Genomic DNA, 71,728 nt, shown 5'->3' with positions numbered 1-71,728 from the left:
AGAGGAGCGCTGCTGTTTTTTTCTTTCTTTTTTCTATTTTTGAGGAGCTTCCTGTGACTGATACATAATGTATGAAAGAATGAAACAATGAGTCTATTTTTAGGGCACAGTCACTCAGTGCTGACTTGATCTGATAGTCATCTTCTTCCATTAATTCGTTTAAAGCAAAATGCACTTAGTAACTAAGTGATCAGGACAGAGGAGGATATAAATCAAGTAGCAATAGGGGGCCCTAAGCCCTAAGGGGAGTATAAAACACACACACACACACACACACACATATATATAGTCACACTGTCACACACATTGTATTCAAGTCATTGCCGATTTCTTGATTCAGCCGTTCTGGCAGTAATTAGGCCTGGGTGTGGCTAGTGAAGCTGAACTCATCTTACAAAAAAATCTGATTAATGACAGTTAATTCATGATTTAATGTCTGTCTACAGTTACTAGGGCCAGGTAGTTTGGGTAGCTTTATTTCCATTAATAAATGAAGTCATCATTTAAAAACAGCATATAAAAATTATTTATGATATAATCTGGATATTATCCATCCATCCATCCATCCAACAAAAATATGTATCGAAAACCTTTCGTGTATGCTTAATTTCTTTCATTATGCTACATTATTATCGTGTCATGTGTAATGTAATTTGGAGCAATCTGAATGTAGCAGGTAAGATTTCTTCTAGGAAAAATGAACACAGCTACTCTTTTCTTGTGATAATTTGTCTTGCTGTAAGGAAAATAGTTTGCAAATGCATATTAAATTCATATCCATACACTATAGCCATCACTTTCTTTTGTCACAACACAAAAACATGCATCACCATATATTACTATTTTTATGTACTTTTTGTTCTGGTATTTCGCATCACAAATAAAACAGGTATTATTCAATATTTACCACTTTTTTCTTTGCATCCTTTGTTTGCATTGTAAGTGTCATGAATTATACTCAGTAGTACAGCCGGACTGTACTGCACTTCAGCACTACAGTGGCCATGTTGGTGTGTTTTCATTAACTTTTATTATACCTGTTGTGTTCATATGATTTCTGTCTTTATCATTTCATAACACTCAGAAGGTAGCGTGTGCCAAATCTTACACATTTGTTCTGTTGCTCACTGTTTGCAGGTGGAGGCAGGTCGATTGTTGGGGAAGGTGACGGTACAGAAACCAGTGAACCAGGTAAAAAACAGTCCACATGGGTCACACGCTGCAGCACTTAGATTTGCCACAGAGACACGTTGCCCCTCCTCTCTGTCTCCTTCACCTCACCTGAACTACTCACCTTCACGTGAACATTCAAACTGACACACATGCACCAACACAAACAGAGTGTTTGGCCTCCTGGGTATTTTGCTGAGGTGTAAATGTGGAGAATCTGTGCTGTGCAGACATTTTCCTTCTCACCACAGGAAGGTTAAAAAGACTACGAAGCCTCACAGATGCGTTCTTTGGACATGCAACATCAAAATAGCAAAACAGCCTGTTGTAGACATGCTGAATTGAACATAAAGAAAAAAAGGATTAGAAATCGACAGAAGCCGTACTGTGATTGAGGTTAATAACAATCTTGTATTATCTTTCAATGGCCTTATTTCTAGTAATAAAAGCATTATCACCAGATTCATTGCTGAGCTCTGGGGACTGTTAGCAAAACTTGTTTGGAAGGAAAAAACAAAGGCAAGTAGTGACAATGACCGAAACACTCAGACACCCATGACAGTTAAGTCCAGTTTCCTGCTTCACCTTCAAATAGAAGTTGGTTTTACTGGCTACATGTATCCTCTCTATGCAGAATGGTGACAAACAACCTTTTACTAATGACTGGCATGGAAATGACAAGCACAAATGCGGCCAGATAGAAGTTATTTGAAAAATAAAAAATGTGATTTGGAGGGCTTTCTGGACTTCATTTTTCTTTTTTTACATTTATTGATATGATCTGTATAGGAATATATAAAGACTAAAAAACAAAACAAAAAACAAAACAAATAAACAGAACACCCTCCAAACCACTCTTTTTAAAAATAGCACCTAATTATTTCTTTAGTGTCATGGCACAATAGTGTGTAATCTGAAACAGGGTTGGGCAATGATTTCAACAAGTGAGAAATTGGGATTGTTGTGGAGGATTGCACCAGTAGCACGAACAATGTAAAATAATTAAAAATAACATTTCATCATCATTCCCAAAAGTTGTGCAAAAATAAAGATACAGGCACAAAGACATGTTGCAATTTTGTTTGTAGTGTAATTTATTCATCTGCAGTCCTTCAGTTTTTGGTTTCTTTCCTTGTTTAGTGAGAGAAATATAGTCTGTTTTGGGCTGGAACAAGTGCATCACAGTCAGATTCACTGTCTGAGGTGGAAATACGAACGACAGTGATCATCACTGACAAGGGATCTAAATAAGGGGTTTGTTAAACCTCATGAGTGAGAATGTTTAGTCACATCCAAACATAGGGCCGACGTCTTCTCAGTGTATCTCCTTATATGTGAAAAGTTCTTCTCTTGGAGAGAAGAATACAAGTCCAGCAGTGATCCTAACCTGAAGTGCTCTACCAGCAGTGAATTAAAAAAAATGCCACAAACTGTGATTCAGTGCTCTTTTCCTGATGAAGTTAACTATTTTAGCTAGGTCAGCAATATGGCTAATTTATAGCATACACAATACCTACAGGTGTATAATAGAATAAAATAAAATAAAATACCAATGTCTGTTCTGGGTTAATTTTAGCTATTTTATTTTGCACGCACTTCAAATTTGTCCCATTTCACGTCAAGCCTATCAAAGCATGCAATGACCTGTTCCACGGACGGCACAGCTCTTGTCCAGAGTCAAGGAGGAATGTCAAAATTGTTCTCTTTGTTTTTCAACTAAAGCTCCAGATTTGCTACAGTTTGCCTGGAGTAGCGTACATTCTAAATGCTTTTTTTTTCTTAGGGCATATAAGTATGGTAGAGTCCACCAAACATTCTTTTATAAACTCCCCATCAGAAAATGGCTTACTGCTTTTTGCAGTTTTGTTGGAAATCACAAACCTGGGCTTGACTGCTCCATTCCTGGATATGTAAAGCTTGGTAAAAAGTCTTTTATGGTTTTGTAGCTAGCAGAAGCTCAGATGTCTATACGTGCTCTCCATGACTGAAGTTCATGTATTTCTCTGTGTATTTAGTTTCAGAATGGTGTTTCAAATTGTAAATTGTTAAATGCGTGTGTTCTCCATTAAGCACATGACTTTACCTCTGACTTCAGTAAATAAGTACTTAGCTGTCAATTTCTTGTTAAAAACTCGTCACTGCATCAGTCTTACTTTTTTTAATATGACATCTTTTGGTGCTAGCAAGCACACATCTCTAATAAACACCCATTCTAGTGAATTACAGCACCAAAAAATTAAAACATGGCAGGTTAGTAATGTTGGGCTAGCTTACGGTGACCATATTGATTTCCAAAAAAGAGGACACTTGGCCCAGTCATGAAGAACTTCAATAATACTGTTTGCTTAAAGAAAATTTTAACATATTTAAACGATGCCTTCACTGTGCGGCTAATGAATGGTGAAACAAAAATGTCAAATAGACTTCTACAAGTCAACAAGGGCAAAAAGATAACTTAAAACCCTCTTGAATTAAATAATGGTACAGAAATAAGGCCTCATCTGTACAAGAAAAATTACCAGTACCGGGACGGTACGAGAGAAATTTCTTTTGCAGTTCGTCTGAAAGCTGCAGTTGTGCTTTGGCTGGTTTTAAACATCACCAGGCGCGCTGCTGTGCGCTGTCTGTCCCGTCTGTGAGCGCAGAACAACCACTCACAAAGCCGCAGCTCGGGGCTGACGTCACAGATATGGGTCCTCTGTAGGAAAACCCGGACATTTTCATCAATCTCGAAAATCCCCCCGGACGCCCCGGACAGAACGTGAAAAGTGAACATGTCCGGGGAAAAGAGGATGGTTGGTCGCCCTAGGCTAGCTAATATAAAATGTGTGCTACCCGGTGGCTAGCTACAGAATATAAAACATTAGCACAGTGAGGTTTAAATTGCTCTTAATAAACATGCGGGTCATGAGCAGAGATAAACACCATCATATAAGATAAGAACTAAGAAGCCAACAAAAACATACTAGAATTTAATCAAGAGAACATTTAAGATGAGCCCATCCACAATACAAGGTTAGTCATCAATACGTTGCTGTGGGGTTTGGATTACTCACCATGAAGAAGATTTAATCCTTAGTTTAACAACCACACTAAAATCTTAGTCAGGCTGACAGACTCTTTTCTGAAGTGTTCAAATATTTGGTGTTATGCTACGAGCTGTAGTGTACACTATGAGGTTTTTTTTCAAATCTTTGCTTAAAGACATGCTGCACACAAATTTTGATTGTGAAATCACTCTCCTACTGACTAATGACTTGTGATTGGTACCAGGTTAGTCAATGAGCTACAGATATTTATAAAACAGTTTTATAAAACAGATTTAATTTTTTATTCAGAATGCCCCACAAAATTCACCACGTGGTGTTTTTCAGATAGAATGAAGGTTTAAAGCACTCCTGCTCGTGGCTTCATTTTTCTGACCTGGAAGCTACGTCCATATTTTATACCGTCTCTGGTTCACTTTTGAGAATTCAAATACGTTTCACTTATTTTGTCAGGTTTTAGCTGTCTGACATTTCAGCAGTTAATATTACTTGGTGTGATTGGTCAAATTTGCATTTTTAAATAGTGATGCTGAATTACAAACAAAAGTAACCCGTTAAATAAAAGTTGACTTTTTAATGGAAAATGCATGAAAATAGTAAAGGTTTTGTTGAATTTCAATATATAATCAAGATAATATTTGCAAGGCCACAACATCATTTTTCTGTCTACAAGTCTCACACAACTTGATTCACAAGCTTGAACGTGGCAACTCAATAATGAGAGGCAATTGTCTTAAAAATATCAAATAAATATTTCCTCTCCTGTGATAAAACTTGTCTCTACAGCTCCATCAATCGAGATTTGACTCAAAGAAACATACTTTAGAGTATCTGCATTCCTCTTCTCAGGTTCATGACATCTTGAAGTCTCCTTTCTACAGTTCCATATCTCTGCTCACACTGTAAAAAAAAGTCCTAATATAAAAGTATTTTACTGTGTATTTTACAGTTTTGTTCTGTACTTCTAGAATATCATTAAATTTACATAAATAGACTGTGATTTCACATTTCAAATGTAAATTAACGTAAAATCACTGTAATGTAATAAAACATAATTTTCTTGTTTTTTAAATGTATCTGTCTGTACATATGCATATTTAGATTGTTAAAATACATTCACAAATGTATCATGATTTCACAAATATGTGTTCATTATTTGAAAGATTGAACTGTTAAATTCAAATGTAATGCTACGGAAAAATATATAAAATGATTCTTATAAACTTTTTTTACATCAAATAATAATAATTATTATTGCTATTTAATGCGATCGTGGCTCAAGAGTTGGCAGTTCGCCTTGTAATCAGAAGGTTGCCGGTTCGAGCCCTAGCTCGGACACTCTTGGTCGTTGTGTCCTTGGTCAAGACACTTCACCTACCGCCTGCTGGTGATGGCCAGAGGGCCGATGGTGCGATATGGCAGCCTCGCCTCTGTCAGTCTGTCCCAGGGCATGCAATCCATTATTATTTAAACCAACTGTTAACTGTATATTTCTGTACATTTAAGTATTATTATTCATATTGCCACATTCATTGACCTTGTTTATAGGTAATTTCATTGTTTAATCACATTAACATGTTCCTAATTTAATGTTTAAAAGCACTTGAAAAGGCAAAATCCCATGTAAAATTAGGGCAACAAACTGTATTGTCATTACTGAAAATAACCGTATTTTTATGAGAAAGTTATTTTCTGTTGTTTTCTGGTATTATTTTGGCGCCCCAGCTGCTGGAATATTACTGTTTTTCTAGGATTTTTTTTTTTAACAATGCAGCTGGGACTTAAAGTGATGATGTATATCATGCTAAAACACTTTTACCTAACCACATAATCCGATGGATGCAGGATGGAGGGTTCAGTATTATTCGTGAGAATTCTTTGACACATGGACAGGAGGAGCTGGGGATAGATCCACTGACCTGATTGGTAGGTCACCCACTCTACCACCTGATTCACAGCCACCCTACTGGCAGCTAAAAATGCAGGGCTTCCAAGTAAAAATTAAACTGCATCAGTTCAAAAATAAGCTTAGAAATTATTGATGATCAGATGAATCTAAATGTGAATTTTTAGTGTAGCATGCTGTTGGCTCGCTTGGTCTGAGGAATCCCGCCCCGCCTTCTTTCTGTTCCTCACACTCACGACTGTCAGCTATAATCTCAGCTCCTAATCTGACAGAACAATGATTGATGGGTTCCAATTCAAAAAGGCTCCACCACACATGATGGGGCTGCTGTGCTGTAGACATCTCCCCCCAGAAACAATTTTATGGTGCTTTGCCTCTAATGGAATTACAGAGGCTGAACCCATCACAACTTTTTGTTAGATGAAGTTTACAGCCTTGTTCAGTGCATGTTATAAATGCTCAGCATGCTTGTTTTTGCCCCTCTCAAGAATGTATGGGTTTGCAGTTTATGCTTCCCCTTCCCCAAGGCGTCATGTATGATGGTTTATCATAAACTTTAACCGTGGGATGAAAAGTGCTTAGTAGCTTCACTTACACGGAGAGTTCAAGTTTCACACCTCTTCCTGTGAAATTCCTGAAATTGGGTTTTGAAATTACAATAATAAACACAGCTGTGTTTCCAGGATTATTTAAGTGGGATGACACACAGCAAGCCATGGGGAGGGGATAGCAATTTGAGGTTGGAATTTGGGGATGGGTCGGGGAAATAAACTACCTGTCATGGTCCTGAGTCCGTGACTCGGTGATTTTGTGTTTGGTGTATTTATTGTTGTTATTATTATTATTTTCATTATTATTTGTGGGCTGTTTTGGGATGGTTTGTGTTTTGGGATTTTAGATACTGGGTTTCTGGGTTTGTGCTCCCTCTGTTGGTCCCTGGTGTTAGTGTTCCCCTGTCTCGTCAGGTTAATCAGGTCCAGCTGTGTCTCCCACCTGTGTGTGATTTCCCAGTGTCCCTCTGTGTATTTATTTTGTGTGTTTGCCTCTGTTCCTTGTCGCGTCGTCTGTGTTCATCTTCTGTGTTACCCTGCGTATTCTGCATTGCTCCGTTAACCTCTCCGTGACTCCACTATGTGCTCTCCTTGCAGTCCTCCTCTCGTGTCCAGGTTTGCCGTTCTATAGTTTAGTTTTCCCTAGTTTAGTTTATCCTTAGTTCTGTTTTGCCATCCCCACTTTGTGTTCTGTATTCTTAATAAACCACCTTCACATCTTACTGAGTCCTCCTTTCCACTCATCACACGGCTGCTGCCCCAGTCGTGACACTACCTGAAAATGAAAAACCATGTGAGTTTTTATTGTTAACATTGAAGCGCCAGATTGAATAAACTCACCTTGAAGAGTAAAGGGCTTAAGAAATAGTAGGTGGTTAGGCATAAGAGTGGGAATTATTTAACACTTAGCTTAGGAAACTTATTATGATATTATGTTGATTAATATATTATAATTACATCCAAGAAAGTTTGTGTAACGGTCTGTAAAAAAACAACCATTGATATAAAGTATACCCGATGCATCTGTGGCTTGTAGAACCACCTTTAGCAACATTAACTTGAAGTAATGATGTTCTGCATCTCTCACATCATTGTAGGGAGAGTTTGGTCTGCTCTTCTTCACAGCGTTGCTTCACTTCATTGAGCTTGTTTTTACACGACTCTCTTGAGGTCCCACCTCTTTCTGTCTCTTTTCTTTTTCTTTTCCTCTTATTCCTTCTCTTTTTTGCCTCTCCTCTTTTTTTCTAACCTGTCACTTCTTCCCATTTGCTCCAACCTTGTATAATGACACAGATACTAATGTGAATAATAAAAGAAAGAAAGAAAGGAAAGGACTTAGAAGAGAAGCCTGTAGAGAGTCTATAGACCTCCTCTTGGCAAAGAAAATGTGTATGCCACAGCAGGCCATTAAGACCCTGATTCTGCTTGCTAAAACTTCCAGACATGAGAGGTTTATTAAAACAAACAAAGAAAAAAAGAATATGTTTATATTGAAAGGTTAGTATACATTTTTTAGCTTAGTATTTATCTTTTATTTGTATTTAGTTAATTGCAATTATGACCTTTTTTTTGGCTTGCAAAGAGATATTTGGGAACTGGGCATATTCTTTAGATTCTCTTACTGTGTGCTCAATTAATTCATGGATCTTCCAGGAATAGTGGTGATTGAAGGGATTGTTCAGTAGGTGGTGGTTTTGCATGTGAACATTACCTTCTTCAGAGAATGTTAGGTCAGTAGCATAAGTGACAGTGTGACGTACTAACAAGTACAAGTGAGCCAATTTCAAAAATGCTGAAAATATTACCTGAAGTTAGATCAGTAAGATCCCTAATCCTGCCTTGTAGTACAGGTCTCTGCTTCGGACTATCAAAGTTACCTGATGGCTATCAAAGCAACACTGTGACTGTCTCTATTTCAGACTGGATGTTTGGCTCTCGTCGTGCTGCCAACCGCAACAAGACCGAGGTTAACTCAATCACCAACACCATGAATGAGATGAGTGAGAGGCCCCCGCTGGTGGAAATGAGCTACATATCCCTGAACCACACCAACCATCTGAGCTCCACCAGACTGGAGGAGGTAGTGGTCACCATAGATGAGACACTACAGCAGCAACCTCCAAACACTCCCTCTGGGACTTAACTGCGACCTTCTGATCTTCACTGAGAGAAATCAAGCAGCGTCTTTGCTTGCTTTTTGTGTTAAAGTGGATTTACAAGTCTGACACAAATGGAAGCTTTATCCACTGTTTCTTCACCTGCAGGTGGCTGTGTAATGTTGGGCCAGAAGGTACTTGGAGGCATGAGATGCTGATGTTTGTATGTGACTTGATTCTTTCTGGCTGAAATGACAGAAGAGGGCAGCTATAGCTTGTTTGGACAAGCAGCCGGAGAGACAACAGTTATTTTTTCATGCTTAGTCCTCAACATGCCAACCCCTTTATTTCTCCAAGTTACCCCTCATCCGTTTAAAATGAAAACACCAATGCAAACAATATTTAATCGCTCTAGATATACAAAACATGCTGGTCAGTGCTTATTGTAACATTTCTGACAGCAAAGTGAAAAACTTCACCCTCATAAGAACAGTTACATTAACCCTTTCGTCATTTTCGCTGATGCTGCGAGATGAGTTTTTGCATAATCATCGTAAATTTGTATCTCTTTCTATATAACAATACTGTAATTACCAAAGGCAAGTCTATTCTTAAAGATTAAATAACATCATTTGGTAGTTTCATGGTAATAGCTTGATGTAAGAGGAAACAAGTGCTAAGTCACCTTCAAGAGCTCCGGTTATATCTGTTGTCAACTCTCTAATCACATCTAAGCACTCCTTTGAAGCAAAAAATGTGCATTGCTTTTTATGTTATTAATGGTTACATGTCACATGGAATGGCTTTTGTCAAAGCCTTTGTTTACCTTTATTACCTCACTGTTAAGGGCTACATACTGCTGCTGATGACACTGCTCAAAGATACAAATAACGGGGCTTATTTCTCCTTTGCATGTGGTCCTTATCCTCTGCACACATGGATCTACTATAAACTGTGTCTTTGAAGGGTCTGTTCTACCTGAAAGTACTGATGTCAGAACTCCAATTTTCTCTCACGTTCATAATAGGTTTGAATAAAAGGTTCCAGGAATGGGCGTCTTACCCAATTTAAATTTGGTCTCCTATTCAAAATCATCATCTCAGCTTTGCACAAACACACTAAACATCAAGCTGTTTCAAACGTATTCAAATTTCCTGTGGAGGATCATGTGGGGATGAGAACTGGTCTCAGAATATCACTGAATAGTTTTCACTGGAAAGGTCCACAGTAACCCGGGTCATAGGCAGTACATCATGAAGGCTCATTATTAGTTTTTGTATTTACCAGGTTTTTCATCATAAATTTGTGTCCCACGGTGAGACTACTAACATGAATTCTGCTGTGCCAGGAGGTCTGAAGATAAGCAAATTAAGCAAAAATGACATGAACTGTGGGGTAAGCAGTTGTATGCTGGTGGGCATTGTTTCTTTCCTTTTCTTTTTTCTTTTTGGTTCACATCAACAAGATCTTAGTTTGTCCCTTCCCCAATCTGCAAGACTTTGTTTTTAGAGTCTTGTTCCTCAAACATGTTAATCACACTGATCTGTGAGTGTAAAAGTTTGGAAAACAGCCTGCAAAAAAACAAGAACCCCCCCCCAAAAAGCAATAAAACAAACAAACAAACAAACAAAAATCCATGCTCTTTCATTTTTTACCATGCTGTTAATCACTGTATTCCTTTCAGATCATTAAATAAATACTCATTGGTAAAAGTATGTGTTTTGGGTTTTGTGCTTCTTTAATATTTTGATAGAGATAAAAAAAATCTTTTTGTTATGTAACAAAGACAAGTATCATATTATGAGTGAACAACCATATACATTAACTCATATGTCAAATTAATCCCAATTTACAGAAATATATGGCTGTGTCCTCTCTGCAACATAAAACACAATGGTGACCTTAAAAAGTTTGCAGTTAGGCAATGATTAATGCAAAAAGGAGTTGGCAGATTCCACAAAAAAATCAGCATTCTAGAGGACAAACAATGACATAAATAACACATAAATCACATATAAATCTTACAATGCCATTTAAAAAAAAACTTCATACCTCTTTTCTACTGAAATCACTCCTTCCGCTATTTACAGGTATTTTGAAAAGTCACTATATCTTTTTTCTATATTACCAAAAATATTCTCTTGTCTATGGAGCACAACTCCATAGTTGGTTTTATAGACAAGTGTAGATGAATGGAGCTGCATGGCACAGAGGGATAAAACATGTAAGGCTTTGGATACACATGCAGGTGTTATTCTTATAGTAGTTTGTGGACTACATGCCCATACTAGAATATGTCCATACTGGCCTTTAAATTGAAACTCCTTCATGTTTTACTGCTCAACCTTTATTTCTTTGAGTCTATTTTATGGTGCGAGATGTTTTTCACTTTCATTAAAATACTCAGAAAAGGCAGTCTCTGGGTAAATAGACAATAGAATATAAATATTATTTCAATATTCCTGTCCCAAAGCAGTAAAGCATTAACGTGATGTTTCTTGAATCACAGGCCAAAGAAATATAATTAACGCATAGTTGTATTTATTTATTTTTACAAAATATCGGTAGCCACCAGTGCTTATCCTCAGCCTCCTAGTAGATTCACATATGAAATCAGTTTGAAAATCCTAGGTGACTTCCTTCTTGAGTTATTGTATTAACTGAATTTTCAGAAAACTTGACTTCTGACCTTGACCTTGAGTTCAAGGTCACTGAGATTCAGACTCATCCAAGATTTATAGTACATGCACCTATAGTATGACTTTCAAAATCCTACATCTGTGCCTGGCAGAGTGATGAGCATACCCCATCAACAGGGGTGTTTTTACTAAATCCAGCCCTCCCTCAACAACTCCGGTTCTTTAATGTAGTAACCAACTGCTGCGCTGTGAGGATGCTATGGAAATACTAATGAGCCCAGCATGCTGCTCACGTGTATGATACAATACAAATGGGAACAAAGGCCATTGGGGCATGAAATTTCACAGCTTCAGAATGTTGTGAGATCCCTGTTTCATACTTTTAACCATTTCAGTGGTTGGTTTATCCAAACTGATCTTTACACGTACTGAATGGATAAAATTTGCTGAAAACATTATTGCCCATAATCATTTCCTTCATTTGAAGTGTACTATCCTATGTGTTATGTATTGTGCTATATGGTAAATTTTTACCATAATAATCAACAGTCATTATAGATACTCACATGCAGACATTAACATTCAGTTCAAGCAGAGCCATCCATTCCACTTCCTGTTATTTCTACTGAGTAGGTGCAAAATCTAGTTCTCAATGAATGCCAGTGGTCAGAACTTAACAACTAAATACACTATACAAAAAGCCCATATGAAATGAGAAAACAACAACACTTATACCCTTACCTTCCTTTTCATGAGACGCCAATTTTGCCTGAAAAATGTTAGCTGGCACATGCCGATTGGTTCATTAATCCTTAAGGACACACGTGTTAAATTAAAAAAAAAAAATTTAGTTTGGGTCATCCTAACAGTAGAATTCTATCATTTAAAAACTAATGCAAACCCTTATGTGATGCATAATCCGAACTGTAGACGGGTGTCCAAATATACTCTCCTTTCCATCACTACAACACGCATGTTTCTGTGGCAGTTTAATTTATTAACACACACACAGACACACACACACACTTGCGACTCTGAGCCCTTGGTATTTCTCTCTTCGTGTTCCCTCTTCATGATGTTGCTGTCATTCGGTATTGCCACATCTATCACTATGGCTGTCTTCTTCTGCTTATCTACCACCACTATGTCCGGTTGATTAGCCACCACCATTTTGTCCATCTGTATGTTGAAGTCCCACAGGATCTTAGCTCAGCCATTCTCCACCACCCTAGGGGGTCGTCTCCCATTTTGACCTCGGAACTTCCAGTCCATACTCAGCACAGGTGTTTCTGTGTACTATGCTGGCCAGTTGGTTATGGATTTCCATGTATGCCCTGCTGTTATGTGCTGGATTGTCTCTGGGGCATCTTCACACAGCCTGCGCTTGTGTGGTGTGATAGACCCCAGCCTCTATGGATCTTGTTCTCAGAGCTTGTTCCTGTGCTGCCATGATTAGTGCCTCTGTGTTGTCTTTCAGTCCAGCTTTGTCCAGTCACTGATAGGATATCTGGATATCAGCCACCTCCTCTATCTGCCGGTGGTACATATCATGCAGAGGCCTATCCTTCCATGATGGTTCCTCCTCATCCTCCTCGTTCTTGGGTTTCTGCTGTCAGAGGTATTCACTGAGCACGCGGTCAGTTCGGGACATCTTCTTGATGTACTAGTGGATGTTTGTTGTCTCATTCTGAACTGTTGTACTGACACTCACCAGTTCCCCTTCCATCTGCTTAACATGCAGCCTCAGGTTGCTGGACTTGTGATGAAACCCTCTATGCATGGTCAGGAGCTTCCTTGTCTTTATGTCAGTGGCTTCTCTCCTCTATCTCTTCACATTCAGTTGACTCTTCAGGACTTGCGTTACTCTCTGTAAGTATTGGGTGGTGGCGACTTTTCTAGTGGCCTCTTCATGGTTCCCATTTGCCTGTAGGATTCCCAGGTACTTGTAGCTGTCACTGATGTCAATGTTTCCTTCTTTTAGTACAATTCTTTCAGTTCTGACTACCTTACCTTTCTTTGTTACCATCCAACTATATTTATCCAGTCCAATTGACATTCCAGTGTCATTACTGTACAGTAGATCCTGGTGGTGTGGATCAGTGAAATGATGTCTTGTTAACTCCTGGCATACAGCTTGATGTCATCCATGTAGATGAGGTGGCTGAGGATTGCTCCATTTTGTAGTTGATATCCATAACCAGTTCTTGTCAGTGATCTCACTGAGGGGGTTCAAGCATATGCAGGCCTCTAGTGCTGGTCACCACATCCCCATTGAATTTCTGATGAAGGCTCTTAGGGTCCTGTTGATCTTGTATAGTTCTAGTCCAGGGGTCGGCAACCCGCGGCTCGGAGCCGCATGCGGCTCTTTAGTCCTTATACTGCGGCTCCGCGGTTTGGGAAAATAAATTAGAAGTATTTAGCTGAAGTGCATTTTATTTGTGTTTAGTTCTTTTTTTTAAAACTTGTAGTTCTATATTGGAAGATTGTTGTGATTTTGAAATATAAAAATAAAATTATATATATATATTTTTTTTCATCGCTCAAAGTAAGAGTCACACTCGGAAGCCGGTGTACCCGCCGAAACGCCGTGCATTTATCGAGACTTTCAACCCCAGGTAGGCCAATTATGGATCTTCGGATCCACATTATGTCGGCAGCTGTTCTCAACCGTGAACTATGTTAAAAACAAACACCGCTCACGCCTTACAGACGACAGCTTACAGTCCTGCGTAAAGATGAAAGCCCCGATTTGCAGACGCTGTGCGCCGAGGTTTGGGACCATGAAGTCTCAGTGTAAACATATCACGGCAGATCCGACGATGTTTCCATGAACATGCTTTTCAGCATCTCTTTATTGACCACTTTTCACACACGGTTGCTGTACGCATACAGCTGGTTGTAGCTTTTCAGCTCACAGCCCGACACATACCAACAACAGCAGAGAGAGCACAGACTTTAAGGCGGCGAGGCGTGATTGCGAGTGCCGCTCAGGTGCGTCCGACTCCCATTCAGCGGCACTGCAGACCACGCCCCGCCACACACATTAACAAGGTAAAATAGATATTTAGGCAGAATTTTGCAAATATCTATTTTTTTTTTAGCAGCATAGTGCTTTTTTTCCAATTACTTTTTAAAAGGGTGGCGGCTCACAACAGTTTTTGTTTGCTACATGGATCATTTTAGTTCAGCTGGGTGTCTTTCCTTTTGTTATATTTCTTTAAGAGTTCAAAATGTGTTAATTACATAAATAAAATGTAATTTTCTCTGTAGCACTTCATGGATTTTATAAGCAACACATCTTAGTTGCTCTGTGGATTCTTTTAAAAAGCAGTTAAAAACTTTTCTGTTCAAACAAGCCTTTTGTTGATCTACGTATTTTATATTCTTTACATTATTTACATTTGATCTTTTACATTGTGTATAATGTCTATTGATTGTATTGTTTATTTTAATATTTGTGTACAGCGCTTTGTGACTGCCTGTCTGTGAAAAGCGCTTAATAAATAAACTTTACTTACTTACTTTAGTTGTTCACACAAAGCACAAAGGTAAAAAAACAATATATACAGTGTTATCTTCATTTTAGATTTCAAAAAGTATTTGCGGGTTCCAGTGTTTTCTTTTGTGTGGAAACCGGGTCCAAGTGGCTCTTTGGGTGTTAAAGGTTGCAGACCCCTGTTCTAGGCATTCCAGGATCCAGGTGTGAGTCATAGGCCTTCTTGTAATCAATCCAGGCAGTGCACAGGTTGGTCAGCTAGTCTTGAAGTCTCAGCTGACTGCTCAGTCTACCAATAGCTGGTGTTTTGCGCCTCTGGTATTCTTGCCAATCCCTTTCTGTTCCCCACTCATTTATTGAACCATGTGCCTGTTTATCTTAGTCGCTATGATGCCTGACAGGAGCTTCCATGTGGTACTCGGGCAGGTTATTTGCCGGTAGTTGGTTGGGACTGGTCCCTTCTGGGGGTCCTTGAGGATCAGGACTGTCTGGCCTTTGGTTAGCCATTCTGGGTGTCTCTTGTCAGCTACCAGCTGGTTCATAAGTTCTGCCAGGCACTCGTGGAGCGCAGTCAGCTTCTTCAACCAGTAGGTGTGAACCATGTCGGGGCCTGGTGCTGTCCAACTCTTCATACTGTGTGTTTGTGTATGTGTGTTAATTACACATGTGTGTGGAGTTTATATAAGCAGCTGACTGTGGTGGTCGAAGGTGAACGCATATCAGGAGCCTGCTAATTGCTGCTGCATATTCTGTTGCTCATGTTATGCCTGAAATAAATCATTTTTCTATAACCCCCCCGCTTTAAAACATCTGCTAGAAAATCAGTGTCTCTTTACTGTATTATTTAAATTCACACATTTATTACTAGACAAGATTTTTAAAAAAAACTTCTAAAAAGAGCTAACTAGTTGATCTGATTTGACAGCTCACACATCACAGCCTGCCCCGGTCTGAATTTTTCATCACCCCAAAGCACCTTCTAAGTTTGAAGTATTACTGTCTTCATGTGTGGAGAGGACAATCCAGCTTTGTACCCATAATGCTGCTGAGTGTAGGTGTTGTCAGGGGCCACCCCCATTAAAAGACTGGATGACACGCAAGCTAATGAAAGGGCAGCAAGGCCTGCCAGGCACCCTGCCCACTCAGGTAACCATCTGTTACAAAAACTGCCCCCTGGCTTGCTCTGTGAGACCTCCTGTCACCTCAGCGGCTTTGTCTTAAGAGCTGTCACCTTGCTTCATTAGTACTACTTCCCACTGAAGTGCTTTCAACCTCCACAGCCAGCGCCCCTGAGTGTGCTACCTTTAGTGTCCCTTTCCTTAGAGAAGACTAAAGTTTGTATGCAGTACTGTGTACAATTCTTGTGTAACCCCTCAGTGGTTTAAATTTTGACATAAAAACGGGAAATATGTGCAGTAATTTATGTGCAAAGAAAAATGGAAATACAGTATAACTGGCAAAACCAGAGTTTGTCAAATTCTAATGGCCTTGAAAGTCAGTATCTGGTATGACCACCTTTATACTTCAACACAACATGAACTCTTTTAGGTAAGCTTTCTTGTAATTTCTTTAAGGCATCATGAAGAAAATTGCTCTGGGCTTTTTGAATGAAATTCACAGCTCTTCTTTGGATATTGGCTGCTCTTTGCTCTGTTCTTTGTCAAGGTGATCCCACACTGCTTCAGTAATGTTTATGTCCAGGGCTGTGGGGAGGGCAGTCCACAACTCACAGTGTATGTTATTCCATCCAGGCATGTTTTTACTGCATTGGCACTGTGCTTTGAATCACTGTCACACTGAAAAAGGAAGCCTTTCAAGTTGGCAATACATGGTGGATCCTAATCTGATGGTACTTTTCTGCATTCGTAACTCCATTTAGCTCCCCAACACCACTGGCTAAAATGCAGCACCAAACAATGACAGTGCCACCACCATGTTTTACAGATAATGGACTGATTCTTATATTCAACCATCCTTCCATTAAGACCATTTCTGGTGAGGCTTTGACGAACAGTACTGTAGATGGATTGGCTGAATTGTCAAAAGCATCTCTCAGGTCCTGTCTCAGGTCTTTTCTTGATTTTTTCCCAATTGCTTAAGGACGTGTCTTCTGATACTGCTCATCTGCTGTAGATTATTTTTAAGCGTTACCGCTTTTTCTTTTGTCCTCTGCTTTTCCAGTTTCCTCAATGGTTTTAAAGGACACCCTGCACACCAAGCAAATATATGCCACGTTTTTGGGTCATAGCTCTTTTAGAAGCATGTTGTCGGTGCAAAATTACTATTTTATGCCGGTCTGTGTTATTGGTGGCATTTTTCATAAATTTGGCTAAAGAAATGAGAACAATGTAATGTATTTTTGCAGCAGGTCACTGCTAACAAATTGCTCAAAGCTACAATTTCAAATGTTTTTTTCTAAGTTGTCTGTTATGTGTGGACACATAACTGGTCCATCACAGTCAGTTAGGTATCTTTCTATGCTTGAGTAATGCAGAGAACAAACAAACATACAAACAAAAATAATCAGGTACAAGGACTCGACTAATAGTGAATGAAAAAGCAGCTAAAGTCCAAAGAAAGACCTTCAGGAAGCCTGTTGAACTACTGCTCAAGACCACTTAAAACATGTCCAAAAAGTCTGGTGGAACTTTTGCACAGTACCTTATTTTCTTTTCAGCTCAATTCAGTTTAGCTTTATTCATATACCTCTTATTCACAACAACAGTCACCTCAAGGTGGTGTCTGAAAGGACAATTGTTCTGCTTTAATCCTTTTCGGCCTTCACAGAATGTCCATTATTCCCCCTGCATGTGAGGACAAAGACATTTTTCACATCGACAGCAGGTCCTCCTCATTGTTTGCTGTGAAGGAGAGAACAACACTAAATTATTGACAGTGTGAAAATGTCACAGACGTTCCTATATTACTGGGTCATTGTGAGCATAAAAAATGTTGTTTCTACAAACTTTGTAAAGAACAGTGTACATGAATGAGCTCCATCACAGTGGTTTGAAGCATTTCTAAATTTGAATTGGCAGCTTGAAAGAGTAAAAAGGTTCAAACTGAGCATAAAAGGTCAAATCTACAGATGGCAGGTTGTGTTCTGGATCCACAGGTGGACAGAAATTACTACCTTTATGTGTTGGCATTTAGATTTAGAGAATGCAACAACATCACCAGCCTCCAACCCCACCCCAGTGTAGTAATTGTAAACATTTACATAGTTTGAACCATAGATACCTCCATACAAATAATCACAGAGCGCACAGAAAAGATAAGTGTTTGCAGTATAGTATTTTACTGGGTAAAAGGGGACAAAACTGCCCCCAAGTGACCAAAGTGGTACAAAGCAAGGAGAAGGGAAAATCTGATTAATCAAAAAAATCAAAGACAGACAGTGGAATACTTAAAAAAGTAACCAACCAAGAGCTTTTGATTTAGGGTATTTATTTTTATTTATATTTATTTAGGTTTTTATTTCATTCCATATAATAATAATTCACCACAATTAATGGAAAATCTGTTATTTTGGTTATTTATTGGAGTTTGGCATATATAAGTAGCTTCTTCCTCACACTAATCATTTTCCCCTTTTGTTAAAAAGTTGCTTAAAGCTGCATCATATCCATCGAAGAAGTGGTAGTTCTCTATACTTACTTGAATTCTCATGTGCATATACTGTCTACTGTTTACAAGAGCCTTTCAAATATGAGCTATGGAGACTACCATCACCTGTCAAGGCAAACAATTTGATTGGGGTCAAGTTTATCCAGTAAATGGCAATATAACCACTATAGTTCTTTCACATTGTCCCCCCAAAAGCCAGAGGGTTGAATTTGAGAAGCAAAGTGTGCATAGTCTTTTCACACTGTAAAAGCTCTATTCTGTTGCCCCCAATGCTCTCAGCTCCAGATTTTACAGCACCACTAACTGGAGGTTGATGTAAATGTTACTGGAGCTGGTGCTCTTTTGTTTCAGGGAGAATAAGTCATGGAATTTAATGTCTTATATTCTCATATAACAAGTTCTCTGCAGCCCAGTAGTATAGCTAAAATAAATAAATAAAATGCATCTAACATGTAACTGTTTTGCTTATGTGTGTGTGTGTGTGTGTGGGGGGGGGGGGGGGGGGGGGGGGGTTGTTTTGTTTTTTGCATTTGTGTTGGAGGAACTGTCCCTGATTTTGCATTTCATTTGTGCACTACACAGCTGGTATGAATGTGGAATTCAGTGAATGAATCAGCTTAACTTCAAATTCATCTCTGCTACCCTTTATGTAACCAAACTCTGACCATGATCACTAGAGCCACTGTGCACTCACACATTGTTCTTGGTTTAAATCCATCACAGTACAGCAAACTGACCTGTTTATTCTGCATTAACCTGCAGAGTATTTTCATGCAATTTTTAAATAAACCAATTAGTCTACCTCAGTTGTTTTTTGTTGTTGTTTTTTTTTGTAGCATGTTTCACAACACGAAAAAACACAATTGCACATATACAGACCCGGTATCTGATTTAAAAACATGAGGACTTACATGTAAACTTTACATTTCCAGTTTATCAAACGCCACTGAGCAGTCCTTAGCTTTAAATCTAAGCTCTCTTCTTCCTTTCTAGTCCTGGCTTTTTTTAAAAATATCTCCCTTCATTTCTGAGTGAACTTAACTCTTTTTCTTTTCTCTCCCTGTGAAATACAGCAGCTGGACCTTTGCATTCAAAATGTCCTGACACAAAAAAATTACACACTTTATGCTCACTCTTCTTCTGCATGGCTAGCTATATGCTGAAGTACCACAACTTATCGACACCCAAAATCATTCCAGTGTAGTGCCAAAACAAACAAACAAAACAAATAAATAAAAACATGCCCACTTTAGCCCCTCACTATGGCACATGGTTTTGCTTCTTTCATCTGTTTTTATGTGACATCCTCTGGTGACTAATAAACAAACAAGATTGCCTTTCATGTTTTATTGCTTATTAAAAACATTATTATTACTATTATTACTATTACTATTATTACCATTATTATTATTATGAAGCATCATTATTATTAAAAATTATGTTTGTTGTTTCATTTTCGTATTAACCAGTCCAATAACAGTCAGAATAGTAATATTTAAAAAGCCTATTTCATTGATACACTTTGGTTGGTAACAATCTTTTAAAAAGACATCAGCTGGACGATGGTTTTAAGAAAAAATTCTTTTGCCTTAAGGCAAATCTGTGAAGGGTAAAGACCCCTTAAGGCCAGAAACCCACCAGGAAAGTGCTGAACAGCGTCGGTTTTCCGTAACTACTACACAGCGAGAGGACTTGCCCCCTGCTGACCATTAGGAGGAATGCATGTTTAAGGCACCTTAGCACTGGCTTACCTTCTTGCATGTTTTGTTACATGCAAGTATTGAGCTTTTTAACCCCCTTCTTTATGCCGTGGCTTCTTCAGATATAGACTTAGCGTATAACTAAAACAAAAACTCTATAACCATTTACAGAATAAAACCCAACTTATTACATCATATTCAATATTCTTTTTATTTGTAACCTTGTTGTAACCTATGTTGTAACCTGTGTATTAGAGTTTCCTGTTGATGAACTTTACATACATTCTTAGTTAAATAGCTTGTAAAAAGTCAAAAACGCTGCCATATGACAACAGCAGAACAGAGCACGGAGACAATGAATAACAGAATAAGTGATCTAATGTGGAAATTTGTTTTCAGTCCTAGGTTGAGGCGGAGCTTCTGTAATCTTTCCGAGGCCCACACACAAGCCAAAGCCCTGCCGTTACCATAGCAACGACTCGCGGAGATGCCACGAACGAATCGCAATTGGTCACCTCGGATCGTTGTTCCGTCCCAACCTCCCCTATGATTTGTTTCATGTATTGTCTGTCTTAGAAGCTGCAACATGATTGGCTAGCTTCTAGATTCGAGGCCCGCCTCGGTGAGTAAGCGCTCCCAGCTGCACACACGTCGGGAAGAGTCGTGCTGACGACGTTGTACGATAGAGCGAAAGCTTAGTTGTTTTCAGGAGTAAAAAAGTTAATCTGCTGTTGACTGTTTTTGGAGTAGTACGCTTACTTGGAAATTCACAAAGTGGTGGGAAAGTTGGGAGACATGTAGAGACTTTTTGGTCGCAGGTATTATAGCTTGACGATGGAGGAACCAGCGATAAGGCAAGTATTTAATGTTAGCCAAATTAACGCTTTTTTGGGGGGGGATATTTTTTGTTTTGTTTGCATTGGGATAAAATTTACTTTTTAAAATGGCGACTTAAGCTAAGAGTCGTGTTCCAAGAGTGCGGTGGTGTATGAGAAGTGTGTCTAAACGTGCCTGAGTGTAATAAAATGCTGACATGAATCTTTGCAGAGAGTTTGAGATGTCCCTGTCAGACGGTCCTTCTGACGACGACGACGAATTCCCGTCGACTTTACCCACAGATGGCAGCCACAGTGGGAGCATCCGCAAGGTCAGACAACCACACTCTTGCACTTATTTCAAATCGACAAAAATTACTGGATAAGTAAAATTAGAATACAGTCCACGTGATGATGCTGTGTGGCTTCACTTGGGGATCTTATTGGACCTGTAACTAAAACCAGGGGCGATTCTAGGATCAGAGCTTTAGGGGTGCTGAGCACCCAGAGAGCTGCCCAGCCAGGCAAGATAAACTTTACTCGTCACAATGAGACTTCTTCCCTGTCTCTGTCAGTCCCTGCATCCTTAAATGTCTCCAGTTGTCCCGAGTTCTCTCTGACTGTCTCCTTGGTGCATTTAAACCCCTGTTCCTCCCTGTCCTCGTCGTCTGTTGTCCATCTCTGTGACAGTCTGCAAATTTCTGTATTAAATCATAAGAAATCCCAAATTCATCAGTTCATCTCTGTCAGTCCCAATTTTAGTCTCCCCAATCAATGATAATGTTATGTTGGAATGTTGTTAAAGAAGGTCAAAAAATGTTTCAACCCAGTTTGTTTGGAAGAGTCTGTATAGCAGCTTTAATATAGGGAGAACACAACTTCCAGATCGTATGAGTGAAATTAGGTGTTTTTTTTGTCAGTTTAACAGTTTCTGTTTTGCCTGTCACTGTTCCCTGTCTGTTTTCTTACCTGGTTCTTCCTGACCTTGTACTTTCTCCTCATGTTCCCCTCTTTCCTCTCTCCCTCTTTGGACTGACAATCATACACAAATAGATTGTATTCAATTAGATGAAAAAATTACATTAATATGAAAAAAAAAATACTATTAAGATCACTAATAAAAACGTCCTCTCTCAGTGTACTTTGAACCAAAAGGCAAATAACCAAACCACATGTACATCTAATAAAAGATATAAATATTGAAACACTGATCCAACATTATTCTTGATTGACAGATCATTTGATCTTATACTTTTACCTGAATGTGGCTCCTTTTTTTGAAAAAACTTCCTAATATCCATTATGAACCTGGCTGTCTCTCTGTACACAAACACACACACACACACTATCTATACTTTTGTTTTTAAACTATTACGTCTCAGGCAAGTCCTGTATGGTTTTTATATTTTTAGTAGTGTGTCACACAAACCGCAAATATTGTCAAAAAAATTAAGAAATCATTGGGGGTGCTTTGATCATTTGTTTTTAGACCAAAAATGGGCTAAAATCGCCCCTGACTAAAAACTAAAAAACATGAAACCTGAATGTCATTGATGATCATGTCTAAATTGGAAAATGGAAACTTTAACTTAGCTTGGGAACAAAGAAAGTTAGCAGCAGGAATAATACCCACATGATAATACCCACATGGTAAAAAAAAGCACATTTTTCTGCTGACCACATTTTCTGAGTTTTGACATAGTGGCCATCCCAATACAGCAGAGAAGGGCTGAACTGATCCAGTTCTTTATACATATACCTTGGCTTCAGGGTCATGTTCATAGAGTGCTGATCTTATACCACTGTTAAATTATCAGTCCGTAATTTACGGTGTGACATCACGATCCCCTGAAACATTGCTTTCCTGACATTGTTAAATAAAATGCAACAGATAAGTAAATCACAGAATATACACTTGCCAAACTGTTAATTGTTGTTTTTACCAATAAAATAATAAATGATGATATATAATTTATGCGAATATATAATTTAGGTGGGTAGTCTTTTTTTCAGTCTTTGTAACCTTCCCTGCCGTGGGAGATCAGGTCACATAGGCACTGGAGGGTTACTTGATGTGCGCATGTTAAACAAACTCCTTTACTGTAAAGAGATATATGAAGAAAAAGAGAGAGACAAACATAACAACCATATACTGTAGATGTTCCTGGAAGAGGGATACAGAAGATGATGGAAGGAGTAGTAGGGCATAAGAAAAAGGGAGTATTCAGCTTGTTTACAGTTCAGCTCCGCCATCTGTCATGTAACTGTACATTTGTTTACCTCAGAGTGTGAAAGTGTGCTGTACTGTATGACACATGTCTGGTTTTAGTGAGCATGCAAATTACCAGCTGTGAGGTAGTTCTTAAAGTAATGTGAGCAAATTGCCTCTGTTGAAGCAAGATTTTAAAAAGCTGTTAAATCTTCAAACACATGTACAGATCCTGTTAAAGTTTTTTTTTTATCTTCTGAGAGAATGTATGTCCGCTGCTTTATTGTGGCACAGTATTATCATGTTAAGCAGCCACAATGACCTTCACATGTTGTCACATCCATCATCTATCATCATCATCCCTATACAGGGTTTGTAGTGTGAAGTAATTCTTTCAGACTGCTCTCAACTGGCAGTAATAACATGCCATGGTGCCATGGTAAAACTGGGGTTAGTGTCATGTGAAAACAGGAAGGCTTAAAAAAAGTAAAAAGTAATTTCTCACTGTGCCAAAGTCTGTTTGAGATTTATTTTCAATATATCAAATCTTATCCCCGCTGTGGCTGTGTCTCTTACAGTTTCTTTTTTTAAGCGTGTTTTTGGACAGGATAATTTCCATCGGGGAAAACATTAGTTAGCTGGTTGTAAGTCTGCCAGCTGCTTCCAGTACGTCTTACTCAGATCATACAGCATGAAGTAATGTTGTCACATTTTCACAGCTGTTCTGTGTTTTCTTGGGCAGACTGCCAAAATATATTAACAGCCACCAAGTATATTTGGTAGTCTAGTGTAGCTGTCTTTTTTTTTTTTTTTTAATTTTAGGTTTTTTAGCAGCTTCCATGATGGATTTACTGGTACAACATCAGTTTGCTCCGGTTTTGGAAATTCATTAACTCAACCAGCCCTGACCCTTCCACTTTGTGTTTCCCTACTGCTCGATATCATTCAGCTTCCTCTCCAGACTCCATTGTTTCTCATACAGAGACTTGATAATGATATCAGTGGAAGTTCACGTGCCTTTACCATCGTGTTTCTTTACAGTCTGGTCCACTTGCCAGTTTCTTTTGTGGCTATCTTTGATATTAGTCAGCTGCTTGAGTTTCTCATCCTGTAGTCCACTGGATGGTTTTAAACTGGTGTCTGGAAGTATCTGTGTTGTGCTCTAGAGCAGCATTCCCCAACTTTTTTGCTCCACGGACTGGTTTATGTCCGACAATATTTCCACGGACCGGCCTTTAAGGTGTCGCGGATAAATACAAGATAAATAAAACCATTACTGGTACCAAAAAAATTAGAAGATTTATTCATAACACAATGGAAAGACCCAGGGAAACCGAGTTAACTAAAAACCAGTAAAACCCCTGAAAACCATAAATTTCACACCCGAGCCTCAACTCGGTACCGGTACTGGTCCGTGGCCCGGGGGGTTGGGGACCGCTGCTCTAGAGATCCAACATGAGGTGGGTAGTTGGTTAAGATACGGTTGTGAGGACTTTTAGCTGTTGTTTGGATTCTGCCAGAGGAAACTGTTTATAGTGCTCTGTTGTTTATTTTTCAAGAAGTACTTTTTATTGTTTAGTATGCTTTTCCCACCTTTTGAGTGAACATACACATGTTATATAAACACAAGTGCAACTGCTTTCCAACACTGCTTCCACCACAAACCGGTGGAACTGCTTACATGGTGGTTTCTGTCATGGTCTCATAACCTTTACACCCTTATAACATACAACATAATTTATGCTATTGCTTGGAAAAAGGTTTGCTTTCTTGCCGGTGAGTAGATTAATTAAAATAGTCTAATTCTGTGGGAAATGCAACTTTTGTAATTGGTCATTCAGTAATTCTTTTACCTCCTCTATTTCTTTATTTCATCTGCAGGGCTGTGATCCTTTGGCTCAGACTCAGCGCAGTAAGCTGCAGCATCGACGGGCTCGCATCAACCAGCAGATCAACAAGGAGATGCGTATGAGAACTGGAGCGGAGAACCTGTTCAGGTGAGACACTGCGACGAATCAGAACATTGCGTGCACAATTTTTATTTTATTTTTAATTACTTTTCTGTTGTGATGTTACATAAGGGCAGCACGGTTGTGCAGTGGTTAGCACTGCTGCCTCACAGCAAGAAGGACCTGAGTTTGAATCTATCGTGTGTGTGGAGTTTGCATGTTTCTCTCCAGGAACTTTAGCTTCCTCCCATAGGTAGGGTGGTTGCAACCTGATATCACAATAAAGCGTGAAATAGACACGCCGGTCCATGGTGTCCATTTCACGTACATGCACACAGAAGTTGCAGTAACAGCAGAGGAAGATATTTTATTTCAAGCCAACATGAAAATAATCATGGAAAAGCATTTAAACAGACATTATTAACATTGACAGTTATATGTATATACATATTAGCTGCCTAGCTTAATCAGTTTTGATGATTAAGGACCCTGGAATGTATTTCATACATTTTTCTCACTACCGACTTCGTGGCTTTAAATAGATTATTTCCTCCTTCTGGTAATGCAACATCTGCATGCGTGTCTGTTTCACAGTTTGGAGAGGCCAAAATGGACACGAATCTTCTTGGAAATAAGTGATGCAGTGCTGTAGTGTTGAGCTGCTTTTCTAATCCCATGGGTAAAAAATTGTGAAGCTTTGTGTTTGTCAGCTTTATCACAGTTGCTTTAAATATAATGTATATTCACTCGTCACACGCCAACTTTTTCTGTGTGATTTTGTGAGAAATGCCATTCAGGTGCCATCTGTGTTGTCATCTTTGTTGGTTGCCTCACATTTTTGGTTCAGTCAGTTGATGGGAAAAGGTCAGAGATCACTCCCATCCTAAAGAAACACACACACCAGCACCACCCAATTTTACAGCTCTGTTTGTGTTCACTGTGCGTGAACATGGCTGTTTATGTGCTTGTGCTGGTTTATCTCCTCCCTGTTGTGCAAATTTTTGCTTTTTTTGTATTAATGCTTCTTTCAAACAAAACAGTGAGTGAACACTGCATACTTTGGCAGCATGAGCACCACTGAAGCTAATCTCCCAACTCTCTGAACTGCTGGCCCTGTGTCTTGAAGCAGCCAGTTGTCATTCACACAAACCAGAGAGTTTTAATGGTGAGGAAAGTGGACGAAGTTAAAAATGAAATGTTCACATAGCATCAAGGTCTTGTCTCTGAGGACATTGGCATCATCTTTGTCTAGTGTCTCTCCATTGCTCTCTTCTATGTTCTGTCTCCTCAACTCATTCTCAACATGTCCATGTTTATTGCCCACTCAGGTAAATTAGTACGGAGCCTCAGAGTATATGTATGAAGTATGTGGATACATTTGCTCTAAACCTCTGCCGTGGCAGTCTTTGAATGTTTAAAGTATGAGCAGACCGTTGTGCAAAAGTCTCTGGAAAGACATGGGACATGCTGCTGCTCCAGCACTATTCGGGAGGAGGAGTAGGAGGAGCCACTTAATTAAAGCAAAGAGCTCCTTTCTGCTTCCTCAGTGGTGCCGCATTAAAATCTAATCTAATGAAACTAACAATGTTTTTAATTTAAGACAGACTCACTGTTGTCTCAGGACTTGTTTTTGCAACAACTGATAACGTTGAAAAAAATCTTTCTTTTTTATTTACTCTGTACTCTCTGTATTATTTTATTGTATTATTACGATGCTTCAAAATGCTCCCAAAAGTTAGTTAGTGTAGAAAACCACAGTTGATATGAGATTAATAAATTACTCTTTTGATGATCTGTCATTCTATTTGCAAATTCTTATTTCATAGTCAAGCCAGTTTGAGTGGCCTGACTGCAGTGGCTGTTGCTGTTTTGTTTTCTAAATGTTTTAAATGATGAAACAGTCCTTAAAGTAATTACTGTGTAACAGGGTGTTAAGTTCTTTTTATTTGTCTTTTCAATGTTTCCCTAGCTCCACATTTGACCTGATTTAGGCTCTTATCCCTAAAGGTGATGACTCAGTTTGCTGGATATAAAACAAGCACTCCCTCCCGTTCTATTGGGACGCTCTGTCACATAGACAAAGACCCCCACACAGCCCGTCAGCCTGTAATCAGCTAGCTTTGTGTCTGCCCCCAGCCTGTTCCCATGCAGAGATTCCCAGTGGTGCTCTGGCAAGCTCATCCCCCACTTATTTGTCTGGTGCTGTCAGACCTTTTTTTCTGTCCTTCTTTTTCCAGTCAAGTGGAACACATAGACACATACACACACACAAAAAACATGTAGCTTTCACTTGCACTTCACTTGTTGTGAAACTGGGTCATGGTATTAGTGCTGGTGTGTGGGAGTCGATGTTTTTGTGTGTTTGTGTGTAGGGGGTTTGGGATGCTAATTAAATACAGGGGAGGGGGTGTCACTAATCAGTGTTTGTGATTGGCTAATGAAGACATGTTCTGTGCTGCATGTAGGAGTTCAACTGAGGGACTGTAATGTTGTTTAAACATCATCCCAGCACAGGGGTCCATGCAGACCCCAGAGGTATTTTATTTTTCTTATCTCACAGGTGCTTCTTTTCTATTGTTCAGTTTTTGAATGACTTTGTCGATCAGTTTGTTCTTAATGATATCAGAACATTGTTTTCTGTTTCTGCTTTGGTTAGTACTTTTAAAAAATTAAAATGTGTTATGGCCACAGGAAAAAAAAAATTCTAACATTTAAACTTCTCTGATTCTTCATGTCATAAGCAAGAAATACTTGTGTTTCCCTTCCAGAGCTGCAGCATGTTGTGTGTGTAAGTGGATGTGTGTGAAGGGGATATTTGGCAGCCTGTTTAATGCTGACTAATCAGATTGGCCCTGGCTTGATCCTACATATAGGTGTGTGTGTGTGTGAGACTGGGAAAGGCAGTGACAGATGAGGAGAGAGGTGAAGCTAAAGTGGTCTAACTGGAAAGCTTAACCTGATTTAAGTCCTCAAAAGTGAGCTTCAGTTGTGTGTTTGAACTGAGATTGGTCATGTGTTAAAGGATAACATAGAAAAAGCACCACAAATATTTCAAATTCAGAGTGATGTGAGTGTTCTGGTAACAGGTATATGCAACTGAAGATGAAGTGCTATTTCAAGATAAACACTTGTTTTTTTTTTAGCTCTTTACCAGTCAGCCTAAAAGGCTGATGGGGTGTTGTAGTCATCCCTCCAGGTGGACAGATGGGCAGCTGGGCAGGCCGGACACCTAAGTTTTTGATAACTCAAGAAGGAAGTCACCTAGGATTTTCAAATGCCATAGGTGCATCTACCAAAAATCTCGGATGAGTTTGTGTCTTAGTGACCTCAACCTAAAGGTCAAAGGTGAGGGGTAGTTTTCTGAAAAGCTTGTGAATGTGATAACTCAACAACAAGGCGACGTAGGAGCTACAAATTGATATCATAGGTGTATCTCCTAGAAATCTCGGAGGATTTTGAATCCCGGTGACCTTGACCTCAAAGTCAAGGTCAGAGGTCAAGTTTTCTGAATTTTTTTTGAATAAGATAACTCCAGAATGCGACAGTGTATTCAATGTCATACCACAGGTGCATCTACTGAAAATCTTGGATGAGTTCGAATCTCAGTGACCTCACTGTCAAGGCAGGGCTCTAGACTAACTTTTTGACATGGGCGCACCGGTGCGCCTAACTTTTTAAAGTTAGGCGCGCCGGCACAAAAGTTAGGCGCACTCAAATTTTTCAACCGCATTGCTTAACACCACAGTTTTACATGTGCACTTTTTTGGGGGGGAAGTTGCAGTCCATACAGACAATATTCATTTCTAAATTAATAACTAACAAACTTGTGCTTAAAGTGCTTTGTCAATATTGTAGAAAATGTTAAACTTAATCATCATCTTGGCTCCTCTGACGACCTGTTTGCTGTTGCATGCTGCTAAAAGGCAGTGGGGAGAGGGGACAGTTGGGCCATGCATTTATTGCAGCATATAATGTGTTTTCTGGATACACTGCTGTTTTTTCAGCATTCAAAGATTGATGGCACCGTGTCAGAGCTGGCTATGAATTTCAGACGGATCAGGCCTTAACTCAACAAAAAAGTTATCAATCGTTTTTTTCATCTTTTCTTATTACCCACAGCTACATCCACTTCTGTCAGGCCTAGGCTGCTCACTAGGGCTGGGTATCATCACTGATTTCTATAATCCATTCGATTCCGGTTCTCAAAGTCCTGATTCGATTCAATTTAGCCTCAGACAGTCAGAAATATTATAATTCTGATTATTTTCAGTTCTGATACATGTGAGACTTCATCAGAATTGTGAACATCACAGCAGATGCCTTTGTGTGAAAGTAACTGAGAATAAAACACAGAAAAACATGAAGGAGATTTTCCTGGTCTGGCGTTTTATAGCAGATAACCTTAAAAATATTCTGCAATATTCTGCAATTTTGCATAATTTTAAAAAGTTTAAATTTCTTCAGTATTGAACAGCAGAAACTAGTCTTTCTTGTCCGAGGTCATTTAAGTGAAAAAAAGGAAAGAAAAAGACAGCGGCCGACAGCGCTGTAAACAACGGTAGACTGGTGGGTAATAAGCGAATGAATAATGCAGAAAACAGAGATTTGACACGGGAAACTGTTCTTGAAGTACACACAGAGAGCTGTGCATGAAGTGTAATTTTTTATCGTAGTGGAAGCAAAACAGCAAAAGTCAGAGGGAATTCATGACGACATTGATCAAATGTGAAACGTAGTTTGCTGCTTCTTTTGCTGCTGGCTCGGTGAATTTTGGTTGGAGAGACAAAACCTGCAGCTCAGAATCAGCGCAAAAAAACGTAAACACAGCGCGGACCCGACGCATCAGAATTGGTGAGCCCTGACGGCATGTCCGTCTACGTGCTGTCGGGTGAGAAAGCAGAGAAAGACAAAGCTGATTCTGATGCGTCGGGTCCGCTCTGTGCTTACGTCTTTGTGTGGAATCCGTGTACCTGCTCTCATTTGCTGTTTGGTGGTTGTTGAAATAGTTTTGTGAGCTTTAATCTGAGAATCTGGCGTTTCTGGCAAAACACGGTTATATTTAAAAGTCAATTCAGGATTTAATGAATCGATATCACTTTATTCAAGCTACTCACCTCTCTCTATCCACCTGCACTTTCAACTGGACCACGGTCAATCAGAGAGGTACCGCCCCTGACTATCTCTGATTGGTTTAGTCCACGACAGTGGCATAATGTGTCTGTTGTTGACCACACGGAGAGTTGCAGAGATTTTTTTTTGTTGTTGTTACCCGAACAGTTGGTCGCACTGGTGCGACCAAATATTTTTTTTAGTCGCACCACTGAAAAATTTGGTCGCATTTGCGACCAAATTGGTCGCACTCTAGAGCCCTGTCTCAAGGTCAGAGTAAGTTTTCTGAAAGTCTTGTGAAATCGATAACTTGAAAACAAGGCGACATGGATTTTGTAGAAACATCTCCAAAACTGACACCAGAACTCCCGCTAAAAACAGAAACGGGTTGGATAGATGGGCCAGAGGAAATGTAAGTAAATTTGATGTTGCAGGCCTTTATTTTTTCAGTTCATCTAAACTCAATCATTTCTTCCACATTTCTGTGAATTTGACACAGTGCCATTTTGATGCATTTCTCTACTTCATGGATAGAAATTCTTTCTGACTGCAAAGTCCCAATAATTTTGTGCACTGTTCAGGACCAATAATAATGGAATTCTCTACCACTTTTCTGAACAACAACAGTAAACTAGTGATGCTTCAGATTTCCGGGAACATTGTGTACCCCATAGAAGTATGAGCTGGCCTTAGTCATCGACCCTCTCATTGTTTTTGGGGGGTGAACCAGAGAAAGTGAATGAACAGTGGTTGACAGAGGGAGGAGAAGGTGGGGAGTGCTGCATAAATTAAAGAGAGACTTTTTATGCCTTCACCCCATCCTGAATTTATGTTCTCAGAAAAGTTTGCTGCATCCACTAATACTGAACTGGCAAGTCAGTTTTTAGCTGTGTTGTTTTAGTTGTGATACTGGGCTCTACGACAAAGCAGATTAGGAATCAGCCCAAGTACTGTTTTTAGAAAGCCCACAAAGAAGTTTTGAGAACTGAAAAAAAAAGAAACCTGGACATCTTTGTGTTTTATTCTGCAGGGCGACAACCAACAACAAGGTGAAGGAGACGGTGGCTCTAGAGCTCAGTTTTGTCAACTCCAACCTGCAGCTGCTCAAAGAGGAACTGGAGGAACTTAACAGCAGCATGGACGTCTACCAGACAGACAGGTGCACAAATGCATGCAAATTTGTCCCATTAATTCCGGGCCATGCTTGTTAGAGTAATGATCATTATTATTGGGGAAAAAAAATCCATTATATTTTTGTAGTGACACTGGCACTGGGTGTATAACCTCCTTGTACTTAGATATTTTTGGTGACCAGTTTATGTGTTGGTCCTTAGAAATGTTATCTTTGTTTTTTAATAATAGGATGGGGTTTAAGTTAAAGTTGGGTTTCAGTCACATTTATTTTAAGAGACTAAAGGAAAAAAGCATCCACATATGTGTCATGCAGTCTGTCACATCCATAAGATTTTTGCCTCCACGCCTCCGTATCGTGGGAGGGAAAAAAAACCCTGATTAGAGTATAGTCAATAACCCTGTGGTGTCTGTGTGCACATTTGTTGTTATTGTGAATGACAGTAGGTAACTGTGGGGGGTGACAGGCTTACTGCTTGGCTTTAGCTTTGCTGATTAGCAGGATGAAGCACTGAGAATAGTGCTCGCCGGTTTTGAAAACAAGCAGATGGGAGCAGCAGTCATTGTTGAAACCTAAAATATCTCTGTTAATTTCTTTTTGCAGTGAGGCTGTCAATGTTCCAATGATCCCACTTGGCTTAAAAGAAACCAAAGAGGTGGATGTCACTGTTGCTATCAAGGTGAAGTCAGCATCTGTCTACGTCCTTCTCTTTATTTATCCAGTTTGTTGTTCTTTTCAAGAAAAACTTGTGTTTGAGTGAAAAATTATTGCAGTAAATGTATTCTAATAAAAGTTACTGAATCAATGTTTTTAAGCTTATTTTACAAGCAGTGTTTATATTTTTATGCTAATTTACATTAGTTCTTTTCATTACTTGTTCATTACTAAACATTTGACACAGATGGGTAGTTTGATGAAATATCATATTTTTGTGCTTATTTGCTTTCCTTTTTTTCAGGTAGTATGGAAGAATAACCAAAATCATCTTCATGTGGACACGTGAAGATAATTTTTTTGTCACCGTGTCTCTGTCTGCCTTCACAGGACTTCATATGTGAGCACTATGGGGAGGACAGCTTTCTCTATGACAAGGAAATCAAAGAGCTTATGGAACTTAGACAGGTTAATAAATTCAGTTTGATCCAGAGTAAACATTATGCTCATTCAGTCCCAGTTCTGTTTGTAGGAAGCTGTTGGTAGAAACCCAGAGTGTGCCTCTAATAATGGGTAGAAAAACTAGTGGAATGAAAAGTGTTGATTTACTTAAAGTTGATCTCTCTTTTAGGCTGTAGCTGATATTAAATGAGTGTTAACATTTAGTTTATTGATGATTCAATCAGGCCATGCGTACACCCAGTCGAAACCAGGCCGGTCTGGAGCTGCTAATGGAGTACTACAATCAGCTGTACTACCTGGATCAACGTTTCTTCTCTGCTCAGAAGAATCTGGGTGTCCATTTCCACTGGTATTATATGATAGCAAAAAGAACTGTTTTTTTAAATGTGCACTTTAGCTGTGTTGTTACTACATCCTGATGCCTTACTGCTGCTCTCTCTTTCAGGAGAAAATCGAAGCATTCAATAGTTGTTTTCCAGGGACAGATTTACAGTGGCTTGCAAAAGTATTCGGCCCCCTTGAACTTTCCCACATTTTGTCACATTACAGCCACAAACACGAATCAATTTTATTGGAATTCCAGGTGAAAGACCAATACAAAGTGGTGTACACGTGAGAAGTGGAACGAAAATCATACATGATTCCAAACATTTTTTACAAATAAATAACTGCAAAGTGGGGTGTGCGTAATTATTCAGCCCCCTGAGTCAATACTTTGTAGAACCACCTTTTGCTGCAATTACAGCTGCCAGTCTTTTAGGGTATGTCTCTACCAGCTTTGCACATCTACAGACTGAAATCCTTGCCCATTCTTCTTTCCAAAACAGCTCCAGCTCAGTCAGATTAGATGGACAGCGTTTGTGAACAGCAGTTTTCAGATCTTGCCACAGATTCTCGATTGGATTTAGATCTGGACTTTGACTGGGCCATTCTAACACATGGATATGTTTTGTTTTAAACCATTCCATTGTTGCCCTGGCTTTATGTTTAGGGTCGTTGTCCTGCTGGAAGGTGAACCTCTGCCCCAGTCTCAAGTCTTTTGCAGACTCCAAGAGGTTTTCTTCCAAGATTGCTCTGTATTTGGCTCCATCCATCTTTCCATCAACTCTGACCAGCTTCCCTGTCCCTGCTGAAGAGAAGCACCCCCAGAGCATGATGCTGCCACCACCATACTTGACAGTGGGGATGGTGTGTTCAGAGTGATGTGCAGTGTTAGTTTTCCGCCACACATAGCGTTTTGCATTTTGGCCAAAAAGTTCCATTTTGGTCTCATCTGACCAGAGCACCTTCTTCCACATGTTTGCTGTGTCCCCCACATGGCTTGTGGCAAACTGCAAACGAGACTTCTTATGGTTTTCTGTTAACAATGGCTTTCTTCTTGCCACTCTTCCATAAAGGCCAACTTTGTGCAGTGCACGACTAATAGTTGTCCTATGGACAGATTCCCCCACCTGAGCTGTAGATCTCTGCAGCTCGTCCAGAGTCACCATGGGCCTCTTGGCTCCATTTCTGATCAGCGCTCCCCTTGTTCGGCCTGTGAGTTTAGGTGGACGGCCTTGTCTTGGTAGGTTTACAGTTGTGCCATACTCCTTCCATTTCTGGATGATGGCTTGAACAGTGCTCCGTGGGATGTTCAAGGCTTGGGAAATCTTTTTGTAGCCTAAGCCTGCTTTAAATTTCTCAATAACTTTATCCCTGACCTGTCTGGTGTGTTCTTTGGACTTCATGGTGTTGTTGCTCCCAATATTCTCTTAGACAACCTCTGAGGCCGTCACAGGGCAGTTGTGGAGCTGTTTTGCAAAGAAGAATGAGCAAGGATTTCAGTCTCTAGATGTGCAAAGCTGGTAGAGACATACCCTAAAAGACTGGCAGCTGTAATTGCAGCAAAAGGTGGTTCTACAAAGTATTGACTCAGGGGGCTGAATAATTACGCACACCCCACTTTGCAGTTATTTATTTGTAAAAAATGTTTGAAATCATGTATGATTTTCGTTCCACTTCTCACGTGTACACCACTTTGTATTGGTCTTTCATGTGGAATTCCAATAACATTGATTCATGTTTGTGGCTTTAATGTGACAAAATGTGGAAAAGTTCAAGGGGGCCGAATGCTTTTGCAAGCCACTGTATGTAATGTGACCATAAAACCATTTCTCCAGAATTAAAATCTCATTTATGTTTCTAAGTGGTTGGCTACAAATTTTAGTTGAGCTTGAAGGCGCTAATTATGAAGCAGAGGATGGATGGCAGTGTCCCATTACATGATTGTAAAAAAGAATTTAAGCTTAATAGTAGATGAAGACACTTATGTTCTAGCAGCTTAAACTCTGGAGGGGCTTTGTTCATTGGTGGTTCCCTTTTCATTTGTCATTCAGGTATGACTCTCTGACTGGCGTTCCATCATGTCAGCGTGCGCTGGCCTTCGAGAAGGGAAGTGTGTTGTTCAACATCGGAGCCCTGTACACACAGATTGGAGCAAGACAGGACCGCTCCGCAACAGCTGGCATAGACCGAGCTATAGATGCTTTTCAGCGTGCTGCAGGTACCACAATGGCAAAATCATACATTAGAATACTTGATTTCTCGTTTTGTGAGCCTTCAAATAAGAGGGGCATGTTCTTTTACACAAAACAACACAATGCAATATACTCCTAGTGCTGGTCCCAAGTCCAGATAAACAGGGAGGGTTGCATCAGGAAGTGCACCTGGTGTAAAATCTTGGCCAGATCCAAGATGCAGATCATAAAAAATGAATTTTTCATATTGAATTTGTCATGGCCTGGGTTAACAATGACTGCATACTGTATAATGGATATATTGTGTAAAGGATTTTGAAGATGAAGCTTCCAGGCAGAAGGAAAAGAGGAAGACCTCAGAGGAGCAAAGAAGGACGTGCAGAGGGTTGCTGTGACAGAAGACAATGCTAGGGATAGGGCGAGATAGAGGCAGATGATCCACTGTGGCAATCCCTAAAAGGAGCAGCCAAAACAAGAAGATTGCCGATAATATAACAGATTTTTTTGTTGTTTATAATCAGCTATTGATGATTTTGAGGTAGCCAGTCCTGTAAATTTAAAGTTTTTGTTCAGTTGTTTTTATTATATACTTTTGATATAATAAGCATTGATATCAAAATGTTTGAATTCACATGGCTAATTGGTAATGTATTTATTGGTAATTTATTTATTTTTTTATGTGTAGGTGCATTTAATTATCTTAAAGAGAACTTTTCCAACGCTCCAAGTCTGGACATGAGTAGTCCATCACTCTGCATGCTGGTGCGGCTCATGCTTGCCCAGGTACAGGAGTGTGTGTTTGAGCGCATCACCCTGACCACACAGGACACGCACTTTACCTCCCAGCTCCGGCTGGCACAGGAGGCTGCACGGGTGAGTAAATACATATGTGCTTTGTTTGTGTTATTACCCTTGATGCCCTATGTTTAACTGTATACGCATGTGTGTTTTCTGTAGGTGTCAGATGTTTACTTGTTAGTGCAGCAGACTATGGCACAGCCTTTGATGAAGGACTATGTGCCATTTTCATGGGTGTCCATGGTTCAGGTAAAATCTGAACACTTCCGCGCTCTCTCCCACTACTACGCTGCTGTTGCACTCTGTGACCACATGTGTAAGTACAAAATTTACTTACATGTTCATTAGGGAGAGTTCATACTTCTTGTTTTATAGATAACCTTCTGCCTTGGCTATATTTTGAATTAAAGTAGTACACTTGTGTCTTTAAAAAGTCTTAAAATCAAGTTGAAGCTTAAACAACTTGTTACATACATGAGACACTTTTTGCTGCTAATTTATAAACAGACTGTAATGTAATATTTTTTATCAAACACTGATATTCTTGGCGGTGTGAGAGTGGTGTCAGACTGATCCAGCGGGCAGTGTGAAATGTTGTCATGTCTGTGCTTGTCATCTTGTCAGCAGTCTGTTAATGTCCAATGAGGCAAATTGATCAACAAAGCTGTTTTCCTCTGTCAATTATGGAGTACACCTCTTTCCTGTGTATCACCTATGCAGCATCAAAAGCACTGTGTTTTGAAGAAGAAAACTGACATTTCTAGTGATTTACCCAATAAACCTAACTTTATTGTATTCTTATTCAGAGATAATCCTCACTTAATTAGTGTTTCTAAACAGATCTTAGCTGTATACATTTTTCCATAGTGTTGGCAGGAGGGGAGGAAGAGGAGGAGGAAGCTGAGAAGGCCTTCCTTCAGTGCCATGCCAGTGTTCCTGCAGGGCCACAACTCAGCCAGGTTCTTCGAGATCCTGAAAAAAGACGAAAACTTGGTGAGTTTGTATTCATCACGTAGCTGCTATGAGCTGCTTTGTGCAAGCATCTTGAAAATGAACCAAAATGCTGATGTTGTAACTTAAATAGTTATATTCCCATTCTTTGAAACCTTTATGTTTTTTAATAATAATTTCTGTTTACATGAAGGTAAGGCCCACCTGCGGCGTGCTGTAATCAGACATGAGGAGGCCATGCGTGTCCACAGTCTGTGCAAGATCCTGAGAAAGATGGATATCCTGCAGGATGTGCTCTCTGTCACACACAAACGTTCCCTGGACAAATACTCAGAGCTGGATCGAGAGGATGACTTCGATGAAATTGCAGAGGCCCCAGAGATACAGTGTGAGTGTCACGTATAATGGTAAAATCAATGATTACATTTTCTGTTTGATTAAATCATAGTGACTAACTGGCTTCTTTACCAGCTCATACCCACCAGAAACCAGACATCGTTCCACCCAATTTCTCCACAGTCAAGGTTACTGATATCTTCCAAAGACTGGTAAGTCCCACAGGGAGAAAATAATACACACTTGGCAGATACCTACCCAGGTTAGGTAACCATTAAAAATTGTTTCCTGTTCTTATGCTCTAGGGTCCACTGTCAGTGTTCTGTGCGAGGGCTCGCTGGGGCCCGATGCGTGTGATCTGCCTGAATAAGAGAGAAGGAGGACTGGGGCTCACACTCAGAGGAGACTCTCCTGTCCTGGTGGCTGGAGTGGTACCTGGAGGCTGGGCAGAGGTGAGACAAACCCTGCACATCTAGAGAAGATTCTGTGAGAGGAAAAGATCTTCTCTTGTATTCTTGTAGTCTTATTTTTATTCTTAGTTTTTATCCTCTCAAAAGGAATTGATTTGCAGTTTGATTCTAAGATGTAAATATTTTAAGACCTGCTTTTCTGTCTACTTATTGTATTATTATGGGGTCTTACAATATAAAATACCTTGAGGTGACTGTTGTTGTGATTTGGCGCTGTATAAATACAGTTGAATTGAATTTGATAAAATAGTTAACTGCAAAAAACAGCCATTCATTTGTTATTTAGAAAAGAGTTGTGAAGGACATGAAGGAGACAAAATGCAATACACTTCCTTCTTTTGTCTCCTTCTTCATTGTGGGAATATATTGCGGGCCTGCATACTTGCATGAAAAAAACGAGATCAAAACATGTAATTAAGATGAACTAATGATGTATAACTGTTACATGGTGTGTTCAGGAGGCTGGACTGAGGGAAGGAGACTACATAGTAGCAGTGGATGGAAAGGACTGTAAGTGGGCCAAACATGGTGAGGTGGTCCACATGCTGAAGAGCTGCAGTGACAGAGAGGTGGAGATCAGTGTGGTCACATTACACTCACATGATACACAGGTAAGTATGTGTATGAGCTATGTACGGCATTCATAAGCATGTAGATTTGAGATAAACTTCCTTCGTAGAGACGTAGAGAACAATAAATTGCTGCAAAGCTTTTTGGTGGCATTTCTTTTTTTGTTGTCTTCCATGGATGTCTAGCCCTTTTCCAGCATGAGGGGTTGCTTTTTACCCCTCACCTATAAAACGCTGAAACAAGGGAATATGAGTGTTTGTCATTTGATTACATTTGAGCCATCTTTATACTAACCAAAGCCGTGCAGTACTTTATGTTCAGACCCTTGAATCAAAACTGAAAGTCTATTCTTTGATTCCTTAAATTGTGGAAATATCTGTGGGGTTTGGCTGCTGTTTCAGTGGTTGTGTACCTGTGTGTATGCTTTTTTGTTTGTTAGCAGGTGGAGAGGAGGGCAGTTATGCTGTCGCTGTGCAGCGACAAAGAAAACACTCGGCATCGTCTGCTGTCTGGGGCTAAAGGCCAGAGCTCCGCCTCTTTGCTGAACTGGAACAGGAAGAAAAAGAGGGAAGGCAGCACGATCACAAAGAGACTTGGAAGCGCTTTCAGTTTGTCGTTCGGAAGCATCCGAGACACTGAGGCCATGTACTAAGAGATGACTTCAGAGGAATCACTCAGGGAATCACAGCAGCGGAGCACACGGTACAAGTAAAGCAGACACAAAGAAACAGCCTCTCCTGAGTTGAGGAGGTAGGTGATGATGCAAAGCTGGGACAAAGGAAAAGTATAGTCAAGGAACAAGTGCTGTGCCAAGTTCTTCTTGCACACTCCAGCATATCCAACATCTTCGTCAGTTAATCACTGAAATATGATGTTTACTACTTTTACCCATTGTACAAAAGTGAATTTGAAGTATCACAGAATTGTGTTCTGGCATCTTTCGAACAGAGACTGCACAGTAGGTGAATCAGTAGTGGAAATATGTTTGTAATTTCTCACCTGAAGTCACTATTATGAAGGATCTGTTTGCAAATGCAAAAAAAAGCAGCACAATATGGTACTGCCCATATCCAAGATACTATGGCTTCACTTTTTGGGACTGTCTACATTGTACAGGCCTTGAACAGTGTCCCCAGTTCCTACACTGGGGTAACCTGACTTTGAATTTAAATTGTGTGTTTAGGAAGAATGTGGTGGCAATGTATATAAAGTCAAAGTGTGTGAGTAAATAGATGCTAATTTTCCACAGGGCCTGGCAAAGTTACATTTGTAGAATGTTAATGAGCTTTATGTCATATAAGTACAGTAGCTACAAAAATAAAAGCTCAAAAGTATAAAGGGAGCAAAATAACAGAACTGAGGCTTCTTCTTAATTAATTTCAAGGCTTTAGAAACATACATGCTTGCTGTGTTGAAGCTGACAGCTGTACAGTACCCTTCTTTATGGACACACTTTAAGTGTAAAAAGTGACTCTGTTCCGTTCTGTTGATACCAACAAATGATCACCCACACAGCCCATTTTGTTGTCTTGGTTTCCTCTGTGAGACAGGGTGCCACAGACTTTGATAATATACCTGTTTTTACACACAACCTGCAGGCATAGGATTTTTTAATAAATCGGTAGAAAGAATTGCACATGTGAATGTAGTCTAACACTAGACATTAACTAAATCAGACATGTAATGCTTTTTACCCTGTTGGCTCGCCACTATGGAGATTATGTCACAGTGTGACATTTGTTCAGGTGGCTGTCCAGTAAATTCACATAGAGTGAGTGAGTGGGTGTTATCAATCAGTATGAACAAATCTAAAGCAAACTGCTGTGAAAAAAGGAAAACTGTGGGATGGTTCAAGCATGATTTTCCTCAATTTTTTGGAATTGTTTGAAAACAAATATATTTTACTGAACTTTCAGCAAACAACTATGATCAACATCCCCTTCTAGTTAATAAATGCAAGGTTAACAGTGTTAGCAGGGCCCATTGTTCAAGCACTGCACAATTCTGCACAGCTGGCAAAGTTATTGGTAAGAATAAAGAAAAAAAAAACAGCTCAGAGTGTAGTGGTTTACACAAATTACTTTGGGGTTGTGTCAGAAGGGATATCTGGTGTAAAAACCTGCCAATGTGGTGCTACCCACTGTGATGATCCCTTGTAAATACAGCTGAAAGTAGCTTCTCTAAATGTTAATATTTGTTGAAGAAGATAAAGCAGAATTAGCAAGGAAGTACAAAATTTCTTGTACTATATTCTTGATGGGACCGAATAGACCAGCAGTCACCTGTGATTAACCACTGAAGGCCTCCAACTGTCAGTCTGTTCACTTCTGACAGAAAGCACATTCAGCTTTTAATAGATTAGGATTAATTTGGCCAGTCAGTTCAACCTGGATTTATTACTAAAAGTATCATGTTGGAATTAATCCTCAGATCATTTTTTTATGTTTAGTTTTATCATACCTAGGTGACTAAAAGCACTTGAACTTTGCTCTATTTTCTAATGTAGTTTTAGTATTTTGAATGCACTGTGACAAATATTTTGTAAATGTAGTTTCAGGTTTTACAATAATGACTATGATGTACTCACATTGAGAGGATGTGTGTTTGGATGTCAAATGTGATAAAGAGCGATCATGTAGGAAAAGCATGACATGAGGTGTGATTACACCAAAGTCCACTGTGTTTAACAATGTCCAACCACTGTACTGTATATTAGAAACAGCCAATGTTACATCTGTAGTTGTAGGACGATACTGAGAAAATGTTTCTTTCTTTAAATCAGTGCTGTTTGAACTTTTTGTAAAATTTTGATACAACTTGACGTAGCATTTTGTTCCAGCTTAAAATGAATGTTATTTGAGTTTGTCTGTGTTCACTGTAACATGACGGTCCATTGTCATGAGTGTGGAAAGCATGAGGGGACAAGAGCAAATTCAGTGTTTATCTGGGTCTTGTTTCGTCTAAAAAATCTTAAATATAGTTTTAAAAGATCTTACAACTTCTTTCACAATGATGATATTCACATTCCTTTGAAAATGAGCAACTTTTGTGCCACTTTTGACAGTAAGAAGACTATTCAAATATGCGATACCATGATTCGTGCATCCACCAGAGTATGAATGTTAGATAGAAATAAAGCACTTAAGCATAGAAAAAATTAATTGTATGAATAGGTGTGAACGAGGTACCTTGTATAAAGCACTTTGATTGCTCAGCTATAGTAGAAGAGCACTATATAACAACCAGTCCATTTAACATTTACTTTTCTCCACTTGTGTTAGCACAGAGATGCTAATTTCTTTCCTCTGTTCGCTAACATCAACTACTCCAGTTTCTGGAACTGAGATGACAGCTTCATTTTCTCCATCCTGTGTTTGAACATTCTTGATAATCCATTTCTGACCCGAGGCTGCCCGATAATCTTTCCTCCATCTTACTTTTGAAACATTTTTTAATTCCCTGTTGAGACACTGAGTTACCAAATATGCTTCTCTACATCCTATTTTTTCCATTATATTTCAGTTCACATTGTCAGCAGGTTTCCAGATACACTTTCCCTGTTCTACTTGTTATATTTGTCTGCTCAATTTGTATTTGTTGCCAAATCTTTCTTTACACTCTGTTGAGCATTCTCCTGTACTGTGTTTAGCCCCAATAACATTTAGCAATTACATTTTATGAAATATAGCATGTACTGTCTTCTGAAAGGACAATATATATTACTACTGTATGGGTAATATACTCACACCCCTTATCAGTTCAGGTGCTGTAGGAAACTGGTTCAAATGAAAGAATGTTGCTACAATCCAGCACCTGATTTCAGCTCTCTGTTTTCACGGCTTAAGCAAGGCCAGTGTATATCTAGGCCACGACTTTCTTTCATCTTCCTTCACTTGAAAGCTAAATCTTTGTCAGAAAGTATTACTCAGTGGTCTTATCATTGTATTTCTGTTCTCTGCAAGCATTGTTGCATGCAGTTATGTGTTCAAATGTGTTTGATCAGTACTGCTCTGACTACAAATGGAAACCAGATGGGATTTTCTGCACTATGAGATCTTGATTGATTGATTGATTGATCATACTTTATTCATCCTGAGGGAAATTAGGTTGGCTTGTTCCTTTCCTTCAGATTACACATTTATGTGCAGGAAATGCAGATTGCTCCTCAAGCAGTCTGCCTATTGTTGATTAACCGCTGCTGCACGGCTTTGGTTTACTTGCACACAATGTTGATAAGTTAAACTTCTGATGCTTTCAAATCCATAACACCCCGTTTCTTAGGGATCAAGCCATTTCAGACAGAAACCACTGAGAAACATGACCACACACTTGCAGACACGGTGGCAGCTCTCACTGGATCATCTCCACAGTTGCCCAACAGCACAATTACATTGACACCCTTTGCCAGCTTCAATGGCAGTTTTTAGGGCCAGCTGCACTTTCAGCACAACACTTAGCACTGCACAAATGCCAATCCAGCCAGGTTTGGGGTTTTTATGGCAGAATGTGGTTCTACACCAAACGACCTAAGTTCAGTCAGAAAAGTTTCTTCTAGCCAACATCAGCTGTTTTCAAATTTGTTCGGTAGTAATAGTAGCTCTTTTCCAGAGGCATAAATCATCAAGAGAGCCATTTTCATTCACGTAGACAACCCAACCTTTTTTGACATAACCATCTTAGACAGAAGCAACTGCTGTCTTTGACTTAACATGACTAGATTTAGAAATTTGGTTCATTTCATCCCAGTTTCAACCTGCTTTTCTGAATTTTCAGTCACTCCCTATTCCTGTGAATTAAAATGCGTACCATCAAAGTGTCACTATTCATTACAAGCCTTCAACATTAGATGCGTTTCTCTCACTGTCTACATTACCTTCCAATCTCCGATCCTAAAGGGTCATTAGAATTTAGTCGGTATACACTCACAGCCACCCCGTGTAAGTCCATTCTGCTTTCTTTGGGGATCTGCCAGGGCCAGAAGCCACTGCTGATTGTTGAAGAGGCGCTGGCCTAACTTGTTGTTTCATTTGGAGTTAGTAAAAGTTGAGATTAAGTTCATAGAAATTCATTTTTTTCCTTGTCTGTACTTTTTTGTGTGATTATTAAGTAAGTCTTAAATTGGCTTCATAATTGTGTTTACAGCTCCCAGCTTAAATTTAATGTGTTGCAACCTCCAGATGCACTGCATTATTTTGCAATTACATAGTTTTATGTCTGTTGACTATGTGTTTCCATCACTACAAAAACTGTTTTATTGTTTATGACATTATAAAAATAGATTTGAACTCTTTGAAAATAATTTTTTAAATCTTTTTATTGTGATTAGACCCAAATACTTTTTTTTGTTATGTCCTCTCTGGCTTTCCGTGTGCATGTGTGCATTTGAGTAAATGCTTGGCATTGACTGTTTGTAAGAGAAATGAATTTGTGTTTTTGCCTGAATATGTGACCATCCCTAATACTGCATTTGGGGATTTGCACAGTACTTTTTTCCTTAAATAAATACAATAAAAGTGAATAATGAACTACTGTGCATTTACTGTAACACATGCAGTAGCACACATCATAGAATCATGATGCATTGAGCCACAGCTTTTAATCTTTGAATTCAGGTGTTTTCAGTCTCATTACCACAGGTGTGTGTCTTTCAGATGAAATGTGAGGAAGTATATCCAGCTCATAGGGGGTCGTGTGATTGGTGGTCTTTACCTTAAAATATAAAGCACCTTAAAATTACTGTTGTGAATTGGAGCTGTATCGATTAAAATTAATCTGTACTTTCAAATGCATCGTTTCATACAACTCAACAAATATCAGCAAATACAAAGTGTTCCTATGCAGTGTAGCGCACAGTCTGCTGAGTATTCTCTTTAGTATCACTTATCAAACTCCACCTTTACACAGCTGTATTCTGGCCGGAGGGTTTGAAATCAGCCACAAAGGCTTATGTAATATCTGCTCTTATACTGCAGGGTAAAGTTGGGTACATCCACAAAGCATACCAAACCTCAGAAGCAGCAGCACAGGTTACCTGACCACAGCCTACATGCAAAGAAAGTAAATCTAGTACAGCTAAAACAATTTTGTACATGACTCGTTTCTACTTTCAGTTATTTCTACATGCTGCACCAGAGCCTTTGGTTCCTCACTTGCAAAGTTCCACTTTAGGCCCAGAATACATGTTTATGTCATTTTATGCAGAGACCACCCACCTCTGCTGCACTTTTGTTAAGGGTGTTATTATGGAAGTTTCTGATAAATCCATCAGTGTTATGTGTCAAAAGGAAGGACAGACGTGAAATGTTTCCATCACAGTTAAAAAAAAAAAATCTGTCATAAATATTTGGTTAATGTGAACTCTAACGTACACCGTTGATTTAACACCTGTTGGAACAGTAACAGTTGTATGGAACGATACCACCCTGATCATTAATAAGTGGTCAGTCACAATCCAGGCTATGAAGACTTTTCTGTTTGCCTCAGTATTGTGTTTAAAGCACATAAGTTTTTCTTCTGGTTATAACGCTGATTATATAAACAGGTTAAAGTTTTGAAGATGATTTATTACATTTATTGCATTTCATATGGGCTTATTTGGATACCTATGAACAATGTTCTTCTGCTTACATCACAGTCTGATATGAAGAACAAGACAAAGTGAGAACTATTTATTATAGAAGTGCTCACTTCAACATTATTTTCCCATTGAGGCAAACTGGCAACACACAAGATGTGTAGTAAATTCTGAGAGAAGCTGTTTGTGCTTCTTTAAGTTCTGTGCTGCTGGAAACTGCACACACAGAGCAAGAAGCAGCTATATCCCACTGGAGCGTGCTGAGCAAAGAAGCTTGGATATCTTTGCGACTGTACATGGAGACCAACAGTTCCTCAGCAGGCTGTCTGGTGGCAACTTCAGTCCATCTCAGGAACCCGTGGAAGGGTTTGCAGGCCCCAAACCGCTCTGCTCCAGCTCTGCTATGACTGACATGTGCTTGAATTCTGCAGGGTGGTGGTTAAATATCTCCACCAATCGGTAAGTCTCCTGTCTCTGGGTGCCGTAGAAGAGCTGCACCTGATTAGCCAAACACTGAGCCTGGTGGACGGTCTGTGGAGATGAGGGACAGATGTTGAGGCCTTAAATACACATCAGATGTGACACACTACATCCGCTGCATTGCTGTATTTGTGAATCTCTCAAGAACATAAAACCTCTTAAGTCTATTCATATAGGCTCGTATGTGGACTTACTATGAACTTGGGATCCATCTCTGCTGTCATGAGCACGATGCCCTTCTCCTCCTTCAGGTCTGGGTAGTGGTAGAGGATCAGCTGACTGGGAGCATTCTCACCCAGCATCTGCACACAAACACATTCAGCTAATTTACCGTGCTAAAACTCAAAGAGGAATTACGAGAGTTTGGGCAGAGTTGCCGTTACTGTAAATAACCAAGCATGAAAAGATCAGCTCATTTCCAAAAAACGTAATTACTAATTTCAAAAATGTAAAAAAAAAAAAAAGACTCTCTTTCCATCTTTTATGGTTAAAAATGCCAAAGGAAAGGTGCCAGAAGGAACGACTCTGTAAAGCCTCGTTTCACAAGCTCCGCAATCCAGAGAGTAATGAACTTTCCCAGAAGCATGTCAAGGTGTTGTAAGTCTGAAGCACTTTACCTGGACGTTGATGAGGGAGGTGAAGTGGAGCTCATGTCGGGACCACTGACCCACAAAGAACTCGTAACCCTCTTTCTGAGGCAAAGCGTAAAGGAACTGAGATGAAGGAGAAACAGAGAAAAGTCACCGAGGTGACGACTTAGAAAAAGAGGGAAAAAAATTGGGCTGCCTGAAAACAGAATAACAGCATCATGAAAGTCTTGATGATCAGATGGTTAATGAATAATCACAGGTATGACAATTTAAAGTCTAGCACTTTGCAGCTATTCAGCCAAACTTTGTTACTGCTTATGAAATACCCATCAATCACTTTCTGTAGCTTTTTTTAAAAAATCTTCAGCATTGATCTTACCATTGGGCAGGACTTTGACCTGCTGAAAATCATCTCATAGATCTGTGTCTGCAAATACAAGAGAAGAGAGAATATTAGATCATTATGAACAGTGCTTATCATAATTTAATCTGTCTATATAAATGTTATCTTAATGGCATCATTGCAGTGTTAGAGCGTTATTATCAGTCAATACCAAACTGCACAGAAAAGCCCCAGAAGAAAAGAAAAATCTGCAATCTAAATGTGTAGATGAGACAAAAACAAACAAGTACTTTAATTTTTTCTGTGTTATTACTGAAACCCTGTCAAAGGAACTCTCTGCATCACTGCACAGCTTGTCCTTTTGCTTGTACATCATATGTGAGTTAGTATTACCTAAAATAGCAATGAGACCACAGACTGTATATAAAATATCATCTTGCCCAGTTAGACAGCAGATCATCTTCCTCCATCTCACCAAACATCCTTCATTACATCCATGACTCTTCTCTGAGGTCTTCCTCTTTTCTTCCTGCTCTGCACCCGTCCAAACCATCTCAGCTTTGTCTCCAAACTTGATCTGTCCCTCTTATGCACTTGTTTCTAATCTTATCCATCCTAGTCACTCCAAGTAAAATTAACATTTTCATCTCTGCCTCCAGCCTTTCGTTCCACCATCACAGCAGGTCTCACTACCATCTTGAAAACCTTCTCTTGCTCATCTCCTTCTGTCACAAATCACCCCTGACGCTCGTCTCCACCCAGTCCTGCACCACAACTTACATCTTCTCTATCACTGCTGACCACCTCATGCAGTACCATTGAGGTTTTTTTGTTTATTTAAAAAAAAAAAAAAAAAAATTGTATTTATATAAAATATCACATCATAAAAATTAAACCCGATGCTAAATTTACAAAAACCTGCATTCTCTTGCATGGACAGCAGGGGGTGATTCCTCCTACTTGGTTTGGTTGTGAGGAAGAACATGGCCCTCAGCTTTATCACTCTGTGACCTAAGTAAACACTTTTTTGGTCAGTCTGTGGTCTCAGCTCCTATTTACAAGTTATGCTAAATAAAGCACAAAGTTCATTTTGGAAATTGAGCTGATTATTAGAATCAGAAAGACAGATATATTACGCTATGTTCGTTGGCCAATTACTTAATCACAACTGTTTAGCCAATGAGCATGTAGTGTCACTTGATTTCTCTGTCACATCCGGTGTTTAAAAGCACATCTTTCCATCAAAGCTCATTGAACCATCAGATTTACTCTAAAGACTAACAGACAAAAACAAACAAAAAGCCACCAAACATGAATATTACTTTCATATTTAAATCCAAGCAAAAAATAAAGGAGATAGAAACAAAGAGTTTTAAGCTCACTGGGATGACGGCGCTGACTGTATCCTTGGTAGAATAATACTTCATCCAAAGCTGAGAGAAAAACAGGAAAGGTGAAAACAGTTTCAAAAGGTTTCTGTACAGAGAGTCTGAGGCTGATGTGCACAGGCCAATCCCACACACTCACCTCTGCAATCTCCTCGCCTGTCTTGTCCTTGATCATCTCCAAGTTGAGGATGGAGCCCAAAGTCTAAAGAAAACACATCACAGTCTGATAGAGACAACAGCAGATGAGGGAAAAGTGACTTGAGAACCTCACTGTAATCACTTAAGTTGCTAACCAGCTACTGCAGTCACTCACAGCTTGCAAGGAAGACGCTAATGTGCCTGCAGACATTTGTGCGCTACATGCCAAGTGATGTAAAACGGTGGAAAGTGCAATGTAAACCAGAAACAGAGACAATTCACCTTCAAAATAAAAGCTGCAGCTTTTGAAATGCTTTGCTTGTAGCAGTTAGGCATAACTCTTAATTTGAAGGTGAACTGTCTCAGTATTCCATTTGTGTCCTATTCAAGATCCACTGCTGCCAACTGAGGCCTAAAGCGCTTCTATCTTTAGCTCACCTTATTCTTTGTAAAACCTCCTGATGTTGCGTCACCAGCTGCCATCTTGTCCCTTTTTTCCAGCTGCAAAGATTCCCACAGCAAAAAGGAAAGGAAGACATTGAAATTCACTAACTACAACCAGACCATCCTAATGCAAAACAGTTACACACATCTGAATAAAATTGTCTACGCAACAACACAATTGTTAACAAGTGGTAGTTGTTAGAAACGAAACAGTTTCTAACTAGTCCATTGTCTCATCATGTTGTTCAGTTGTGAGCCCCGCTGATACTCCACCTCCTGCTCCATAAATCTGACGAACTCTGCCTGCTTCGAGTGTCCCAGCACTTCCTTCTTGGCTTCATGCCTTTTCTCCAGTCGGGTCTTGTACTCCTGTGGTTTGGCACTAGAAAGGATTCAGACAAAGTCAGTGTAAACACAAATTAACTAACTAGCTATCTGTGTTTAATATCACTTTTCTATCATGACTGTAACTGTATACATCATTATCATCTGATCACAGTTATTATTATCTTCAGGAACTTTTGATGAAAACATTAAAACAACCGATCGATCAGTCAACGGTAACAGCGGAGGCTGGTTGTAGTTATATCATCCATTTTCATGGCTTTATAATAATAACAAAATGAAACAAGTAAACTGTTAAAAGCAGAAATTCATTCACTATCTTCCACTGAGTAATATTCCAACAACTCTCAACGTAAACAAATGATAAAAGATTCACAATACATTTATGAAATGGATTTAATGGATATTTATAATATTCATATATATATTTCATATATACTTCATGCTGGATTTCGCCTGCATTTTCACACGCCGACCTATTATAGTTTAACAATAGACATTCATATTAAAAAACATATCAATAAATAACGTTAGACAACTTCACTGTCGGTGAAATCTTTGAAGAGATACTCCGTATACCTCAGTGTAATGTGAAACTGTAAACGACGGGAAACCTATCGTTTGTAACGGGGTTGTGGTGTCTGATGTGTGGCTGGTGGCTGACCTGCGCAGTTTCTGGATCTTGTCCTGGTACTTGCTATAGTACGGATTCTCCTCTAGCTCGGGCTCCTTCCGCACTGAGAAGGCTCGGAACTGGACCGGGACCAGCCCGGGGATCAGCGTCCTGATGCCAGTGGTCCTGACCGCTAACATCCCACGGTACAAACATGACATTTGCACCATTGCGGCCGCCATCTTTCCATCGTTCCCGTCCCACATCTATAACACTCCGGCGGAGAGAATGGCTTACATATTGGTTCCGCTAAAACAACCAGTTATCGCAAATAAAGTATCGAATTGTTTCAACATGTTTGTACTTGGACTACCCATTTACACTACAATAACAAAGTAATGTTTTGTGGTAGCAGAATATGACTTATTACAGAGAGGGAGGGAAAGAGAGAAAATTGCAACTTCGTGTTTATAAAATGTGTAAATAAAGTAAAACTAAGGAAAATTAAATGAAAAAAATCAATAGTTTACAACACATAATCCTTTAAAATTCATCTTCAAATATGCATAGGTATAACAATTAGGAAGATAAGATAAGATGAAGACAGTCCATGCGGGTTTGTGTACATTTTTACAATGCGTGTATCTCTCGGCTGATGATCTCAGAGATGAGTGGACGCCTGCACTCTCCATCCTTATGTTACAGCCATTCCCTTAAAAGCTGGAGGATTATTCTCGTTATGTATCTCCAAATGTATCAAACAGCAGTGGTGAAAGATGAACTGCTTTAAGTCTGATACCTGTTCTGACACACTATAACCTGTAGAGGTCACTGTTTACTTTCAATAAAAACTTCAGCGTTTTCACTACACATCAAAGCAACATTTGTTATATTAATGCCCTCACTTACTGAAGACTATCAGCTATATAATAAACTGCTCCAACTCCGAGGAGTCCCTTACAGCTCTGACTTCTCTCACTGTCTGTGAATACAACACACACACACATTATTTATTTGTGTGTGTGTGTGTGTGTGTGTGTGTATTATGCTGGCTGTAAATTTAATGAGATGTGTGTTTCCCCGGTGACTGTCTGAGTGCTCCTGTGTTTACTTTCCACAGCCAATCATTTTTCAATCACTAATCAATAGCAGTTTACAGTGGATCTTGTCCACAGCAGATGATTATGGCTTGTGTGGTTGTGAGGTTATGTGTTCATGTGTAGCAAATGCTGTATAACATATATAAGAGACAACACTATTAAGGAGGTTAGCTGATTTAATAAGAGATGATGAATTCTGAAGATTTGTTTTGTCTGCAGGACAAGACAGTGTTGCTGAACGTCTTTAGGGGAAACTGCATATATACCGTATATGCACACAACACGTGTTTAGTGCTGCAAGAAGTGAACTTGGTATGTGTTGTTGGTGTGCTGTGATTTTACAGAAAGGCAAGAAGCAGAGGCAACGATCACCACCTCCTTTAAAAGAAGAAAAATGCATGTTTGCCACTGTTTAAATACCATATTAAAACACAATATTTAATGACTTTGTGCTCTCTCAATATTTTTTGTATGTTATGTATCTTGCATCATTCTGCACTCTGCATAGACTCCTTTGCTTAAGAATTGTAAAATATTATTATTTCTATAGTTGTTATTAAACTATTCACTATTACTGGTCAATGAAAAGTGTTGGTGGATTTAATAAAATGTGTTCCTTTAGTAAAATTAGCGTTGCAACTCTATGTAAAGTCCTCAGCATGTACCCCAGTACATTTAACTTAAAGCATTAAAGGTAAAAGTACTTATCCTGCAGAAAAATGTTTCCCATTAGTGTTAAATGGATTAATATTACTGTTGCAAATGTTTAAGGGTGGTCTTATTTTAAATGTTTTATATAATTTGTTTTATCTACAGTATGAATTATATTCTATAAAATGTTATTTTTCTGGTGTGGGTGACCTGCATTATGTATAAAAGTGGTGAGTTAATGAATTCAGATAAACAAACCTACAAATTGATTATTAAAACATATTAATAACATTTTAAATCTACAGAATGACACATTAACTGTCAATATCTGCAGTGAGATTAAAAATATTAAAGAAAACTGACGGTGGTGTATAATCAAAACAACTGTGCTAAACGTAATAAAATTCCTCTACATTCTACATTTGGGACAAGGTCATTACAGAAATCTTATTTATTAAGATGAAAAATCACAGAATAAGTTTGCTTGGTTACTTTTTAGCTGCTAGCCCTGTTTTCACACACATGCAATGTGCAGTCTCTCAGTAACATGCAAACTGTAGCTGATCTCAGAACAGTGAAAGCAGAACCAGGACAAGCTGCTCCTTTGCTAAACCCACCAGAGGTTTATCCACAAGAGCATGCACAAGCAACCAGAAAATGCTGCTGGCTTCTCATGAAAATGACATGGTCAAGCAGAGTGAAGCTAGCTTCCAACTGCAGCCACTAGTTATTAAAAGGAAGTCTGCAAAGAGGCAACGTGAGATGCCTTATGTGACAGAACATTGTTTGAGATGTAAAATTGAGATTTTTTTTTTTTTTACTGAGCCAGCAATGTTGTATATGAAAACTGCAATCCAGATGGCATCAAACCGTCAGGAACAACAACAACAAAAACCATCAAAAGTTGCATACTGAGTTATACGTGGAATATTTTCACCATGTTAACAAGCAGCCTGCAAGTCTTTAGTGTTCTCTGCTGTGCTTTTATTCAAAGACTTATGGAGAACAATAAAAGGGTTTTAAAGTAAGAACAAATCTTGGACAAACGGCAGTTTTTGGCAGTGGTGACTTAATTTTTTAGGTCTGTGAATAAATACAGTCACTCACTGTGCTGTCATGCACAGAGAGTGGCACTTCCTCCTTTCTCACTGACCTACTGCTCTCCTCCGCCTCCTCGTCTCTTGGTCTCTCTTGCTCTCTTTGTTATGGGGGTCCTGCATGGAAGATGTATATTTTATGTGCAGCTCTGGAGGCTTTTACCATTAATTATAGAGAAACACTAAGCTCTCCATTTGCCGGACAGATGTTATTTTTTACTTAAGGAGAGAAAGGGGACTGTTCCATAATTCAGAGGTAATCCCGCTCACCAGAGAACAAATAAATAAATGAATAAATAAAGAAAGAAAAAGCAAAAACCACAAACATTTGGTACTCTGCTCCTGCGTGCTCAACACAGCAGCATGCACAGATTTCCTCCACGCTGTTCCACCTTTAAGTGCCTTCTGCGTAATAAATATGGAACAGCTGCTCTATCATTTCATTTTTTATTCAACCTCGAAGTATTTCTGAAAATCACAAACACACACACACTGCAACACACACTGCTGCAACATTTTTGAGCTTCAGAACAACGGTTGGATAAAGATTCAAATCCAGACAATAATAAAAATAATAATAAAGCAAACACAAAAATACAAACAGCTTGTGAAATGAGACGATTTTTCTGCTGTCAGAACTTGTGATTTCTGTTATCCTGAGGACACTACCACATGTACACTGAGAAACAGAGATTATAGGCAAACGTGATAATTCAGTCTCTTTTACTTGCTACAGTAACAAAATAGATGTGCAGCTCTACAGTTTGGAAAAATATACCTTTTAGATAATGGCCATTTTTTAATACCACAAAGATTTGTCGAGGGTTGGGCTTTCGGCTGGTTGAACAAACAGGAGACGTGTGGTGTTGGATTTTTTGCTTCAGTATTTCCATCAATAGTAATTTATTTTGTCCCATTTTGTATATATGAACCTATTAACAGGTTAATTGAAAAATGCAAACGACATGAGTGATTTAAGTGTTTTAAAGAACCTTATTTCCAGCAGCTCACGAGGGGGCTCGGTCATTATAAAACTGATTATTAATAAAATGCAGCTCTGTGATAGGTAGATCATTAAAACAAAAGCACAATAACTGATTTTTCCTTTTTTTTTTAATAATACAGAAGACCGTTTCCTCATTACAATAAAACAATATATGAGAAGCAAGAGTTCATTTGAATGTTTTTTAAATGCATGAACAAAATGATATTAAGCCAAAGAAAAAATAACAGAAGTCAAATGTACATTTTTTAAAAAGTGGATCTTAAAAAAAAAAAAAAAACTACATATAACAAGAAATAGTTAAAGGGGGCATTGCTTCATCAGCTGCTTGAAGTGTTGCTGGGTGTCGCGTTCATTTTACATATAGTTTTGCAAATATGGCACCTCACTGAGCCTTTGCTGGATATGTGAGATAAAGAGTCTGAGAAAATGTGTCTAAAGTGATCATGGGCTGGATTGACACGCCGAAGTGGTCTCACAGGCAGAATCTTGGAGTCCATGATACACGACACTGATTATTTTCCCCAATACCCTGGAATGAGCCACTATTCTGATGCATGAAATGTAAGTCAGAAAATAAATGTCACCACTGCAGAAACTAAATAATATTTTTTTTATATGATAAGTTTATATCATAGGTTGTTAGGAAATAAAATGCATCACAAACATCTCACGCTTTCTGGTAGTTTTGTGTAAAACCTGATGAAATGGGGTTTCCTCAGTATACGAAGAGCAGTCCAGCAGACTCAGGGTTAAAGAGTAGAAAAATCATTTACTGTGGGAACTTATGCATCTTTGCAGGTCATATTATCACCCCACCTCTGAGGCTGCAGTCGACCACTGGCAGCATTTTTATATATCAGAATATATTCTGCTCATCCCCTCATTCACATAAGATACTTTCTAATCCTATCATCTCTGTCACCTGTCTCAGCCAGGTGACAGAGATGGTTTTTCAGGGCCACCAACAGGATGTCAAAGAGCAGAATGCCTAAGCTTGACCTCTTGAGAGATGTCCAATAGAAAGCTTTTCCAGCTTTCTGCCAACTCAGTGTCAGTAATGCATAAACAAGCATGCACTCCTGTAGATAACAAATTGGTAAACAAATCTTAAAATGTTTGACTTGTGAGGCTTTCATTCAGGGAATTTTATTTCAGGATACTCGAATGTATATTGAAATGTGTTGAAGAAGTTGCCTGATAAACACTGCTCTGTGTCAGGGGCTGATGAAATGGAGATATTATACAAATTTGGGATTAATTTGTGATTCATCAAACCGTTTAATCCCGGATTAAATCACAGGCATGAAGTACAGCTCCTGCTTTTAGCTTTTTTTACTCAGATGCTAATCCAGGCTTCAAAATGTTGCACGTGAAACCTGAAGTATCATTGTTTGATTTAATGATGCAGAAATATTAAGTAATCACCTGAAAAAAATCTACATATACTGAACATGTGATTTTGTTATTCACTGAGACTTTCTTTTATGTAAGGAAGTGTGAATTAAATTTAGGGGCATTAAAAAAGACAAACAAATAAATAAACAAAGAAAGACTGAAACGGTCAGCAAAAAGGATGATTATTTTTTTCCCATTTATTATTAAAAATGATCCAGCTGCACGTTATATTTGTGATATTTTCACGTGCGCTCTCAGCGGTCGGGCTGAGTGCACAACGTGTGCGATGAGGTTTCATTTCAAACCTTGGGGTTTTCAGGGTCTTGGGACTACTCACTTACCCTCCCTCTGGAAAGCTGAAATCGCACCCCTGGGCCGGGAGATGACCCTTATCCACACCTCCTGCACACACACACACACACACGCACGGTTAAGCACTCACTCACACACACTCTCAGTGAAAAAGGGTCGGACTTGGCAGAGGAATCCCATGGTTTTAGAGCGGGATCCCATTAAAAGTGCATGAGTGTGTCTGTCTAGGAATCAAGACACCCGCTCTGTTGCTGCTGCTCAGCCGATAGCTCTGTACCTGTGTGTGTGTGTGTGTGTGTGTGTGTGTGTGTGTTTGTGTGTGTGTGTTATTTATTCATGTACGCAGTTATTAGAGCATTTTGGGGCAGGCATCACTCACTCGTACCGGTTGTATCTAGAATGAAGCAAAGGAGAGCAGGTAGCTGTTTTATCTCTGGGTCTCAGGTCTTCATAAGATCATTAACTTGACCTCTGACCTCTGCAAGCATAGTCTGCACAACTTCAAGTCACGTTCCAGGACAGGAAACAATATACTCACGCTTGGAGGTGAGGATCTTAGTGCATGAGTTTCATGTCGCGTTTCTGTCGCACTGACTGGTTTTCTCTGTCAGACTGTAGCTTTGTTGACCTCCAAACCTGAAATGCAACATTTCGTATTTTCGTGAAATGTGTAACAGAAACAGAGACATGGGAGGAACATTTAAAGAACAAGAGATCTGAAAAAGAGATTTCCCACCAATATTCTAACAGTGGAACATTTTGTCAGGTTTAGTTCAGCTTCTTGTTCCTACCTGTAATTCTGTCGTCCTTCACTTACCAAGCCAAGGCTGGATACACACTGTCTATTTATTTGGTTCTGAAAGTGAGTTTAAACATGATGTCATATAAGTAATTATATTCACTGACATGACATTTGACACAATGATGATCCAGCAAAGTGAACATAATAAATAATATGTGCACAAAATTATGAAAAGATACATAATTATGTGTATAAATAAAGATTTTAAAAAATCGAATTATTTCAGCACAGATTAAGTCAGAAGCTTTCCTTTTTCAAGAACGATGCAAATATTACTTTTTGTGCACGTGGACATGTTGAAGTTATATTACCTTCATTCACATCAGCCATAAAATGCAGATAAGTTTATTTTCTCTTCCCGCTCCTCCTGATTTCCAGCTCTCCTTTGCGGCAGTTTTGCAGCCCTTGCGATTAAAACAAACAAACAAACAAACAAACAAACAAACAAACAAACAAACGAAACAGACACGCACACACGTGAACAGGAAACCAAAGTCACGCTCACAGTCCGGCTTTGTTTGTCTCCTCTAGACAAACACCAGACAAACCTCTGTCTTCTCTCTCCGAGCCTTCGCGCTCGCTCTGAGAGCACAGCGCTGCGCTGATGCTCGGAGGAGCGCCGAGCGCAGAGCAGGAGCTGCGGCAGGCTGCTGCGCTCCCAGCCAGCAGGCGGCGCTGCTCGCACGTTAAACAGGAGCAGCTGCGAGGCCACGGAAGAGGCCGAAGAACAGCAGCCGAGACTGGAGAAGTCAGAGTGGATGAGAAACGGACGAAGCTCAGTTTACATTTACACCTCATTATTATTATTTTTATTATTATTGTAGGCCGGTGACTGGAGGAAACTGCTGAACTTCTATTAAAAAACAAACAAAAACAAAACAGTTTCACTTATTCCCCCCTTGTTTCAGCCCTCAATCTTTCCTTTCCTCTTACTTCTACCCCTTTCATCTCTTTTTTCCTCCATTCATCTGTTCTTTGGTTTTTCTTGTTCCTTTCTCTCCTTGATTTGACTGTTTCTATTTCCTCCTCTTGTCCCCTCTTTTTCCTTTCATTTTCTCTCATTTTCTTTTTTTAATTTTCTTTTTATTCAAATCTAATTCTACCCACTTTATTTTACTCTTTCTTCTCGACTTATCTCCTCAGTTTGTTCTCTCGCCTCTCAATTTATTAAAAATATCTGTTTTCCTTTTCTCTCATTTTCTTAAATGTCTTTCTTTTCCTCCTCTCCTCTCCTCTGCTCTCCTCCGTTGTCCTGGCCGAGCTCCAAGGACGGATGGAGGGGGAGCATGTGGAGTACGCTCAGTGCCACTGACAGCTGTCACTTTGGCTGGTGCTACTGCAGATGGGCTAACCTGAAATGAGCAGGGACAGGCCTGTAGCGGAGTGCGTCACTGACCGCCTCCTTCATCGTCCTCCTCCTCCTCCTCCACGTCCTCCTCCTCCACCTCATCCTCCTCATCATCCACAGGGAGAAAGTAGCAGCAGAGTATGTGGTGAGGGCTAAGGTGCAGGGTGATGTGGCAGGTTGGGAGAGATAAGGCAGAGGATATAAGAGGGGTCAGTGGGGTCAAGGTGTGGTTAGCACTGACAGCAGGGCTATGAAAGTGATCCAACACAGAGCCTGAAACAAGCCTGGGTGAGAAGGAGGAAAAGAGAAAGTAAAAGAAGGATGCAGGAGCAGTGGTGGAAGAGGACAGAGGAAGATGGAAAGTGATAGACTGTCGTTCTTAATGTGGTTAAATAATAATAATAATGATAATAATAATAATAATAATGATGATGTGCTGAAATATCATAATAGCATAAATATCATTGAATGAGACAAAATGACCTGTTCCTAAGTAATATATAACTAATTTAAAACATTAATAAATTGCATATTGCCTGCAAATTAAGACATTTAAAACAACTAATAAATGATTAATAAAGAACATCTTATTAAAAGTGATTGTGAGCAGATAGATTTTGAGGCAGAAATCTTTCATATCTAAGATTACTAAAGGTGCATTTTAAAAGTTTTCCACCACTAGCTGTTCTGTACATCAATGTGAGCACACCTCCAACCTGTATATATAAGATGGACATAACCGCCTCAAGTTGCCCTCTTGGTGACTGATCTGATTAAGAAACCAAGGGATCCTACTGTCATTGCCCCGGGTCATTTGTCCCAGTACTTCGTGATGCTTAGTCTCTTGTGTCCTGCTTTTAGTTTTCCTTTTGTTGTCTCATCCTCTGTAGTTTAGCTCAGCTGTGTCTTGTTTTTGCAGATGTCTATAGTGCTGCCTTCCCATTAGTCCCTCACAGAGCTTAATGTTTCAGTAGTTTACAGTTTTCACTTTTCCCTTTTGCCCTTTAAGTTCTGCAAACAGTCAATAAACAGGTCGCTTTTAGATCAGTCCGCTCTGTCTCCACACAACCGCATTTGCATCCTTCACTAGCAAGGAAGAAGACGATACAGACTGCAGTGATTACCTTATTCCTAAATCTGACTTTGGAAATGTTTTGTGAGAAAGGAAATGTAGTGTACACTGCATACCAAGGATAAATAAATCAATTTTGTTATCTTTAATTGTTTTGTGACCTTTGAGACACCAGGAGAGAGAAACTGAGGAAAGAAAAGTGGTGGAGGGATGATAAAGTGACAGTTTCTGATTCTGAGGACTCCTGCTCATGAACAGCCAGTGCCAGACTTTGTCTTTTCCTCCTGTATCTCCGTAAATGTCTGATGTGTGTGTGTGTGTGTGTGTGTGTGTGTGTGTGTGTGTGTCCCACTCCGTGCATATCCACAGTGCGTGCTGATTCAGCTCGTTATCTGATGGAACCGTAGACAGAATGAGTTTAAATCTCACCATTGCCGCAAGCTCTCAAAGTGCCTCATCTACTTTTTGCTCTCGCTCTCTCTCTCTGCACACATCAGACTTCACAGGTGCACACTTACTGTGAAGCAAGACTACACCACATATCACAAAAGTATGAAGCAAAATGTTGTTTTATTAAAAGCTTTGTGTGGCTTTAAACTACTTTCAGAGGCAGCTCAGACTTAGAGTGAGAGAAGCTGGTGAGACTGAGCACTAACGTCTTGTTTCAACACCATGGGTGTCAATATGCAGATATCATCCTCTGATTCCAGACTTTCGGTAATATAGCCTCTCGTCTGCTCCCATTCACACATTATTAAGGATCATTGATGATTTCAGGCAATTTGGAGCTTTAGGTTCAGCGTCTGGACCACACTAAGGCTGGATGGAGTTTTATAGGCCAAAGCAAACTGGTTAATCTTAGATGGGACATGCACCAACTGTTGAAAAAAGTCACAGTCCCTGAACTATCTTTTTAGCTATGGCCTATAGTTGTGTTCAAAATTAAGCAGGCTCTAGAGGCTGTTTAAATAATTAAAATCTAAAAAAAAAAGAGAATAATTTTACTTTGGGACTGTATCTCTTTTGAGACAATAAGAAAAATCTGACTAACACCTTAGACTAATCTTGTTTAGTCCAATGGTGTCAAGCTCAGCCAGTTTGATTCCCAAGTGGGCAAGACAAGCAAAACTATTGCATGATGCCCTATACAAAAATTGTTTTTTCTTTTAGTTTAAAAATGTGCAGTGAAATATCAGCAGAATGATTTTTTCCCACCAGTCTACTGTCATTACTGTATGGTTGGAAATCAAAATAAAAGCTGGCAAAGCTCTTTGGCTCTACCGTCTTGCTTCACCGTGGTATGACAGGCTGTGGACAATGTCTTTGTCAGTAGGAATGCTGGAAAACTTTCACACCTCACACTCAGGTGAAATAACCAATTTGGACAGCCCCTCTCATAACACATCTATTCTTAACGACATGCAGCACAATGCTTCCTTGGTGCAAAACACAGTAACAGATTCAAAAACTGCGCCTGATTTCGCCTCAGTTTTCACACACCGCAAAGGCATACGGTGGGCCGGTTTCGAATCTTTACCGACCAGCTTATGGCTCATCGCTCGCATGATTGACAGCTTTGGCTTAGTTGGAATATTTGGTGACAAAGTAAAAAGTATTCTAAAAAAGTGTAAAATATCAGCATGCTCTAACATGAAAATGATTTAATCAATAAACCTTTATTAGTATCATTTATAAATGATATAAATGATGATCATATAAAAGCAGCGACAGCTTAAAAAATAAGGATGGCACTGCATGTAAAAGGAACTGGGTATTTAACACATCCACAGTAAAGGTTTAGGGCAATTACTCTCATTTACAGATAATCCTGAAGTAAAAACTGACAAATTTTTCATCCAACCCCTCTGGGTAATTTGAGCTCATGGTCTGTTAAATCTACACTGGTGTAATAATCAGGATAATCTGTCTGTAATAGGTGGATTACAGTAGGTTAGGGAGTTTGGACTCTTTGGGAGAGCACCCCTTTGGATATAAAGTCTAATTCATTAATCAACTACGGCCCATTCATGGCCTGCTTAGAGAGAGACACAGCTGAGCTCTGAGAACTGACGCTTCAGCCAACTATAATCATTATCCCCAGAAGTTAATTTCAGATGGTAAAGCTGGTGTAGCTCTATACTTTTAATTTTCTTAGACTAAAATCTAAGAATATTAGCCCACCTTTCATCGCTTGCTGGCCTTCCTACTCTCTCTGTGGTTCTCAGTCTTAAGGCTTCCAGGTGCTAGTGGGGAAATATGAGGTTAACAAAGCTTTAAATGAAATCATTGAAAACTAGGATGGCTCCACTATTTCTGACAGACACACTAGTTTTGTTTAGCAAATTTTACTTACACAGGCTCTGAGGATCAATCTACATTTGGTACTCTGGAGTATTTGGTCCAGCAAGACATAAAGTATGTGAGGAGTTGTAGGCCATTTAGTTCCATTCAAGTATATATGGACTCAACAGCATGTCATTTCTGAGGAAAAATTCATAAATTGGATTGTTTTTGTCAATCACAGTCTGTCTTCTGTCCTGTCTCCCTCCCTTAACCACAACTGGGTGGGTGTTGGGGAGGAATGTTAGACAGTGGTTAGGCATAGATAAAAGTTTTGTTTGTGTGATTGGGTGAATTAGACTTGCATTAGAAAGGCCTTCCTGTGCTTAACTGAGAAGAAATATATATCTATCTTTATATCACTACTGTGCATTTACCATGTATGTTAAGTATGTATGCCGACTCTAATGAGTTGTCCCCAGAAACAGAAAGGATGGTATGACTAGCCATGTGAGCAATACATTTATTAGGTTTCTTTTTCTCTGAAGATTATCACAATTTGCACGATTCCTTTTGCACATTACACATCCACCTTACAAGTGAAAGCTTGTGAGAAGACACAAAACCCTTTGAGGTTACAGCAGGAAGGACATCTGTGCAAAACCTGCCAAACAGGCAGACATGTTCTACCTGCTCATGTTTTGTAGGGTACTTAAAAGTGGAATAGAAGGGAGAGCTTTCAGTTTCCAGGCCCCTCTTCTGTGGAAGCTTCTTCTGTACACCCTCTCTACTTTAAAGATTAGGCTTAAACCTTTCTTTTGTGATAAACAATAGAGTTAAGGCTTGATCAGGTAACTCTGAATTTCCCCTTAGTGATGTTGCAATAGGCCTAGGCTGTGCACAGATATGCTGTGTGTTTCCTCTTCACTCTTGTCTTCCACAATGTGTTGTTTGACCCGTCTCCATCCCTTACCCCCATCCTCACCCTCCCCAACCAGGGCCAGTCACCTGCCCCTCCCTGACCATGGTTCTGCTGGAGACATCATTCAGTTAAGAGGGAGTTTTTTCTTCCCACTGTCACAAAGTGTTTGCTCATATGGGGTCATCTGATTGTTGAGGTTTTCTTTGTATTACTATAGGGTCTTTACCTTACAGTATAAAGTGACTTGTGATGATTTAATGCTATATAAAAAAACCCTGCAGTGAATTAAATTAGTATGCCTGAGTTGTTATTGTCTCATTTTACATTGCTGTTTATGGAATGTAGATATTTACTTTTGTTTTTCTGAGTTTAGTCCTTTTTCGAGTGACTTCCAGGCCTCTGTAGGAGATTGGCATTTTATCTCTGTCCACACAGGGACACACAGGGACAGTGATAACAAGCAAAATCCACACAGGAAGGCAGCAGCCAGGGTTTGAACCAGGAATTGTGAGGCAACAGTCCTATCCACTGTGAGACATGCATGAACTTGAACAGTTCAAGGAACAACAGAGAGGTGGTTTTATTTGTGCCAGGATGAGTTTTGGTGGTCGAATCTGTGATAGACACACAGAACCTGTGACTCTGTCCCCCTCCTCATCTCATACAGGCACGTAACGCTCCCTCTGTGGGCGTCACAGGTCCGGTGTGAAATGCACGCAAACATTTAAATATTTCAGATGCTACTTTCGCTTGGCAGCCAACCAGCCAGCCAGCCAACACATGCTCTGAGAGAAGGAGAGACAGACAGCAGCGACAGTTTCATAAATAGTCGATGAAGAATGAGTGGCCCCTCCTTGCCACAACCTGTCAACGGCCCACAATGATTTATTGATTTCTACATTTGTCACATACAAAGACAAACTTAGCATCTCTGTGTTTTGTCCCTCTCTTTTTTTTCTTTCCTTATTTCTAATCTGAAAAGCAAACAGAGAGGGCAAATCGCCATGTGAAAGCAAGTTCAGTGTCTGTAGTCAAGGATCTTCAGTTCTCTGCTTGACAGCAAATATACAGACGAGCCTTTTTTCTTTTGTCTTTCCATTCTTCCTCCTTTTATTCCTTACACTCTTTTTCTCTCTACCTTTTCTTCCTTTGTAATTTCCTTTCTTGATTCTTTCTTCCTTTACCATCCTTTCCTAACTGTTGTTGTCTTCCTTGAGATGCCTGTGTCATCTTTAATTTTCATTCTTTAAATGTCCTTTCTTTCTTGCCCATCATTTCTGTTTCCAATCCCTCATTTTCTGCTTTTTATTTCTGCCGGCAACCTCTATTTTTTCTTTCTTGCTTTAGCTTTCTTTTCATTTTTTTAATTGTTCTTATTTTTCTACAGCTCTTCATTCATGCCTTTTTTTCAGTCTTCTAACCTTTTCTCATCTTCTCCTTTCCCTGATCTGATTTTTCAGCGCTATTCTTTCTTTCCTTTCATTATTAATTATTTTCTTTTTCTTGATGCCTCCTTCCTGTAGCTTCATGTTCCCTACTTGATAAAGAAGTTTCTAATGAGACCCTTTGTTGAAATTTTCTTTTCCTTTTGTTTCCTTTTAGTTTCTTTCCAAGGATTCCTTTCTCTTCCTCTTATTCCCATGCTTCCTTTTCTCTGTGCCTGTTTTTCCTTTCCATCCAACTTCCTTGATGGCTTGTCTTAATTCATTCTTCCTTTTCTTTCTTTTCCCTTTTTTGCTTTCTTTCCCCCTTTCTTGATTTATTTATTTTTTGTTCTTTTCCTTTGCTTCCATTTTTTCCTTTACACACATTATTCATTTTCCTCCTGGATTTCGTCTTCTGTTCCTAAATACTTTCCTTCCTTTCTTCTGTCCATTTTTTATTCCATTTTCTCCAAACCAAACCAAATCAAAAATAGTTGAAAATTCAACTCAGTTTTATTTATATAGCTCCAAATTACAACAGTTACCTCAAGACGCTTAATTCACTTCTAACGATTTTACTGATGTGACTGCTGTTAAGAATCACTTTGACATAATTTTACATCATTCTCACCACAAAGTTCTCAAAATCACCAATGCATTCCCGCCTCACAGGTGTTTCTCATTGTGTTTCTGTACACTTTCTATGTACTTTTGACACATATTTTACTACTAAAGATATTTTGTTACTGTGTTGATGCATTTCTCATCTGAATCTCATAACTCATGAACACAGTTTGAGTTATGAGATTTTGTTTCTTACTTTTTGGTTTTTACAGCTTGTACAGCTCTCTCACATTCCTGAATACCGTCAGTTAGTCTTTTCAATCAAATTACTTTAAACTTCTTTTATAATACATTATGTTACCAAAGGTATTCACTCATCTGCCTTCACAGGCATAATATAAACTTGAGTGACATTCCATTCTTAATCCATAGTGTTAAATATGATGTTGGCCCACCCTTTGCAGCTGTAACAGCTTAAAATCTTCTGGAATGACTTTCCACAAGGTTTAGGAGTGTGTTTATGGGAATTTTCCACAATTCTTCCAGAAGTGCTTTTGTGAGGTCAGACACTGATGTTGGACACGAAGTTCTGGCTCACTGTCTCCTCTCTAATTCATCCCCAAGGTTATCTGTTTGATTTTAGGTCTCTGTGGAGGTCATACAACTTCCACACCAAACTCACTCATCCATGTCTTTTTGAACCCTGGTGTGCAGTCATATTAGAAGAGGAAGGGACCATCTCCAAACTGATCTCACTGTAACTCCTGAAAAACAAGCCCACACCATAATCCCTAAACTTTAAACTTGGCACAATGCAGTCAGATAAGAACCGTTCTCCTGGCAACCACCAAACACAGACTCATCCATCAGATTCCAAGTCAGAGAAGCATAATTTGTCATGCCAGAGAACATGCCTCCACTACTCTAGATTCAGTGGCTACTTGTTTACACCACCGCATCTGAAGCTTTGGATTGCGTTGGGAGGCTTGAATGCAGCTGCTCAGCCATGGAAACCTATTCCATGAAGCTGTTCTTTAGCTAATCTGAAGGCCGCATGCAGTTTGGAGAGTTGTAGGAATTGATTCTCAGAAAGCTCTGTGCACTGTGCACCTCAGCATCTGCTGACCCTGATCTGTGATTTGACATGGCCTATCACTGACTCCTGAGGGTGACCCATTCGTCCACAAATGTTTGCAGAAGCAGTCTGCATAGGTGCTTAAGACCAAAGTGTGTGAAAACATATCCCTCACACAAACTGTCACTATGAGGCATAATGGATACATCCTTTTATGTAGTTTGTACTAATTTCTAAATTCGACCATCCAAAAGATGAAGCAGAAACTGAGACTCACCAGACCTGACAACAACTTTACGGCCTTCTAGTGTCCAAGTTTGGTAAGGCCATGTGAATCCTGCCCTCAGTTCTCAACTGACAGAATTGGTTCCCGACGTGGTCTTCTCCTGCTGTAGCCCATCTGCTTCAAGGCTTGATGTGTTGTGCTGTTTGTGTTATTTAAGTTACTTTTGCCTGTCTTTGAGCTTAAAACAGTCTCCTCTATCCTCTGCCATCAACAAGACATTTTTGTCTAGAGAACTCACTGAACATTTTCTCTTCCTTTAACCATTTTTGTATACCCTTAAGATGATTGTGCAGTAAAATCACAGAAGATCAACAAGTTTTTGAAATACCTAAAACAGTCCCTCTGGCATCAACAACCAAAGTCAGTTAAAATCTCTATCTATTTTTTCTACTTGGTTTGAACTTCAACCATTCCCATATGCCTAAATACACAGATTTGCCTCTCTGTGATTGGCTGATCACATATTTGTGTTAACAAGCAGTTAACCAGTGCACCTATCAAAGTGGTGGGTGAGTGTATAATTAGCACAAATTGGTACAGCAATGCATTAAAAGAAAACAATGTTTTGACAGTGTGAAGGGTTCAAACCCATTTCTTCCCTCCTTCTGTCCATAGTTGCATTAATATGACAACAACATTTTGAGAGAAAGCACCAGAGAGGGCAATTTGTCATTGCTCCGTATAGAAATGCTCCTGGTCCTTTTATCTTCTACAAAAACAATTTTTCTAAAACATTTTTAATCCCTTCTTAACGGTTACCAAATTCCAGTCACATGTTCTTTAGTTTTTTCCAGTCTCACATTCATTGAGTGCTCTTAGGTAAACCTTGTTCACTCTTATATCTTTTTTACTCCCCCTCACTCTCCACCTGTACGTCTTCTCTGTCCATCCATCCCTCTCCGTCCCCTGTCCCCTGCTTTTAGAGCCTCTCTGAGCGCTGGCAGCCTGTCGATGAGAAGCATTGGTTTGCGGCCGGCCCAGTCGATGACCCTGACAGTGTGCAGTTATCGTTCTAATTAAGATGCCACACTTGAGTTAAACCGTGGCATTAGGATTTGATGGGGAATTGATCAGGGTGTCAGAGGCGGAGTGAGACAGAGAGAGATAGAGGTGGGGAGGGGGGAGACATGGTGGGAGAGAAAGAGATGGTGGGGGGATGTAAAACATAAGGAGGGTGGGGGGTAAGCTGATAAATGGATAAGCAGATGTACTTTATCCACTCCTGCCATGTCTTTATAGCTGAGGAATGAAGCTCAGATTAGATAATATTACAAATTACAGTGTGAGAATGTCAGTGCCAGCTTTGATCTCCCATAGTTCTCCCTGTGATGGAGTATCCTGTATGTTTGTGGAGTCAAGAGGAGGAGTAGGGCGAAGGTTAAGATAATCCTTGATAACACTTGATTGCCCAGTCAATATCTTCAATGACAGGAGCTGAGTGTGTCTGTGTGTGTGTTTGCAACCTCTGCAAGCTTTGGCAGGGTCTTATTGCTTCTCCCTCTTGGTTTTTCAGCTGAACCACCACACACTCAAATGACGTGGCTTCACAGTGAACATCAACAGTAAGAATGCAAGCTGTTTGCAAACACAACACGCGGTGGCACTTCCCATGCTGCTTAACATTAGAAACGGTGAGTGTATGATTACCTGCAGCGGAACAGCTGCGGGCCAGCATGCATGCATGTGCCGCAGATAAATATGAATGAGCCGCAGATAGGCTTCATGCATTAAAGTGGGTGCGGCCATGCATATTCACTCGGCTCACTGCACACATTCACATGCATTTTAGACACATTCTCACACAGGACTTTACAAACAACTCTGCACGCACTACACAGCGGGCAGGAGGGAGCGGTCGCCGGGCGAATTAGAGGTCGGCTCAAAAGTTTTTGTACATGTCAGAGCTGCGAGAATGCGTTTGCCTGCAAGCATCAGGCAAGTTTGTTAAGAAAGCACGTCAAACACATAAGCAAGAAGAACAAAAACCAAACAAGCAAAAAAGCCCACACAAGTTATATTTAAAGGAGCAATCTCCTGAGAAATGAAGCCAGTGCGGTTGCTGTTCCTCTAATATGAGCAGATTTGGGTATTTTAGACTCATGCATTAAAAAGCATGTTAAAAAGCAAGAGCTTAATAATAATAAAGATTAAATGCAAAACTGCATTAATGCTTAGCGAATCAAAAGAGGTGAGTGTCATGTGTCATGTTGGCCCTGCCTCAGATTTATATAGTTTGTTTCTTTTGATACACTCATGCAGTGAACTGAAAGTATAAAAGTATGATAAATCAATGTGACTATAAGAGTCAGTTGCAGCAGTAGTGGTATCATTGTTATCAGAAAGAAATTTGTGTGATTGAGCCACATTTATCCCTCAGCTGTATTATCGTGGCTCTGGGTGTGAGCGTGTGGGTGTGTGTGTTCACTTGTGTTTGTGTCAGGTCCGGTTAATCACACGTCTTTTTCTGAGCAGCTGTTAGAAGCAGACAGCACTCTGAGGTCGGCCGTGTGTCAGGTGTCATTCATGCTTCCTGTCACTGACTGAGGACTTCGTCCCTCAAGTGCCTCATGTCACTCTCCCATTTCCACTCAGACACGAGCGTTATCAGGACAGTCATAAGGTCACAACACAGTCTACTCCAGATGTGGACTGACACCTCACTGGCAAGCATTGCTTCCTAGTGTATTTTTCCTGCTCTTGTGTTCTCATACCATGCACTGAGCTAAAAGCAAACTTACCTTTCAGTTGCTATTGAATAGTGGGTAGTTTGTTGTGATGTGATTTTCTTTCAGCCTGTTCTGAAGGCATAGAGACTACTCTTTTCTATCATTCTACTCTTCAGCAGCACTCTTAGCATCTAAAATAGGACCAAACCTCCAACTTAGTCCTCTTAAAAGTCTGCAGAGTGTTGCATCAACTCACTTTGCTCATATGCTCAAACACATTTGTGTGGTTTTCCAAATTAGTTGTTGTGATGCTGTCCACAGCATGTCTTATGTCCAGTCTAACTCACCTCACTCCAAATGACTGCCTCTCCCTGAGCCTGGTTCTGCTGAGGGTTTCTTTCTTCCCACTGTCACTGAGTGCTTACGCGTAGTGAGTGATCTGATTGTTGGTATTATTGTAGGATCTTTATTCTACAATATAAAGTTGTTGTGATTTGGTGCTATATAAATCAGAATGAATTGAATTAAACCGAACAGCAAAGAAAATGCCTTTTGTCAAATTTAGACAATAATTAAAAAATTCAATAATTCATTTCCAGCTTGTTGCTCTTACAGTTGGAAAGAGTCCTTGTTTCACTTATGAGTTATTGACTTTAGAAGTTTGATTGATTGTTAAACACTACAGATGGTCCTGTTCAAATGCGGAAAAAATATGAAAAACAGTCCAACCAAGGTGTTGACCAGGCCTCCAAGATAACCAGTCACCAATATTATCAAGCATCCTCAGTATGACTGATTACGACAGTCCTGGTCTTAGTCACCTTTTTAACAGATAAATACTTCAAAGAATGATACCAGAAAAATGCATTAGAAAGCCATGACTTGGTTTTTTGAGATCTGATGTTTGTTTTAAACTGAGGTTTTTAAATGGACTTTGATCCAGGTAGATTTTCAATTGCTCTCCTGGAAACTGGAAGCTTATTTCAGCTCACACCCTCATTGTGTCACCACCAGTTATTTCACCTTTATGGTCACTGAGACAATATTAGACACCCAGCAGAGACTTCATGAAAGTTTGTGGCCAACCAGTGGTCTGGCACATAGACTGTAAAACTGTAAGACAGCTTTACAGAAGCTAAAGATGGAGTAACAATGTGACCTCTCATCTCATCTTACAAGGCTTTTATAACCAACCTGACAAAGAAATGCTGTTTAAATTGAAAATGTTCTCAATAACATTTAAGAACCCCAAGGCTATTCCATTCATTGATTACCACTGACAATGATCATTTACATAAGTATGGGAATGTTCAAGGTTAGTTCATGCTAAAATGATTTTCCGAGACCGTTTCAGGTAGTCTTCAAGAAAATAATGCATTTCCTATACAGAATCAAGGTCCATGCATGCTCGTCTCCATGCTCTCCTCCCCTCTCTCTCTGATGACAGAGAAAAGCTATTGACTAACCATCAAATCTCCTATCTGCACGGTAGGCCATTTTTCCTTGTCTCAGCACTCCACACCTCCTCCATTATAGCTCATAATCTCATCTGAACAGGCAAATGACCCTCTGAGACATACAGAGCAAGAGAGAGGCAGGAAGAGAGTGTGAGGGTAAGAGAGAGAGAATGAGCAAAATATAAGCATAGCATGGTTTTAATAACACCCACCTGCCTGACACAAGCCAGGTCTGCAGGATAAAAAGACATGGAACATAACTAAGAAGGGAGTGTGTCCGTCCCTCTTGAAGAAAGTACGGATTAGTGCAAAAATTACAAATATTTCTTCAATTGAAACAATATTTAAATTTAAAACGTTTGAACTATGATTTAAAGGATAAACCTCGGGGCATCAGTGACAGCTGATATGGGATTAATAAGTCAGGTACATCATCGGGAGGAGCTGATGTGGAGGTGGGCTGTTTAGTGGCTTGCAAACACACAGCTACTGTGGGTAGGCTAAAGATGCTTAAATAGGGCACTATATATGAACTTGATCAGTTGGATTTGTGCCAAGCAAGTACCCATGGTATCTGTGGCTAAGAAAGTAGAACGGGTCATCTACTAATCAGAAGGTTGGTGGTTTGATCCCTGGCTGCTCCATTCTACATGCCCAAAATATCCTTGGCAAGATAGTGAACCATGAGTTGCTCCTTTCAATATTAAATAGAAAGTACTTGGACATAAAAAAAAGGACTTGAATGGGTGGATAAAATATATTGTGTAAAGTGATTTTAGTGCTCAAATTGAGTAGAAATGCGCCGTATAAGAACCAGTCTATTTACCATTAGCACGCCAGATAATGTGGCTGGCATTAAGATGAGCTCTTCTGCCTTCCCTGTGGTAGGTCTGCCCGAACTTAGCCTCTGCTGCCATATGATCAACACTAAACTTGCCCAGTCACACTTCTGTAGCTACACATTGACAAAAATGGCGACATCTACACGCACTTACTGAAACCCTAACCAAAAATCTGACCTTAACCTGAACATTACCCCTACAATTGTTTGATGCATCAGTAATACCCCCCTCAGAGCAACTGTATTTCTCTAACCACATAAACTAAAAGTATTGGTAACTAGATAGCAGTGTTAGGGTATTTTTGTGCATCACTAGAAAGGAGTTTATGAATGCATTACCTAGAGTTTTATTCTCAGCAGCTGTTTTGACATCTTCATTCAGACTTCTAGTCCTAAAACAATCTGGCTTTCCCACATTTGTTCTTTTCCACTTTTCCTTTCTGGCCTGTATCACCGCTATCTCAGTAAAAACAATCTACCTGCCACTCTCCATGTTTCTCTCATTGGGTGGCTAACCACTGCTACCGCCCTCCCTGCCTTAGCTGACCATTGATCATCAGTGACAGTGATGTCTCTACTGCACTCACTGTGATGTCCTGGCTGCTGTCCACCCAGGACCGCTGCTGACCCCACCGGCATCAGTGCCCACCAGTTACCGTGACAATTACATCCCGAGCTTGTCATTGGTCCGGTCTGCCTGCCTGCTCTGACTCGCCTTCTGTTGGCAGCCATAACTCCTGCCAAACGAGCCTTATGATCCCTCGCCTCCTACGCCCTTTATGGGTGCTTGGGGAGACAATGGGGCGATGCAGACTCCCCCTCACCCCCCAGTCTCTCTGAACTGTATTTCTCTTGTCACCCCTACCACCCCTCTTTCCTTTCATCACACATATATATGGCTGAAAGTGGTATGTCACCCCCATACCACCCACCCCCCATTCTCAGCTGCTCAGTGATGGATGGAGAGACTGAGGAATTAACCTTGGCTTTATGGGGACTCCTGTGCCACTCTCCACTGCTGTCTGAGAGCCCCGTTTGCCTCTTTGACTCTTTCCTCTCGATCACATTCTTTCCTGTGCGTGCATGTAAAGGGTTTCTCCCGGCAAACGTCCCATGAACAGGGCAAATGATGCATTCTGAGAATTGCCTCCAAATGAGCAGTGATTTGTCTCTCCTCAACTGGAAGCAGTTAGTTAAACAGAGAGAGAGTCTCAAATATACGTTTAACATGAGACAATGAGGCACAAATGTGACCGAGATCATAAATTTGCAAATTGGGATACTTTTTTCCATCGGTTGTCTCAAAAACAAGATTTGTGCCTTTCCTTCACTACCCCCACCACACAAACAGCTGACACATGATAATGAAAAAATAAATGCATTAGTGAAAATCAATACAATATTTCATCCTGTCTGAAAACATACAGGAAACCACCATGTCTGACAACTAACTGTTGGAAATTTCGCTGTTTGTTTGTGTTGATTAAGTTATGCTGATGTGAAAGTTGTCTGTCAAACTAAACAACCACATGACTGTTGTTGATAAGGTTTGTCTCACTTTGTCATGCAAATGGGAGCAAAGCAATTTAGGAGAGTAGATACTGATGTAATTTTGACTGCTATTAAAAGAACAAACTAAAAAAATGCAGTTGTACAACATTTTTAATGATGGTTTCACATTTTTACAGCCTGTCATTCCTCTGAAAACACCCGCATAGGTTCACCCAATAGATTTCGTTGTGCAAGCTGTTTTTCTTACCAAACGTTAAATTTCAAGTTTAAGCAACCTCCACAGGCTCGCATGTAAAATGCAAGCCTCTATACCCTGGAAATCTTCAATAGAGCTTTGTAATTAGTTTAATGTTGTAGAAGAATATATTCACTATAGCCTGTACAGTACAGAACATTTTCCTGGTGTCTTTGTGGGCTTCAGTCCTTGATTTTGTAAATTACTTCCCCTATTACAGTCCAGATTGATAAAGCAGTTTATGCACTGACTTGTATGACAAGTCATTACGATACGAGCATGCAGTTGATTTGGTTTTGCAATCAAAGCTAGATCAAGGCTTCAAAAACAGGAGCCCATAACCCAGTGGGAGATCTATAAGTGGTTTCTTCCATCTTTTATATACAGACTATAATTTAAACTCAAACAGCTATTTTTTCCTTCACTCTGACCATATACAACAGTTTTTGTGACCAAACCTTATTAAAAAGTGATAGCAAGCAAAAGTAAACATCCCCTGACTTTCTCCCGAGGACCAGTCATGATAAAATGTGATGTATTGAGCTTTCTCACTCACTATGTGTTA

The 71,728-nt window shown here is 39.6% G+C and overlaps 3 protein-coding genes and 1 long non-coding RNA gene across 7 annotated transcripts in view; 2 read left to right on the top strand and 2 right to left on the bottom strand.

The window, feature by feature from the left end:
- LOC109195051 (uncharacterized) overlaps positions 1-10,434 on the top strand; it is a 12,105-nt gene extending 1,671 nt beyond the window's left edge. Inside the window, exons 2-4 of one of the 2 annotated variants that reach the window (XM_019346490.2) lie at positions 1,138-1,191; positions 8,594-8,754; positions 8,939-10,434. In XM_019346490.2, the coding sequence (XP_019202035.1) occupies positions 1,138-1,191; positions 8,594-8,754; positions 8,939-8,950 (227 nt within the window). In that variant the 3' untranslated portion in view covers positions 8,951-10,434. Of the gene's footprint in view, positions 1-1,137; positions 1,192-8,593 lie in introns of both variants that reach the window. The other variant, XM_025899493.1, reaches the window with a different exon arrangement.
- A 10,274-nt stretch (positions 10,435-20,708) lies between these two features.
- Positions 20,709-45,128, top strand: rhpn1 (rhophilin, Rho GTPase binding protein 1). Of its 3 annotated transcripts, none has more exons than XM_005468272.4 (16): positions 20,709-20,854; positions 21,280-21,379; positions 25,138-25,253; positions 31,345-31,473; positions 32,050-32,125; positions 32,491-32,568; positions 32,787-32,911; positions 34,938-35,104; positions 35,764-35,951; positions 36,036-36,192; positions 36,744-36,869; positions 37,021-37,215; positions 37,299-37,375; positions 37,469-37,615; positions 38,092-38,244; positions 38,643-45,128. In XM_005468272.4, the coding sequence occupies exons 2-16, from the start codon at positions 21,290-21,292 to the stop codon at positions 38,853-38,855; spliced, it is 2,037 nt and encodes a 678-aa protein (XP_005468329.1). In that variant the 5' UTR covers positions 20,709-20,854; positions 21,280-21,289; the 3' UTR covers positions 38,856-45,128. The 3 variants fall into 3 exon arrangements, with proteins under 3 accessions (XP_005468329.1, XP_003454078.1, XP_005468328.1); XM_003454030.5 differs by lacking the exon at positions 20,709-20,854 and adding an exon at positions 20,867-21,086 and having other exon boundaries at positions 38,646-45,128; XM_005468271.4 differs by lacking the exon at positions 20,709-20,854 and adding an exon at positions 20,867-21,086.
- atpaf1 (ATP synthase mitochondrial F1 complex assembly factor 1) lies at positions 44,759-49,416 on the bottom strand. The gene is made up of 9 exons (XM_013276753.2): positions 49,170-49,416; positions 48,434-48,542; positions 48,155-48,217; positions 47,718-47,780; positions 47,573-47,623; positions 46,227-46,274; positions 45,875-45,970; positions 45,452-45,559; positions 44,759-45,308 (listed from the first exon to the last, which is right to left on the bottom strand). The coding sequence occupies exons 1-9, from the start codon at positions 49,382-49,384 to the stop codon at positions 45,126-45,128; spliced, it is 936 nt and encodes a 311-aa protein (XP_013132207.1). The 5' UTR covers positions 49,385-49,416; the 3' UTR covers positions 44,759-45,125.
- A 5,156-nt stretch (positions 49,417-54,572) lies between these two features.
- Positions 54,573-56,062, bottom strand: LOC109195060 (uncharacterized). Its single transcript, XR_002056734.2, has 5 exons — positions 55,793-56,062; positions 55,471-55,535; positions 55,218-55,315; positions 55,065-55,073; positions 54,573-54,769 (listed from the first exon to the last, which is right to left on the bottom strand). It is a non-coding gene; the product is annotated as an uncharacterized LOC109195060 (long non-coding RNA).
- Between the last annotated feature and the right edge of the window lie 15,666 nt (positions 56,063-71,728).

The sequence above is a fragment of the Oreochromis niloticus genome, linkage group LG17, assembly GCF_001858045.2.
Source record: "Oreochromis niloticus isolate F11D_XX linkage group LG17, O_niloticus_UMD_NMBU, whole genome shotgun sequence".
Classification (NCBI taxonomy): Eukaryota; Metazoa; Chordata; class Actinopteri; order Cichliformes; family Cichlidae; genus Oreochromis; species Oreochromis niloticus.
This window is presented reverse-complemented; position numbering and strand designations above follow the sequence as displayed.

Bases quoted from the DNA above. Each gene is read 5' to 3' on its own strand.
- rhpn1 (XM_005468271.4), top strand. From the start codon at position 21,067: ATGGAGGAACCAGCGATAAG. The intron at 21,380-25,137 runs GTCAGACAACCA...TTTCATCTGCAG, and splicing joins ACAGTGGGAGCATCCGCAAG to GGCTGTGATCCTTTGGCTCA. The intron at 25,254-31,344 runs GTGAGACACTGC...TTTATTCTGCAG, and splicing joins GGAGCGGAGAACCTGTTCAG to GGCGACAACCAACAACAAGG.
- atpaf1 (XM_013276753.2), bottom strand. From the start codon at position 49,384: ATGTGGGACGGGAACGATGGAAAGATGGCGGCCGCAATGGTGCAAATG. The intron at 45,971-46,226 runs GTAAGATCAATG...CCTTCATCTCAG, and splicing joins GGTCAAAGTCCTGCCCAATG to TTCCTTTACGCTTTGCCTCA. The intron at 45,309-45,451 runs GTAAGTCCACAT...TCATCTCCACAG, and splicing joins AGATGGATCCCAAGTTCATA to ACCGTCCACCAGGCTCAGTG.